Source organism: Dryobates pubescens, chromosome 26 (genome assembly GCF_014839835.1).
Source record: "Dryobates pubescens isolate bDryPub1 chromosome 26, bDryPub1.pri, whole genome shotgun sequence".
In the NCBI taxonomy this organism is placed as follows: domain Eukaryota; kingdom Metazoa; phylum Chordata; class Aves; order Piciformes; family Picidae; genus Dryobates; species Dryobates pubescens.
This window is the reverse complement of record NC_071637.1, coordinates 16,638,368-16,705,037: the sequence shown is the minus strand read 5'-3', so window position 1 is coordinate 16,705,037 and position 66,670 is coordinate 16,638,368. Positions and strand designations below refer to the sequence as shown.

Sequence of the window (66,670 nt, the reverse complement as noted above, 5' to 3'; positions counted from 1 at the left end):
CGAAAGTGATGCTGCCGGGGAGAAAGGAAAGCGGCGCCTGGCCACCACCCCCCGGAAACCCTTTTAAAGCGGAGTCCGGCTGGCAGCGGAGCGAGGAACCCTGACCGGGCCGGGCACCGCGGGCACTTGGTACCGGCGTTAGCACAGCTCGGAGCCGGTACCGCCGCTGAACCGGGACTGAGTGCGGGGACAGCCCCCGACCCTCCGCGGGTGAGCAGCGGGAACATCCCCGCCGTGACGAGGGGGACCGCGGGATGTCTCGTCTGGGGATGCAGGGGACGGGGGACTGGAGTGGGAAACTGGTACCCCCGGGGCTGGGGTGGGTACCCGGTGCGGGTCGGTGCGGGCAGCTCCGGCCTCCCCGGTCCCAGCTCCTTCCCCGCTGCCTCTCGGTGCCGGTACCGGCTCCCCCCCCACCCCTGGTGCTTGCGGGAGGGGCGAGGCGGGGCTGCCGTGATGCAATTTCCGCGAAGTCCAGCCCCGGTTTGAATGCGGGGAGGCCCCAGAAACGAAACCATCGGCGGCGGCGGGTTCCTGGGTCCCCCCCCGATCTCCCGGGGCCCCGCCGGTCCCCTACGGTTGCAGCGGTGAGAGCGGCGCGGGGGGCTCCGGGGAGGGGGCAGGGGGTGCTCCCCGTTGCCCTGCAGCATATTTTTGGGGACCGCCCGCTGTGGGGGGGCTCCAGGGCGCTCCCTCCTCCTCTGCCCCCCAGCCCAGCCTGCAGCATCCCTGCCCGTGCTGGGACAGCTCCTGGACGGGGCGGCAGGGGCAGGGGGCAGGGTTTGGGGTGCAAAGCGCCGGGCTGGAGGGCAGGGAGCAGCCCGGCTAGCAGGGGCACACGGTGCCATCTCCGGTGCCATGTCGCTGCCCTTCCCGCTGAGCTCCGGGGATGTGATCTGGGAGCTGCCAGCGAACTTTTCCTCGTTGGATGAAGCAAACGCCGGAGCTGGGGGTGCGGGTGCCTTGGGGGTGCGGGTGCCTTGGGGGTGCGGGTGCCTTGGAGGGCTGTGCACAGCCCGGGACGGGGGTTCCGTGCGTTGCCCACCGATTCGGGCAGCAGTGTCACGGGTGGCACCTAGCGGGAATGTGCCAGCTCTCGGGGTGGAACTTGGAGTCAGCTGTTGTGTTGGGAAAGGCTGGGAAGGGAGGAGCCCCAGAACTTCTGAGGGTGGTTTTGCCCAGGAATGGAGGGGCTGCGGTGTGTGTGCAGCCAGCAGGGGGATGGCATCCATGGGGTGGCTCCTCTTTCACCCGTGCCAAGCCCTGCCAGCCAGCCTGGCTGCACCTCTCCCTGGCGGGGTGCTGGGGCACGTTGTGCTGGTCCTGCTCCGCTGCTCCCAGCAATTGCAGCTCGGAGCGGAACCTCCCTGGGTGGTCCAGTGCTGGGCCGGGACCGGTAAGTGGGGCTCGGGGCTGCGGTCCCCTGGGTGTGCCGCTGGCCTGTCCCTGTCCCTGCAGAGGGCTGTCCCACATCTGCTCCGATCGAGGGGCACTTGGCTTACTCCAGCGTAGCACCGTTGCCTAATCCTCCTGTTAATGATTAACGGAGGCAAGACCTGCCCCAAGGCTGCCTTCCTCCTGCTGGGCTGCACTGGCAGAGGGGTGTGGAGCAGCAGGACTGGGCTGTGGGGGCAGGACGAGCATTGCTCTGCCCTGCTCATGCTTCCACTTGCTAGTTCCAGGGAAATGTGATTATCCCTGGCATCTGCACAGCCCTGCCAGGCGTCTGCCAGGGAGTGATGCTCAGAGGTGCTGTGGCCTGGGCCTGACCTGAAGCATCTTCCTGAGCCTGGAGGGGATGCCACTAGTGAGGTGGTGGCTTGGGTTGGTTCAGTTTGGGTTGGGTTAGTTTTGTTTCATGTGCTTCAGTTTGGTTCTCTTTGGTTTGGTTCAGGTTGGTTCAGTTCACTTTGGTTTGGTTTGGTTCAGTTTGGTTCAGTTTGGGTCAGTTCAGTTTGGTTTGGTTTGAGTTGCTTTGGTACAGTTTGGGTCAGTTCAGTTTGGTTTGGTTTAAATTGCTTTGGTTCAGGTTGGGGTCAGTTCAGTTTGGTTTGGTTTAAATTGCTTTGGTTCAGGTTGGGTCAGTTCAGTTTGGTTTGCTTTGGCTCAGTGTGGTTTGGTTTGGCTGGCAGCAAGGCTGGTGCTGGGCAGCAGGTGTCCATGTTGGTGCCTGGGCAGGGGATGTGCAGAAGCCCACCCTGCTGGACCATCAGCTCCTCACTGCTGCAGACCACATCTCCTGTGGGCTCTGTGGCCATGCCAGGGACTCACACTTGGCTCTCCAGCTCCAGAGAACAGATTCCATCTTCTCTCCTGTGTGGGACTGAGGTGTCTTGAAAGTCACAGCCTGTGCCTTGCTGGTAGCTATTGCTCTCCATCAGCTTCCAGCTCCTTGGAGCACTTGGATTTCACTCTTGACACAGAATCAGAGATTTGTTTTGGTTGGAAAAGGCCTTTAAGGTCACCCAGTCCAACCAGCAGCCCAACCCCATCATGGCCACCAAACCCTGGCCCCAGGTGCCATGGCCCCAGGGTTCTTGAACCCCTCCAGGGATGGGGACTCCACCACCTCCCTGGGCAGCCTGGGCCAGTTTGCAGCAAAGAATTTTTTCATCTCCAACCTAAACCTCCCCTGGTGGAACTCGAAGCCATCTCCTCTTGTTCTGTCACTTGTTCCCTGGGAGCAGAGCCCAACCCCCAGCTGGCTCCAGCCTCCTCTCAGGGAGCTGCAGAGAGCCAGGTGGTCTCCCCTCAGCCTCCTCTTCCCCAGGCTGAACCCCAGCTCCCTCAGCTGCTCCTCCCCAGCCCTGCTCTCCAGACCCTTCCCCAGCTTGGTTGCCCTTCTCTGGACCTGCTCCCAGCAGAGTTTCATCAGCGGTAGGACACAGTGCAGCTTCCCCCTGCCTTGTGTCCCTCCTCTTCCCGGGCTCGGGTTGCAAAAGCTCTCCTGTGGCTTTCCCCTGCTTTGGGTTTGTTTTGTTGTTTTGCTTCGCTTTGCTTTGTTTTGTTTTCCCCTTTTCTTTTCTGCTCGAAGGTGGTTGTGGAGAGCAAAGCAAAACAAAAGCAGCTTGAATTTGGCTCCAGTGCTGCACGGAGACTTTAAGAGGAGTTTGCATTTCCCTTTCCTCTTCCCTCCCACTTCCAGCCGCGGAGCTGCTCTGGCAGCTCGCTCAAAATCAGAGGCTTTGTGGGAAAACAAACCCAAGCAAAACAAACCCACAACCCAGCAGGGGACCTGACCCTCTAAAGGTGGAATATTCCCTCTTAGCTGCTTCCCTCTGGGGTGTGCTGCCTGGGCACCAATACCAGTAGCAGCCCAGCTGGCCGCTGGGGGCTGCTCTGGAAACCTTTAGGTTGTGGCGGTGCTGCTGCAGGGCTTCTCCTCTGGGCTCTGTGGCCGTGCTGGGATGGGGAAGCTCAGCTCTCCAGCTCCGGAGATCTGAGCTTGTCCTCACCCACGGGTGAGACTCTGAGGGGTTTGGGAGTGACGGTGTGGTGCAGATGTTGTGCAGATGTGCCTTCCCCAGGAGGGTTCATCTTAAGGAGGAGGCTTCCAGAGGAAGGAAGGTGGAAGTGCTGCCAGAGGGGAAGCTGAGCTGTGCCCAAAGCTGCAGAGTTTAGCCCCAACATAGCCTCACTGGACCCTGTGTGGAGTTACTGGGACAAGCTGAGCTGGCAGCAGCAGCAGGGTGGCTATGCCTCTGACCTGGGGTTTGGGGTGGCTCCAGCTGATTCCTGACCTCCTGGGGAAAGCTGGAAGGGAAGGGTCCCTCCTAGCATCACACTGTGGGGTAGGGCTCAAGCTCCAGCTGATTCCTGATCTCCTGGGGAAAGCTGGGGTGGATGCTCCCTCTTAGCATCACGCTTTGGACCAAGGGCAGTGTCCCTAGGCTGGCACAGGAGGGGTATTTGTCCCCTGCTCCATCCTGCAGCCTGGGATGGAGTCCTGCAGAGCTGTGTGTGGGGCAGAACTTGTCCCCCCAAACCTCTGCTCCAGTTCCAAGCAGTTGGGGTTTTTTTCAGTCTCCATGGCCCTGGGGGGTGTTGTCAGGAGCAGCCCCCAGTGAAGGGCCTGCAGCACCACACCAGCATTGTGTTGTCTCATTGGGGATCAGTGGAGCATCCCTTGGGCAGAGGCACAGCATCCTGCTCTCCCTCCTGCCTTTCCATGGCTTGCAGATGCTCTCCTGGGCTTTCCCTGTTGCCCAGGTTATTTCATTTCCATGGAAGGCTTTTTACCTGCACCAGTCAGGGATCAGGCAGCACCAAAGTTTGTGCTGTGGCCCAAACATTTCCTTTTGTGGTAGAACCAAAGCAAAGAAAGAGTTTTTCTCTGCTTCTGTCCAAGGAGGAAAGGCCCTGGGGCTGTTGAGCCTGGGGAAGAGCAGCCCCAGAGGGGAGCTGAGCAATGCTCAGCAAGAGCTAAAGGAGCTGTGGGGGCAAGAGGCTGGGGCCAGGCTCTGCTCAGTGGTGCCCAGGGACAGACAAGGAGCAATGGGCACAGAGTGGCAGCCAGGAGGTTCCATGAGGAGAAAGTTGTTTGGTGTGAGGGAGCAGAGCCCTGGAGCAGGCTGCCCAGAGAGGTTGTGGAGTCTCCTGGTGTGCAGAGCTTCCAACCCCCCCTGGGCACTGTGCTCCTGGGCAGGCTGCTGTGGGAGCCCTGCTGGAGCAGGGGTTGGCCTGGGTGATCCCCAGAGGTCCTTTCCAACCCCACACCATCCATCAAGGGCTCCCAGCCTGTGTGTGAGGGCTGTGAGTAGAGGTTTGGAAATGAAGGCTCAGAGATGACTTGGGGTGATTCAGCTCTTGGTGTGGAGAGCCAGCGGTGGCACAGTGACCTGAAGTGTATTAGAGGAAGAGCCAAGCAGGGCTGTGAGACTCCACCACAGAGTCTCATAGCTCACTGAAACTGAAACCAGCAGATCTGCCCAGCAGCAGGCTGGCTGCCAGACCTTGAGAGATAAGCAGGGCTGGTGTTGATCCATCGAGCGCGTGTCCAACCTGCTGCGTGGCACAGAAGTAGGATTAGAACCCTGGAATCACAGAGTTGTTTAGGCTGGAAGAGACCTTTAAGGTCATGGAGCCCAAGCCTTACCCCAGCACTGCCAGGGCACCACCAAACCATGGCCCTCAGCACCACAGCCCCAAGGCTTGGAAACCCCTCCAGGGATGGGGACTGCACCACTGCCCTGGGCAGCCTGGGCCAGGCCTGGACAGCCCTCAAGGGGCAGAAATTGTTCCTCATGGCCAAACTAAACCTCCCCTGGTGCAACTTGAGGCTGTTTCCTCTTGTCATCTCTCTTGTTCCTTGGGAGAAGAGCCCAAGCCCCACCTGGCTCCAGCTTCCTCTCAGGGAGCTGTAGAGAGCCAGAAGGTCTCTCCTCAGCCTCCTGAGGGGATCAGGAAAAATTTGTCTCCTGCAGGAGTGGTCAGGGACTGGCAGAGGCTGCCCAGGGAGGTGGTGGAGTCCCCATGCCTGGAGGTGTTCAGAACCCATGTGGCCATGGCACTTGGGGCCAGGGTTTGATGGCCATGGTGGTGTGGGGTTGAGGGTTGGGTTGGACCTGAGAGAGCTTTTCCAACCCAAACAATTCTGTGATTGTATAACTCCATCCTCTGCAGCTGTAAGAACCACTCAGCCCTGTGCCACTGGAGAGCTGTGGCCCTGGGTGCCTGTGGGTCAGAGCCCACGGTGGGTGCTCAGCTGGTGGCTTTGCTTGGCAGCACACCCTGCCCACAGACCCACCCTGGCACGCTCCCTGCGCCCTGGGCTGCGTGGCCCAGCCACCAAACCCTGCAGCAGCCTTCCCAGGGACGCTCCTGGTCTCTGGTTACCCAGGAAACTGCTGGCAAAGGCTGGAGCTGGTGACCAGGGAGAGCAGGGAGCCCTGAGTCACCTTCAGAGCCAGAGCTCTCCCAGCTGGATGCTTCCCAAGCTGGTGGCAGAAGGAGATGCCAGCAGGTCCCTGTTGCAGCATCTCCCAGTCTTGGGTGCTGCATCCAAGGGGCAAAGAGGGCAGGGTTCACCGATTCCCCTTCGTCTTTAGTGCCATGGGCAGCTTGGAGCTGGGTTTCCCCTGCTCTCTGGGGGGCAGTGGTGGGGTGGCCCAGCCAGACCCAGCGGAGAGAGCAGGATAAAGAAAGAGAAAGTTGGCAGAGCAGAGCAGAGCAGAGCAGGGGAGGTGCTGCGTCGGGAAGAGGAAGTCAGCTCCTCTGGCTGGGCTTCGGCAGGAGGGTGGTGGCCAGCGAGGGGACTGTGCTGGGCCCTCCGGAGCAGCCTTGGGCAGCTGGGTGGCGAATGCTGATGGTCTGCAGGCTGTGGCATCCCGGAGCCCTCCTCTGCTCCTCACCACACTCACTGCAGGACACAGTCCCACGAGGGACTTGGGCTGGTGAGAGAACAGAGCTGGGTGAGCGGGTGGGAGCAGACCCCAAGCACTTGGGTGCTGCTGCCGAGGCTGCTTGGTGGGGCTGGAGGAGGTTCCTGGTTGCTTCCTGGAGAGCAGGGCCAGGTGGTGCCCGGGCAGGGAGCAGCTGATGCTTCCTGCTAAGTCACTTGCTCCTCCTTTCTTTGCCAGGCTCTGTCAGCTCGCTCCAACGGTCAGCATGGACATAGGGAGCTAGGGCACAGCAGCTCCATGGCACCTCCTTCCCCTGGCACCCCCTCGTAGGCGCTCCCTGCTCTGCCGAAGCCGCCACCAAAGATGCCAACGGCGAGCGGCCCGGTGGTGCCCCTGGGCAAGCTCCAGGAGTACCTGGAGCTGCTCTTGGTCTGCTCCAAGTGCAGCGTGAGAGAGAACGAGACCACCTACCAGCTGCAGGAGGTGGAACACAAGTGCATGTACGAGATCCTGCTGGCCCGCCGCCGCGGCCGGCGCGGCGCAGCCTGGAGGAAGGTCTCCAGGAGGCCGGGCTTCCCCAACCCTGCACGCTACACCGTCTGCAGGTCCTATGCGGTGGGGCTGGGCTGCAGCAAGCACAGGAACCAGTGCACCTTTGCCTGGAGCCCCGAGGAGGCCATGGTCTGGAACTTCGAGAGGGAGCAGCAGGTGGAGCGGCGCTGGCTGAAGGCGGCCGTGCTGGAGGCGCAGCTGGGAGGGGACCCTGCGGCCGGGCAGCGGCGCCTGGCCAGCGCGGCCGAGGAGATCGCCAGCGAGTTCGGGGGGCAGTTCCAGGAGGTCTGCAAGCCCTGCTTCTTCGGCTGCCCCCAGCGCATCTCCGGGGACGGCTCGGGGCGGCTGTGCGAGTGCCACCGGCGCTGGGAGCCGCTGCTGGTGCACGCCACCTCCAACGGCCGCGGCAAGAGGCAGTACACCGCCGTCCGGCCCTGCCCCGAGTTCAAGTCCACCTTCAGCTACTGCAGGCATGTCTCCACGGGCCGGCCCTGCAAGCTCGGCCCCCAGCGGTGCCAGGATGCCCACAGCGACGTGGAGATGGCCGTCTGGGAGGCCGAGAGGGAGCGAGGTCTGCTGCGCTCCCACCTGCTGCCGGCCGCCGAGAGCTGCAGCGGCGACGGCCAGGCGGCGGCGCCCCCTCAGGCGCTCTTCTACTGCCGGCTCTGCGTGGTCACCTTCAGCTCGCAGGAGAGCTTCGAGAACCACTGCTCCTCTGTGGAGCACAAGCAGCTGCTGGCTGCTGACACCTCTGTCCAGTGGGTCCATCGTGCACCGCCGCTGGGGCTGACCACCTTCTCCATGTGCAGCAGGTGAGGGGGCAGGGCAGGGGGCAGGGGCAGCTGGCAGCTGCCTGTGGCATGGGTGGCACCTGGGACGTCTCTCTCTCCCGGCAGGATGGAGGTGTGTGAAATGGGGAAGAGATGCACCAAGGCTCATTCCGCTGAGGAGCTGCAGGAGTGGATCCAGAGGGTGAAGGTGAAGGCCAAGAACAAGCAGCAAGCGCTGAAGGAAGGGCTCCTGTCCTACCAGGACAGGCTCCTCAACGAGTATCGGACCTGCTCCAACGAGGTCTTGATTGTGAGTAGTGGGTGGCAGGGTCCAGAGCAGCATGAGAAGCCTCTTGGCTAAGAGCTTCTGCGCAGAGCCCACCGCCCAGCTTGCTAAGGGGGGGGTTGCATCCCTCCCTTCCTTCACCTCTTTGGAGATGGCAACCAAAGAGCCTGCTGGGGCTACCTGGCCACGCTGCTCTGCCATGGGGTTGTGTGGGGATGCTGAGTGGGTGAGGAGTGGGTGTGAGAAGCTGCTGATGGTCCCCTCAGAGTGGGATGCAGAGTGAAAGACAAAGGATGAAGGTAGCCCTGTGGAGGGCTCTGCTGTGCATCCCTGGGGTGGTGCCTTCAGTCCCACTCCTCCCCTGCCTCCCCCACAGATGGCTGAGCACATCGAGGGGGTGAGGGTTGTGTGTGAGCAGGCCCTGAACGTGCAGCTGGAGGACAGGAAGAAAAGTTTCCAGTGGAGGTTCAAGGTTTACTCCAAGGTAAGCCCAGCTCTGCTCAGGGGGAGGCTGTGAGCCACTGCCAGCACCCAGTGCTGGGCACAGTCCTCATCCACAGGGGGGTTGGGTGGGGGTTTCTTAGTGGTCATTTCTGTAAGGGGCAGAGGGACAGGGATTTGGGCATGTCCAGGAGGATAGTGGCTGAGGGAGCTGGGGGTGTTCAGCCTGCAGGAAAGGAGGCTGAGGGGAGAGCTTCTGGCTCTCTGCAGCTCCCTGAAAAGGGCTTGAAGCCAGGTGGGGCTTGGGCTCTTCTTCCAATGAGCAAGGGACAGGACAAGAGGAAATGGCCTCAAGTTGCCCCAGGGGAGGTTTAGGTTGGACCTGAGGAACAATTTCTTCCCCTTGGGGGTTATCAAGGCCTGGAGGGCCTTGGAGGGGTTTCAAAGCTGTGTAGATGTGGTGCTGGGGGCCATGGTTTGGTGGTGCCCTGGCAGTGCTGGGGTAGGGGTTGGACTCCGTGGTCTCAAAGGTCTCTTCCAACCCAAACCATTCTGTGATTCTGCCAGGGAGGACATGGGTTGGGTGTGCAGCAGCAGCTCAGGCTCAGGTGGTGCCTTAGCTGGAGTGTGCATGAGGGGTGCAGCCACCCTGTCTCTTGTCTCCTCTAGTGTGGTGGGGCTGGGGTGGCCCCTGGCTGCTCTCAGCACCTCCCAGGCTGCTCAGGCACTGGGATGCACTGCCCAGGGGGGTGGTGGAGTCGCCATCACTGGAGGTCTTTGGGAGGAGCTTGGATGTGGCACTTGGTGGCAGCGTTCAGCTGGTGTGGTGGTGTCAGCTCCGGGGCTGGACCCCACGACCTCGGAGGTCTCACCGCCCGTCCCTCTCTCCTCCTCCCCTGGCAGATGCCCCTGCAGCACGTGGCCCTCCTCAGGCGGGAGCCTGGAGCCAATTTCTGCCTGGTGGGGCAGGGCCTCTCCCAGGGGCTCTCCTACCTGCGCGGGGAGCGCGTGGCCACCCTGCCCTGCTGCCCGCCGGCCGCGCTGCTGGAGGTGCGCGTGGAGTGCTGCGCCCTGGGCCTCTTCGAGCAGTGGCTGGCCCTGGACTTCGGCAGCCGCCCCGTGCTGGTCCAGAAGCTGAGGGTGAAGGTGGGCAGGCGAGAGGCCCCCCAGCACCTGCCGGGCAGCAGGGAGGACGCCCGGCCCGTCGACGTCGTGCGGTGGCACCGCGGCAACCGCATCATCGTGCCCAGCGTGCCCAGGACCAGCGAGGACGTGGAGCTGCTGGCCAAGTACAAGCCTCCTGCTCTTGCCCTGGACTACAGGCGCGAGGCTGGGCTGGTCCTGCCCATCACTCGCCTCAACTACCGCCAGAGGATGCACAGCTTCCTCTTCCGCGAGGAAGAGGCCGAGCAGGCTCTGGTTGCCAAGTGAGTGCCCGGCACGGCTCCGGGGGGTCCCTCCTGCCTGTGGACCGTGGGTCTGTTGCTAGCCCTCGGGGCTGTGCTGCTGCTGAGGTCTCTGTCCCTCCTGTGCTGGGCCCTTTGGTGCCTTCCCAGATGGATGGAGACGTGCCAAGAGAGGTGGCCTGGAGGGTGGTGATAGGAGGGGCAGGGCTGGGGCTTGTCCTGTGGCCAGGGATCAGCCAGAAGCACTGCTGCTGTCTCTGGGTGCTGCTGTCTCTGGGCGCTCAGGGGGCCAGCAAGCCCTCTATGGGTGACAATCCCCACTCTGCAGCAGGGGGGGTGGTTGCTGAGGAAGCAGGTGGACCAGTTCTCTGGCTCATCCAGGTTCTCTGTGGACATTCAGACTCTCTGTAGACATTCAGGTTCTCTCTCTGTGGTTGGTTCAGGTTCTTTCTCTGTGGTTGGTTTAGGCTCTCTGTGGTTCGTTCAGGTTCTCTGTGGACTTGATGCAGACTTGATGTGAGCAGCCTGCTCTGGCTGAGTGCAGGGGGCTTGGACAGGATGCCCTTGGAGGGTCCCTTCCAGCGAGATGCAGTCTGTGACTCTGTTTCCTCCTCCTTGCAGACTCAACCTGCGGGTCCGCATCTCGCTGACCCCCATGCTGCAGAACCTCTCCACGGGGATGAAGATTGCCCTGCCTGGGGAGCTCTTCGCTGAAGTGCCTACCCCCTACAACCTCTCGCCGGACACGGACGAGGGCTACCTGCTCACCAGGTCTGTGCCCACTGCCTTCCTGGCGCTTGACCCCCCCGTGGACGAGCGGGTGTACGAGGTTCACGTGGAGCACAAGGCCGCCACGGAGAAGACCATCTGGCTGCAGATCCCAGAGAGGTGCTGCTCGGATCTGAACTTGGAGGCAAACACTTCCCGCAAGGTGGAGATCCAGTTCCAGATCGACCAGCTGCTCTTCCGCCACTGGCACCAAGCCGTGGACCATCTGCTGGACGAGAAGCTGGTCCTGCCCGACGTTGCCAGCTGCACCATCCCCTGCCCCCTCGGCACCCCTGAGGCTGGGAACACCAAGCAGAAGCAAGCCATCTCCTTCATCACGGGCCGGCCGGCCAGCAGCAGGCAGGTCCCCCCTCTCCTCATCTATGGACCCTTCGGCACGGGGAAGACCTTCACCTTGGCCATGGCCACCTTGGAGATCCTCAGGCAGCGCAACACACGGGTGCTGATCTGCACTCACACCAACAGGTGAGCGGCAGGGGGGGAAGAGGCAACCAGAGCGCTGGGGCTTGAGTCCAAGCAAGCTGGGCCCCCCAGGGGCGGTGCTGGGCCAGCTCACTTCAGCTCCGCTGGCACCTGGGAAGGTTGGCCTGGGTGCTGGTTGTGGTCCCTTCCCACCTGGCATTCTGGCGCTCTGGTGTGGTGCTGGCCTGGTGGGACAAGCAGGAGCCAAGGTGTGCGAGGTGGAGCTGAGCTGCCCTGGTCTTGAGCATCTCACTGCACTTCAGTCACTTCCCTAAAGAAATTCTTTTTTGCTTCAAATGTCTTCAACTGCTGCAGCACTTCCTGCAAGGAAGGCGCCTGGCATGGGTGGGGGTCTTGGTGGAAGAGGCAGCATCCTCCTGCCCTGTGATAAGATGGAGATGGGGGTGGAGGACACAAGTAGCTCTTGCTAGCCTCCAGAAGCAGCAGAAAGCCATTGCCTGACCTTGCTGGGGCACTGCTGTGCTCTGCTGGCCCTTGGAGACTTTGGGGCTCCATGCCATGTGCCAACTCTTTGACTCTTCCAAGGAGAGCTTGAGGAAGAGGAAATGCAGATCTGCTCTGACTGCTGCTGGATCTGCCTCCAGAGAAAGCAGGTCAAGATGGTTAAAATTAGAGCAGTTACACTGCAAGGTGTCCACACAGCACCCTGCTGGCTGCCACTGCCCTGGGTCTGATGCATAATAGATGGATGGCTGCTAATCTTAGCCTGTGTCAGGCTGGCTGCTTCACTGAGCCTTCTGCATGTCTTGGATCACCCACCTGGGCTGGGGGTGATCAGAGGAGAGGTCTGTGTGAGCTGGCCCTTGAAGGCAGTGGGGACACAGAGTGGGATGGGAACATTTCTTGGAGTGGATCCAGAGGAGGCCACAGCAGTGCTGGGAGCCCTCTGCTGTGAGCCAGGCTGAGAGAGTTGGGGTTGTTCAGCCTAGAGAAGGCTCCAGGGAGACCTCCTGGTGGCCTTGCAGTGCTCAAAGAGGCTGAGCAGGAAGCTGGGGACAGACTTCTGAGCAGGACCTGTTGGGACAGGCCAAGGGGAGATGGTTTGAACTAGAGAGGGAGATTGAGGCTGGAGAGAAGGGAGAAATGTTTCGCACTGAGGATGGTGAGAGCCTGGCCCAGGCTGCCCAGAGAGCTGGGAGCTGCCCCATGCCTGGCACCACTGCAGCTCAGGTTGGTTGGGGCTGGGAGCAACCTGCTCTGGTTGGGGATGTCCCTGGGGGCTGCAGAGGGTTGGTCTGGATGAGCTTGAACTGTCCCTTCCCACCCAAACCACTCTGCGAACCTGTGGTGGTCACAACATTTGGGGACATCTCTTACAATTCCTTCCCTTTGTTCTGCTCCCCCTCCAGCGCCGCAGACATCTACATCCGGGAGTACTTCCACAGCTATGTGACCAAAGGGCATCCCTGGGCAGTGCCCCTGAGGATCATCTCCACCGACCGCCCTGTCAGCCTGACCGACTCCACCACGCAGCTCTACTGCTGCCTCTCCCCGGACCAGCGCACCTTCCGCCACCCCACCCGGGCCGAGATCGACAGGCACCACATCATCATCACCACCTCCACCTTGTCCAAGAACCTGAAGGTCCCCCCCGGCTACTTCAGCCACATCATGATCGACGAGGCGGCGCAGATGCTGGAGTGCGAGGCGCTGATTCCCCTCTCCTACGCCACCCTCCAGACCCGCGTGGTGCTGGCCGGGGACCACATGCAGATAACCCCCAAGCTGTTCTGCGTGGAGGATGGGCAGTCTGCTGACCACACCCTGCTGAACAGACTCTTCCAGTTCTACCAGAAGGAGAAGCACGAGGTGGCCACCAAGAGCAGGATCATCTTCAACGAGAATTACCGCTCCACCGCCGGCATCATCGAGTTCGTCTCCAAGCACTTCTACGTCGGCAAAGGCGACGCCATCCACGCCAGCGGGAGCATCCCGCCCCACCCCGAGATCTACCCACTCGTGTTCTGCCACGTGGCTGGGGTGGCAGAGAAGGACATCTCCATGATCTCCTGGCACAACGCCTCCGAGATCGTGCAAGTGGTTGAGAAAGTGAAGGAGATCTGCGAGCGCTGGCCGGACGAGTGGGGCGCCCGAGACCTGAAGAAGATCTGTGTGGTCTCCCATGGGAACCAGGTATGCAGGAGAGCCACGGGTGGCACACCGTGGGGAGCTCCTGCCCACACTCAGCACTCCCAGATAAGTGCTGGGCTCTGCTGGGGACTTGTCTGCTCCACAGGCAGGAGCAGGGAGGGGATTGTCCCCTGGGACTCAGCTCTGGGGAGGCCACACCTTGAGTGCTGGGTCCAGTTTTGGGCGGCTCAGGGCAAGAGAGATGTGGAGGTGCTGGAGCCAGGGCAGAGCAGGGCAAGGGAGCTGGGAAGGGCCTGGGGAATCAATCTGATGAGGAGCAACTGAAGGAGCTGGGGATGGTTAGAGTGAAACAGAGGAGGCTGAAGGGAGACCTCCTGGCTGTCTACAGCTACCTGAGAGGAGGCTGTGGAGAGGCTGCTGCTGGTCTCTGCTCACAGGTCATTAGTGACAGGACAAGAGGGAATGGCCTCAAGCTGTGACTGGGGAGGTTTAGACTGGACAGTAGGAAGCATTTTTTCAGGGCAGGAGTGGTCAGGCACTGGAACTGCTGCCCAGGGAGGTGGTGGAGTCACCAGCCCTGGAGGTGTTTTAAAGGTGGCTTGGATGTGGTGCTTGGGGCTATGGTTTAGGGCTGAACGCTGCAGAGCAGGGCTCTGGGTTGGACTTGGTGCTCCTGAGGGCTTTTCCAACCTGAATGTTGCTGTGATTCTGTAGGGCAGCTGGGTCCTTGCATGCCACCAGTGCTTTTTAGAGATGCTCTCTCTCCAGTTGGACAGCAGGTCATGTGCTGGTGGGAGCAGAGATGCCTCAGGGTGGGATGGATTAGCATCTTCTAGGCAGGTTAACTCTGGGGCAGACTGGGAGCGCTGGCTGAGGTCAGCCCAGGACATGTGGCTGCTGTTGAGTACCTTGGGGAAGCTGCAGCTGAGAAGGGTGGAGGGATCTTGGTGTTGGGTTGGGAGGTCGTTTCTGAGCTGAAACTCTGCTCTGTGGGGCCTGTTTCTTTCTTCCCAGGTTTCTGCAATGAGACAAGAGCTGAGGAAGAAGCACTTCCAAGATGTGGTGGTAGAAAACTACGAGAACCTGCCAGGTTTGTGTCTCGTGCAGCAGTTAAGCTGCGGCTGGCTGCTTTCCGAGGTCCCCTGTGCGAGGGAGGACTCCTCCGCTCCACGCTGGAGGACAGGAGGCTCCGCTGCAGCTACAAGCCCTGGGCAGTGAGCAGGGAGAGGAGCTGCTGGGCTGGTAGCAGAGGTCTGTCTTGGTGTCTTCAGGTTGTCCTTCTTGCTTAAGTGCAAAACAGCCTCTCGCCTCGTGGCAAAACACCTCAGTGGCTTCCCTGCCCTTCCCCGTGGCAGTTGCATGCTGCAGCCACCCCAGCCCACGTGCCGGAGAAGGGAGTGCCTGGAAATCCTTTGGCTGGTTTCCATCTCCTCCTCCTCGGTGATTCTTTGGTTCCTTCTTTTCCTGGGTGACTCAGATTTCTCAGGAAATTGGGTCTGCACCCCGCTGTCAGCTCCTCCCAGCAACACCAGCGCTGCTTTGTGGGAGGGGGAAGGCTCTGTGAGTGCCACCTCAGGGACCTGAGCGTGTGGGAATCATGTGAAGCCCCAGGGAGCAGCAGGGAAGAGAAGGGAATTGAGACCAGGATGGCTTGAGGGTACCAGCCCCAGCCAGGAAAGCATCCAAGAGCTCGCTGAAGGAGGAGGCCAGCTTGCCTCAGGGCGCTGTTGAGGCTCCATCCCTGGGCACATTCAAGATCAGACTTGATCATGAAGGGCAGCCTGATCTAGTTGGGGATGTCCCTGCTGACTGCAGGGGGGTTGGGACACGGTGACCTCTGAGGGTCTCTTCCAAGCCAGTGTAATCTGTGAGGCTGCTGCTCTGGGTGGCAAGAGAGGGACAGGGCTGGTCTTGTCCTCAGGGATTTGGGTTGTGACTCATCCATGGGCTTATTAGTGTTATTATTTCTCCATGGTGCAGGTGAGCCTCCTCGTGGTGAGAGCAGCTGACCCTTGGGGGCTGTGTCTCATCTCCATACCCTTTCTTTGCAGCTTCTTAGAATCACAGAACCATTCAAGCTGGGAAAGCCCTCAAAGATCATCAAGTCCAACCATTAACCCAGCACCACCATGGCCATTAAACCATGTCCCAGAGTGCCATGGCCACAGGGATGGTGACTCCACCACCTCCCTGGACAGCCTGTTCCAATCCCTGGCCACTCTTGCAGGAAAGAAATTGTTCCTCACATCCAAACTAAACCTTCTCAGTGGTGCCCAGGGACAGGACAAGGAGCAATGGGCACAGAGTGGAAGCCAGGAGGTTCCATGAGGAGAAAGTTGTTTGGTGTGAGGGAGCAGAGCCCTGGAGCAGGCTGCCCAGAGAGGTTGTGGAGTCTCCTGGTGTGGAGAGCTTCCAACCCCCCCCTGGGCATTGTGCTCCTGGGCAAGCTGCTGTGGCTGCCCTGCTTGAGCAGGGGGGTCAGAGGTCCCCCATCCCCCTCCAGAGGTCCCTTCCAACCCCCACCAGGCCAGGATTCAGGGATTCCCTGGTCTTCAAGAGCTGCTTTATTCCCATCACATGACTCCCATGAGTCAGAAACATGAGGCCACCCCGGCCCTCGGCCACCTAACACACAGGAGCTGGGCTGGCTGCTGGGCTGGCTGCTGGGCAGCTGCCACACAGGCTCCTGCCCGCTGGCTTCCCACGAGTGACCTCTGCCTTGTCCCATCCTGCGCAGGGCGAGAGTTCCGAGTCATCATCCTCAGCACGGTGCACACCCGCAGGAGCCTGCGCCTCTCAGCCTCCCACCACCTGGAGTTCTTCAACGAAGCCAGGGTGCTCAACACCATCATGACCCGGGCCCAGTCGCTGGTGGTGGCGGTGGGGGACGCCGTGGCCCTGTGCTCCCACGGGCAGTGCAGCAAGGTGTGGAAGCGTTACATCCAGCAGTGCATCGAGCAGGGCAGCGTCTCCCCGCAGAGCCTCACCATGGCCCAGATCAAACAGGCTGCCTGCGACACGGAGAGCTGGAGCAGGAGCAGCCCGGAGCGGCGTGAGCGGGACAGCGACAGCGACTCCTCCGGCTCTGAGGCCGAGAGCACCAACCCCGAGGATCCCATCCTGCAGGAGCTCCTAGATGAGAGCAAGAACATGCTGGTGACGGTGTCCGAAGAAGGGCTGCTGAACGTCAAGCCTGAGGCTTCCAACCTGTGGCAGGGCAGGAAGGAGTACGTCAGCTTCCCCCTGCAGACGATGCAGCAGTACCTGCACATGCACCCCAGAATGTACAAGAGGTGCGAGCTGATCAAGGAAGCGTTCGACAGAGCTTCCGCCTTCACCCTCGACTCCCCCGCCATGACCATCCAGATCAAGGGCAGAGTGAACTGCGGCACGGCCTTCACGGGGGACGAGGTGCTGGTGGAGCTCCTGCAGGGCGGCTCGGCCGACGGCGGCCACCACCCTCAGGGCAAGGTGGTTGGCGTCTTCAGGCGCGCCGAGATCGAGCAGACCTTCGTCTGCAGGATGGACGAGTTCGACCCCCGGGTGATGATCCCCATCGACCCCACCGTCACCAAGATCTTCGTCCCGGGGCTGAAGGGGAAGCCCAACGTCATCCCCGTCCGCAGGCTGGTCAACGGCCAGTACAGTGTGGTCAGCTGCGAGAAGGTCAGGCAGGACAGGAGGAGGAGCCAGCTCTTCTGCGTCCAGGTCATCTCCTGGCGGGAAGGCTTCTACTTCCCTTTGGGGGTGGTAACGGAGGTCCTGCAGGTGGCCTTGACTTTGGAGAGAGGCTTGAGGAACCTCAACCTGCGCTACAATTTGGAGAGGGAATACCCAGCCGCTGTCCTCGAGGAGGCGAGCAGCTACACCTCCAGCGGTAAAATCAACCTGGCCGAGGAGCACCTGAAGGACTGCCGCAGCTACTGGACCTTCACCGTTGACCCTGAAGGCGCCAGAGACTTGGATGACGCCATCAGCGTCCGGGACCTTGGGCGCCGCTACGAGATCGGGATCCACATCGCCAACGTCGCCGGCGTCGTCCCCAAAGGCAGCGCCTTGGACCAGGAAGCCAGGAGGCGTGGGGCCACCTACTATGCTCCCAACCAGGAGCCCGTCTGCATGTTCCCCCCGCACATCAGCCAGGACGCCTGCAGCCTCCTGCCCGCCAAGGACCGCCGCGTGGTCTCCCTGTTCGTCACCGTGGAGAAGGGCACCGACGAGATGTTAAAGGAGGTCTTCAACATCTCCGTGATCCGCTCGGACCGGCAGCTGTCCTACGAGGAGGCAGAGCTCTGCATTAGGGACCGCTACAGGGGGGCCGCAGGGCCCCTCTGCTTCGACACCCTGGAGGACTGCGTGGCTGTGGCCTACCACTTCTCCAGGGTGCACCGGAAGTGCCGGCTGCAGGACGACTGCTTCTACGAGCGGCTGGACGAGGAGAGCTGCCCGGGAGACAGGGGAGCCCACCAGATGATCGAGGAGTTAATGATCATGTTCAACAGCTTCGTGGCCGAGTTCCTCACCAACAAGGAGGACACCAGAAGCGTCACTCCTCTGCGGTGCCAGTGCGAGCCCAGCCCTCAGCAGATCTCTCACATGAGGAACAAGTGCAGCCACGTCCTCCCTTGGTCCATCCACCTCTCGCACCACCTGGGGCAGGCGCCTCCCAGCCCAGCCTCCTCTCAGAACATGGAGTTCTCTCTGCTGCCCTCCGTCTGGGAGCACTTGCAGGCGGCCGCTAAAGACCGCGACTTCAACAAGATGCTAGACCTGGTGGTCACCGATGACATCCACCCCAAGCTGGCCCCCGTGGCCCTGGAGTTCAGGAGGCTGCTGAGCCACTCCTATTTCAGCCGCTCCAACTCCAGCGTCCAGTCCAAAGCCGGCCACTACTCCCTGCACGTCGACTCCTACACGTGGGCTTCCTCCCCCATCCGCCGCTACCTGGACGTGGTGGTGCAGCGGCACCTGCACGCCATGCTGCGCAGGCAGCCCGTCGGCTACTCGCCGGACGACGTCGAGCTCCTCTGCTACGACTTCAACAGGAAGAACTCCCTGGCCACCCAGTTCGAGAAGATGGCTCGCTACCTGCAGATGGCCACCCAGCTGAAGAGGCAAGTGCTGCAGAAGGTGGCCTTCGTGGTGGACGTCAAAGGCGTCAAGAACTACTTCAAGGCTTTGTTTCCGCTGAACAAAGAGACCCTTCCCGACCCCCAGAAGATTAACTACAGGTCCCTTCAGCTGATAGAGCAGCCCCTGTTCATCGAGGAGCAGAACAGCATCAGGCTGATGTGGAGGAGGAGGATGTACTCTGCGGAGACCCTGAAGGACCACATGCTGCAGGACAGACCCCTCCTCGACCGCAGCCTCACCCTCGTCACTGCCCAGACCTGGCAGGAGGTGCTGGCGGCCATCAGGAAGGAGGACTTTGAGACCGCTGCCAGCCTCCTGGAGGAGGAGCAGGAGGTGTACCCGCGGCACACGGGCAGGGTGAGGAAGAGCGAATGCCAGCACTACGTGGAGCTGAGCCTGGAGCTGAGCGCTGGGGACACGCTGCAGCTCCAGCTCACCGCCGACGTTCACCGCGGCTTCCTGGAGCCCTCGGTGCAGCTCTGGTGCCTGGTGCCCGGCTTCGACATCTGCCTGCAGCACACGGACAAGCCCATCGAGTGCTTCTCGGCCTATGCCACCCTGCCCTCCAAGGACAGGTACAAGGACACCCTGGATTACTCCAAGGTGTGGATGCCCATGAGCTCCATGGAGTCTGCGCTGTGCGCCGTGGCCGAAAACGAGTCCATAATCCTCCACGACGTCCAGATCATCTGGGCGCAGCAGAGGACGAGCAAAGGGCAGCTGCAGGGGAAATTCAGCCTCAGCAAGCTGTGCTTGGAGGAGTGCTCCATTGAGGTGGACTTCAACAACTGCTACTTGTGCATTCGCTTGGGTGGGCTGAAGCTTGGGAGCCTTCAAAGCGAGGAGGAAAGCCTCAGCCAGGGTCTGCGGAACCTGACTTTGCTTAACAAGGGCAGGTCGGAGAGAAAGCTGGTGGTTGATCCAGACACCTACACCTGGGTGGCTCATGGGGTCACTGAAGAGTTTGGTGACAATGACAAGTCAGCCCAGGACAGAGACAGGATCACTCAGAAGACGGTGAACTTTTACATCCACCACATGTCCATGGAGAGCATCCCCATGGAAATCTTGAAGAGCTCTGCCAGCTTCACAGTGGAGCTCATCCCAAAGACGCTGCCAGATGTGTAAGTGTGCTCTGGCCCCTGCAGAACACCAGCGTTCTGCCGCTCCCCGAAGGGCTTTGCTTGCTGGCTCCTCTGAGCTGGCTCTGGCTGGTGGGCTGCTGATGTTTGGTGGGGGGTGGAAGCCTTTCTCAGCCCTGTTCTCCTGACAGCCTCTTGCTCTTCTGCTTGATCCTGAGAGCGGGGAGAGAGGGGAAGGTGCTGTGCTGGGCTGGGCTTTCCCGAGCATCTGTCTCTGATGCTGCTGGATCGCTGCCATATGTCTCCTAACAGGCAGCCTGAAGCTCTGGCCCAGGGCTTGCTCAGCAGCCCTTCTCCCTCATTTCCCAATCACTCCCCTTTGGTGCTGCTCTGAAGCAAGATCTGCTCCTGCCAAAGCGGAGCTGCTGTCTGGTGTGCCCCTCGTTGTGCACAGCATGGGCTGCCCACCGCTGCTGGAGCTTTTTCAGGGTGGAATTGTGCTTCCTTTTGTGCTGTGGATTTTAGGAAGGAATTGGAAGGTAATCCTAGAGAATGGGGTGGGCTGCAATCACACAGCATGGGGCCAGAGCTTGTGCTCCTTGCTTTCACCATCCATGCAGGCTCAGCTCTTCAGACAGCTGAGAAATAGCCCCAGATGCCAGGGAGCAGAATAAGTCCTTTTGGTTGAGGTTCTTACAGAGTCATGGAATTGTTAGGAGTTGGATCATCAACCTAAGACCTCCATGGCCGTAAGCCTTGTCCCCAGGTGCCGTGGCCACAGGTTTCTTTCTTCATGGGAAGGTTTAATCCAACATCAAAGCAGGGAGCAGGAATGCAGAGGGCAGCTGGGCAGAGCTCTGCCAGCATTTCTGCTGTTCTCTGCCACATTCCTTTCGTTCCTCTTTCCCCTTCTCTGTCAGGCGCAAGGAAAAGGCAATCAGGAAGCTGGAGTTTGCTTCTGAGCTTGCTAAGAGCATTGCCCTTGGCCATGAACCTCCTATGAAAGGTAGGTGCAGATGTTCACCTTTCTTCCCTTGTGCCTCCTTGCTTCTGGCCAGCAAGGTGCCCTGAGAGCTTCCTTGCCGTAGCAGTTATGCTGCCAACCAAGGAGGTTCCCCTGCCAAGGGGAAGAGAGGAGCTGCTGGCCTGGCACAGGGAAGGTGGGAACCATAAAATGGTTTGGTTTGGAAGGGACCTTAATGATCTCCCAGTTCCAACCCCTCTGCCATGGGCAGGGACACCTCCCACCAGCCCAAGCTGCTCATCCAGCCTGGCCTTGAACACCTCCAGGGAGGAGGCAGCCACAACCTCCCTGGGCGACCTGTGCTGCTGTCCCCCCACCCTCACTGTCAAGAATTTCTTCCTAATGCCCAGCCTGAATCTGCCCTCACAATATGGGATGCCCCCCTGGAAAGTGGCCTGGCTCATGTCTCGATCCCCAGGACTCACAGGCGAGGCTCCAGGGTAGAACATCCCAGGACAAAGATCACTTTGAGGTGGCCTTTTAAATGGGCCATGGCTGCTTGGTACCTGCTGCATGCTCCCATTGAATCTCTTGCCTGCTGCCTTCAGGAGCCTCCTGTGAGCTTTGTTGTCTTGCCTCCTTGCCATAACAGTGACCACGTCCAGCATCCTGCTGCAGAGCTCCTTTGACATCTCTGGCAGAACCACTCTCAACAGGAGTCAGACCGAGGCTGTTCGGCTTGCTCTGAGAAGACCTTTCACACTCATCCAAGGCCCACCAGGTGAGGCTGGGGAGGTGCCACGGGTCCATGCCCTCCATCAGCTTGCAGCTCATCTGTTGCTTTCCATGGAAGCCTTGGTGAGACAGGAGAGGGCAGCATGGGTTGGCATCAGCTGCACTGCTCAAGGCAGAGCCCTCGGCTCTTGGTTTTCCTTCCATGCTGATCCTCTGGGCGCTGATCTGGAGCACAGGGCTGGGGGTGGTTAAAGTGTTCTCAGCAATGTCCTTGGTTGTTTTTTTTCTAGGCACAGGGAAAACTGTGGTTGGAACTCACATTGTCTACTGGTTCCATGAGCTGAATGCGGATGGTGTTGGGGAGCAAAAGCCACCAACCTCTGAAGGCAGAAAGGTCATGGGGGGAAAGTACATCCTGTACTGTGGCCCCTCCAACAAGTCCGTGGATGTCGTCGCCGGTAACTATCAGGGTTAAGCCCCCAGCAGTGGCTGTGCTGCTGGGAAGGAGAAGGTGTGGCTGTGAGCAGAAGGGGCAGAGAGTGGGGCTGGGCCTTACAGAAGACCTCTCAGTGGTGGGTGAGGAGCAGAGAAGGTGGGGATGGTGTTGAGGGGTGGGCAGCAGAGGCGAGTGCGTGGCAGGCACCGAGCGGTGCCCAGCCCAGAGGCTTTCTCACCTCCTGTGGGGCCTGCTGCTGTCTGAGCAGAGCTGTCCTCCTTCCCCAGAGATGCTGCTGAAGATAAAGGGACTGAAACCACTGAGGGTCTACGGGGAGGCCATTGAGGCCATGGAGTTCCCATACCCAGGCAGCAACCGGCACCTCTACCGCAAAACCCTGCGCGATGCCAAACCCAAGAAGGAGCTCAGGTAGGACCTGGTGGCCCCTCAGGCTCTGCGGGGGCTGGGCAGCGATGCCTTCTGCACCCATGAAGCTAACCAAGGCAGAGCAAGTGTGGTTTCTACCTCAACATGAGGAGGAACTTCTTCACTGTGAGGGTCACAGAGCACTGGAGCAGACTCCCCAGAGAGGTTGTGGAGTCTCCTTCTCTGGGGACTTTCAAGCCCCGTCTGGTTGTGTTCCTGTGTGACCTGTGCTGGACTCTCTGGTCCTGCTCTGGCAGGGGGGTTGGACTCAATGGTCTCCAGAGGTCCCTTCCAACCCCTGACATCCTGTGAGCTGTGATCTGGATACATGATCACAGGAGGCTGGGGGTTGGAAGGGACCTCTGGAGCTCATCGACTCCAATCTATCAATTCTGGCTGTGCCTTCTTCAGCTGGAGGGTGAGGGGGTTTCTCCACACAGGCAGGCGTGGTCTGCCTCCGTGGGAGAAGGGATCCCTTGGGCTTATGCTGGGGGCAGGTGGTTAGGCACTGACTCTTTCTTCAGTCAAATCATCCTGCACCATCGCATCCGGCGGCCGCCCAACCCCTACTGGCACCAGATCTGCTACTTTGACGACCGGGTGAGGAGCGGGGAGGAGATAGGAGAGGAAGAGACAAAGCAGTGAGTAGAAAGAGACCCTGGTGAGACACTTTGGGCCACCTCTGAAGTGCTGCCTGCGTGAGGACAGTGCAGCAGCAATCCTCCCCCCGGGAGCAGAGCTTTGGGCTCCACGTGGTAGGACTCAGCTGCCACAAGCCCACAGCTGAGGGAAGGGCAGAGAGGTTGTCCTGGCTCATGCCAGCCACGGGACCGGGGGAGAACACGGAGAGGGAGTGAGCTGTGTGCTTGGAAGGCTGGTGAAGGGTGGTGAGCGAGGCCCTGCCTGGCTTCTGCTCTGCTGCTGTCGTCCATCTGCACCCAAAGTCCCCTGGGACACCTGCACCCTCCACCCCGAGCCCCTCTCCTGAGCTCAGGCCAAAGTGCAGCTCCCACTGTGTCCCTTTGCTGGGGACACTCATCCTGGGGAGGGAGGTGGAGCCAGGATCACCTCTGCCTGGCTGTGGCGTGAGGAGCCTGGAGGTGCTTCCCTCCTCCATCACCTGCCTTCTCCTGCATCCACCACCAGGTACAAAACCATGCTGACAGAAGCTCGTGCCTACGAGCTGGCTCACCACAATGTCATCCTCTGCACCTGCTCTGCTGCTTCTGCCCCCTCCCTGGAGAAGCTCAACGTCAAGCAGGTCATCATTGATGAGTGTGCCATGGCCACAGAGCCTGAGACCCTCATCCCCTTGGTCAGCCACAGCTATGCTGAGAAGGTGAGGCCCTTCTGAAGGTGGCTCTCTGCAATGGCTTCTCTCTCTGCATGTCCCCCACCCCTCAGGCATGCTGATTGCCAGGGTCTGCCAGCTTTCAAGGGTTGTTCTTTGGAGTGTCTGTGGTGGTCAGTCAATGGTTCTGCCTTCAGGGAGTCCTTTCCTCTAAGGTTTGACTCGAATTGGAAGCTGGAGGTGCAGAGAGGTGCATGCAGGACATGAGGGTTCTCACCAGATGCAGGACCTGGGCATGATCTGCCCATGTCACCTCAGCAGAGTTGTAGGACCTGCTGTGGGCCTGAGAGCCGTGGTGCAGAGCTGCTGTATCTGCTCACTTCTGCTCAGCTCTCTGGCTTCAGGCAGCTGCACCCAGATGGTCTTCTCTAAAGCTGCTCTTGGCTTTCTGCAAGAGAAGGGTGGTTGTGGGGCTGGGGCTCTGGTGCTTCTTGCCAGGGTGGGAGTCCCTGCCACCAAAACATGAAGTGCTGAAGTGAGAGGAAGCATAGAGCAGACCTCAGCAGACTTACTCCCTGCTGTCTTTCTCCTCTCAGCTGGGAACAAGGCCCCACGTTGTCTGGGCCAAGATGCACAGAATGGGTTGGGTTGGAAGGGACTGTGGAGATCCTCCAGTTCCAACCCCCCTGCTATGGGCAGGGACACCTTCCTCTAGACCAGGTTGCTCAAGGCCTCATCCAGCCTGGCCTTGAACACCTCCATAGGTCTTTACATAAAGCCCAACGCTGGCCTTGGCTGAGGTCGTTGTAACCATGATGTAAATGAGGAGCAACAAATGCCTGTGGGTAGGTAGCCTTGGAAAGAGCTGATGGCCACCAGTGCCACCACCCTCAGAGCCAAGGTGCAACTATTTGTTGCAGGTTGTTTTGCTTGGGGATCACAAACAGCTGCAGCCTGTGGTCAACAATGAGTTCTGCAAGAGCCTTGGCATGGAGACCTCTCTCTTTGAGCGCTACCACAGCCAGGCCTGGATGCTGGACACGCAGTACCGCATGGTGAGACCTTCCTCAGCTGGGCTGGCCTCTGTCCTCTCCTTCTGGGGGACAGGGCTGCTCCCAGGGCTTGCCTCAAGCCCCCAGGAAACACATTACCCCCCCGTGGTGCTTTCCCTTCCCAGAGCAAAGAGCAAGGGACTGGCCCAGTGCCACCTCCAGCCCAGTGGCAGAAAGGTGCTGCAGGGTGGGAAGTGCAGAGGTTCATGGACTGGGTTGGGTTGGAAAGGACCTTCAAAGCTCATTGAATTCCAACCCCCTGCCATGGGCAGGGACACCTCCCACCAGCACAGGTTGCTCAAGGTCTCATCCAGCCTGGCCTTGAGCACCTCCAGGGAGGGGACAGCCACAGCCTCCCTGGGCAACCTGTGCCAGAGTCACCCCAGCCTCACTGGAAAGAATTCTTCCTCCTCTCCAGTCTCAGCCTTCCCCCTTCCAGCTCAAAGCCATTGTCCCTTGTCCTGTCACTCCCAGCCCTTGTCCAAAGTCCCTCCCCAGCTCTCCTGGAGCCCTGCAGGTACTGGAAGCTGCTCTCCCTGGAGCCTTCTCTTCTCCAGGCTGAACAGCCCCAACTCTCCCAGCCTGTCCTCGTGGGGGAGGTTCTCCAGCCCTCTGAGCATCCAATCTTCCAGTTCCTGGCTGGTTGTTGACCTCAGTTTCTCTCCTTTCCTCTGCCAGCACAAGAACATTTGTGAGTTCCCATCCCAGCAGTTTTATGAAGGGAAGCTGAAAACCTGGTCCCAGCTGCATCGCAGACCCAGCATCTTCTGCCACAGAACTAACCACTGCTGCCCTGTCATCTTCGGGCACGTGGAGGGCAGGGAGCAGAGCCTCATCATTTCTACTGAAGAAGGGAATGAGAACTCCAAAGCTAACCTGGAAGAAGTGCAGGAGGCGGTGAGGAGGCTCCCTGGGAGCTGCTGGAGCTGCAGGAGGGGAGGGGATGGTGTGCAGGGTGCTTGGGATCATGGAGGGATGATGAGCAGTGAGGTGGCACAAACCCAGCAGGTCCCACCTGGGCATGGGGAGAAACTTTGCTGTGGGCATGCAGAGCCCTGGAGCAGGCTGCCCAGAGAGGCTGTGGAGTCTCCTTCTCTGCAGAGCTTCCAACCCCCGCTGGGCACTGTGCTCCTGGGCAAGCTGCTGTGGGTGCCCTGCTGGAGCAGGGGAGTTGGGCAGGATGATCCCCAGAGGTCCCTTCCAACCCCAGCCTGCTGGGATTCAGGGATACAGGCTAAAGATCAGTGGGGTGCAGTATCTGCCCGGTGTCCTCTCGGGCCTGGAGCACACCGGGGAGCCGCTGGCCGGAGGCAGCTGTAGGAACAGCACGGCCCAGAGCAGGGGGAAGCAGCACAGCCAGGCTCCCTCTCTGCCCCGAGGACTGGGTGCTGGACGGGTGGCTCCCTCGCTGCCGTGTGAGCAGCGCCGCGGTCTCCGCAGGTGCGGCTGGCGAAGCAGCTGACGCTAGATGGCGGCATCGAGCCGGAGAAGGTCGCCATCCTCAGCCCCTACAACGCCCAGGTGGCAGAGATCAACAAGCGCCTGCAGAGGGAGGGCATCTCTGGAGTCACCGTCTGCACCATCATGAAGAGTCAAGGTGAGGCCGCCAGGGCAGCCTGCGTTCTGCTCTCCCCAGCGCTGGGGCGGCTTGTGATGGGGACAGCCCTGGAGGAAGTCCTTCAGCAGGGGCATTTTGGCCACGGAGGAGGCATCCCTGGGGGGCTGGGCATTGTGATAAAGCCTTTGGTCAACCTCTGGAGTGCCCAGGCAGGGTGAGACCGCTCGAGACAGGCAGGTCAGGGGTGTCTGGAGGGGGTGGTAAGGGCTTGCCGACCTCTGGAGTGCCCAGGCAGGGTGAGACCGCTCGAGACAGGCAGGTCAGGGGTGTCTGGAGGGGGTGGTAAGGGCTTGCTGACCTCTGGAGTGCCCAGGCAGGGTGAGACCGCTCGAGACAGGCAGGTCAGGGGTGTCTGGAGGGGGTGGTAAGGGCTTGCCGACCTCTGGAGTGCCCAGGCAGAGTGAGGCTGCTCAAGACAGGCAGGTCAGGGGTGTCTGGAGGGGGTGGTAAGGGCTTGCCGACCTCTGGAGTGCCCAGGCAGAGTGAGGCTGCTCAAGACAGGCAGGTCAGGGGTGTCTGGAGGGGGTGGTAAGGGCTTGCTGACCTCTGGAGTGCCCAGGCAGAGTGAGGCTGCTCAAGACAGGCAGGTCAGGGGTGTCTGGAGGGGGTGGTAAGGGCTTGCCGACCTCTGGAGTGCCCAGGCAGAGTGAGGCTGCTCAAGACAGGCAGGTCAGGGGTGTCTGGAGGGGGTGGTAAGGGCTTGCTGACCTCTGGAGTGCCCAGGCAGAGTGAGGCTGCTCAAGACAGGCAGGTCAGGGGTGTCTGGGGGGTGTCTGGGGGGTGTCTCCAAAGCTGGAGAAGCCCGAAGGGTGGCTGCGTGGCTGAGGGTCTTGCTGCAGAGCACTGGATGCCCTGTGAGGGTGGAGGGGTGGCCAGGAGCTTCCCCCTGCAGAGCAGTGCCGGCTCTGCCTTGCAGGCAGCGAGTGGCGGTACGTGATCCTGTCCACCGTGCGCTCCTGCCCCTGCGACGAGATCGACAGCACGCCCACCAAGAGCTGGCAGAAGACCTACCTGGGCTTTGTCACCAACCCAAACCAGGTCAATGTGGCCATCACACGAGCTCAGGAAGGACTCTGCATCATAGGTGAGCCGCCTAGGGGTGTGCCCAGGCCCGGAGGGGAGCAGGCTCAAGGGGCGCAGATCCAAAGTGGTGCAGCCCGTGGGCTGGCTGCATCCTCCTGTCCTCTGCTGCTGCAGCCTGTGCAAAGCAGAGGTCCTGCATGGCTCATCTGGCGTGGCAGGGGAAGGCTCTAGAGCCACAGCTCTTCTGAGCAACAGCTGAGGGAAGTGTGGGGTAGTTTAGTCTGGAGAAGAGAAGGCTGAGGGGAGACCTCATTGCTCTCTGCAGCTCCCCGAAAGGAGGCTGCAGTGAGGTCTCGCCCTAGGATGAGGTGATAGAGTGAGAGGAAAGGGCCTGAAGTTGTGCCATTCAGGTTGGAGATCAGGAAACATTTCTTTGCTGCAAGAATGGTCAGGGACTGGCACAGGCTGCCCAGGGAGGTGGTGGAGTCCCCCTCCTGGAGGGGTTCTACAAACCTGTGGCCATGGCACCTTAGGACGTGCTTCAATGGCCACGGTGTTCTTAGACTGATGGTTGGTCTGGGTGCTCTTAGAGGTCCTTCCAACCCAAGCAACTCTGAGTTCTTCTCAGCCTCTGGTTCAGACCACATTGTTTCTGTCACTTTGCTGGAGCTGTCTCCTAACAGCCCCTGGCTGCTCCCTGGCCTGCTGATGCCACCAGCGTGGGCTGTGAGGGGTAGGGAAGCTGCTGCAGCTGTGACAGCGCTGAAGGGGGAGCTGGCATTTCACAGAGCTCTGACAGACAAGGCCCCTAGGAGCTGCCCAACACCTTTGGGCTTAGAAATGTGAGGCAAAAGTGTCTGTGGAGGCATCTTCCAAACCTCTTCTGACCACTGCCCCCCACCCCTGTGCCCACAGGGAACAGATACCTGCTGCAGTGCAACGGCCTGTGGAAGAGACTCCTGCAGCACTACCAGCAGCACAACTGCTGCACAGCAGCCCAGAGGATTCTTGTCAGGACTCCAGCCTTGGCTGCACCTCCATGAGCTCATCCCTCTCTGCCTGAACCTGTGCCTTGGGAAGGAGGCAATCCTCCCACGAGTGAATGACCTGTGGAGCCACATGCAAGGGGGGAGCTGGGATCCTCCCCTGCGTGGGGGGAGCTGCGAGCCTGCTGTGGCATCCTGGGGGGCAGGCTGGTTGAGCAGAGCAACCTTGGCCAGGAGCTGTCAGCTCTAGCAAACCAAAACAGCATTGGGCATGGATGGGGGTGGGGGGGTGGGGGGGTGATGCTGGGTGTTTAATGGTGAGATGCTCAGCAGAGCCCCAGCCTGCCTGCAGAGCAGCTGCTCCTTGGGGGACCAAAGCTCAGCCACCAAGGCTGGGGAGCCACCCAGAAGGGAGCCAGGCAGCAAGATGCCATTCACCATGGAGGACCAAAGCTGCTGGGTACCAGCCCTCCTCTGAATGCCAAGGCCAGGGGCTGCTGGGTGCCACCCCAAGGCCAGGGGCTGCTGGGTGCCACCCCAAGGCCAGGGGCTGCTGGGTGCCAGCCCTCCTCTGAATGCCAAGGCCAGGGGCTGCTGGGTGCCACCCCAAGGCCAGGGGCTGCTGGGTGCCAGCCCTCCTCTGAATGCCAAGGCCAGGGGATTTTTACTGTGGGGGTTTTTTAAAGGCTTCTCGTTTCTCCCAGCAGAAGAACAAGGCTTGGGGTCGGTTTGGGTGGCTGTTCTTTATGTGAAAGCACAAGAGACCCCCAGGTGCCTCTCTTTTGTCTGGCCACAGCTCTGCTCTCTGAGCCAAGGCCATGCTGGGGCTGTGAACAGATCTATTGCTTCTCTCTCCAGAGGAGGTTGTCCTTCCCAGTGTGAAGTTCACGGCAGGCCAGGCCAGCTGCTGCCAGGAGAAGCTGGCATTTGTAGGCAGGTTTGAACCCTGGTTGGTTCTGGTTGAATTCTCCTCTCCCAGACCCCCACCCCCACCCCTCCCCCTTGGTTTTTGGTTTTAGTCTTTTAAAGCTGCTTTTAATTTATTGACTTCTAACTCTGGAGCATTTGTGTCCCAGCCTCAGGGGCTGAGGGTGGCAGAGAGGTGGTGAAGAGAAGCTGCAGAATCTCCTGCAACCTTCTCTGCAGGCTTTTGAAACTCCCCTGGGCACTGTGCCCCTGGGCAAGCTGCTGTGGGTGCTCCTGCTCTGGCAGGGGGCTTGGCTTGGACTGGGTGGTCTCCAGAGGTCCCTTCCAAGCCCCCCCGTGCTGGGGGGCTGGGATATGTCTGTGTCATGGAGTTGGAACCTGCAGCAGCCGTGCTGTGGGAGCTGTGCCGGTGCAGAGGGCTGCTTTGGCCCAGGCACATCTGGCTCACACAGCTGTGGGGTGGTGCTCTGCTGAGTCATGGAGCTGCCTTTTGATGCTCTCCACCAGGGGCTGGAGACTTCTCCCTCTGTTCTGAATGTATGAAGTGCCTGCTGCAGCTCTCCCCCCGGCCACAGGCCTGGCTGTCCCTCGGTGTTCCTGTGGGATGGAGCCAAGGTGCTCTCAAGGTGGTTTTGCACCCCTGCAGGGACTCAACCCTTCCCTGCCAGAAGTGAGAGGTCCCCATGACTTGACAGGGCCATGGCAGCGATGGGTTTGGTCCTGTGGCTGCCACTGAAAGTGCAGCAGGGCTCTTGCCAGTGGGGAGGATGTGCAATAAGAAAGCCTTGGGTCTGGGGAAGTCCTTCCCCAACGCTGTGTCTCTTCTGGTGACTCTGGGTTAGACTTGACTCAAGCCTCTGGAGGAGTTGGGTTGTTCTCTGCTTTCTTTGGAGCTACCTTCCTGCTCTCCTGCATTGGGTGGGTCGAATCTGTAGGCTAGAGACCACCCAGGCTGGCTCTTGTCTTAGGCTGGTGATTCCCTGGGGGACACGAGCCCCTAGGCAGTGCCTCCTGCCGGTTCTGAAGGTGATGCTGGAAGCTGGTGGGATGCCAAGCTCCTTGTTCCCATCTGAAGTCATCCCATGTGGGATCCTAAAGGGTCCTGCACCAGCCTGATTTCACACACTGGAGGTTTTGAAGGCCAGGCTGGATGTGGCTCTGAGCAGCCTGGTCTAGTGTGAGGTGTCCCTGGCAGGGGGGGTTGGAACTGGAGGTCCCTTCCAACCCTGACAGTTCTGTGATCCTACTGCCAAAACAGCTTGGCTGGGGACCCTTTTGAGGGCTGCTGAGATGCAGTCACCCATCTCCAAGATGATGTGGAGAGGGCAAAAGGTGCTGCAGTGCTCCAGCATGGCACTCAGTGCCATGACTTGGTTGGTCAGGTGGTGCTGGGGGAGAGGTTGGACTCCAGGAGCTCAAAGGCCTTTTCCAGCCTGGTTAGTTCTGTGTCCTGTGCCAGCATCGTTCTGCCACAGCCACCTTGGTCCCCTCAGAGCCAGTGGGTCTCAGTTCTGTGCTCTCCTGTAAGTGAAGAGCCTTCTCCCTCTTGGCTGGGATGGGCAGCTTTGGCTTTCTGGGGGTTTCATGACCTGGGGCACAAATGAGCAGCCTCAGCCCAAGTGCAGTGGCTCAGCCCAGTGCTCCTGGGCAGGCTTTGGCCATGTGCTTGCACAGACCAAGAGAAAGACCTCACAAAGCATCTCAGTAGGGGGGGGGGGGGGAACCAACTTGACAGCCCCTGCTTGGGGGGGGGCTGAAGCCCAGTCTGAAAGGCTTTGCTTGGTCTCCTCTGTGCTGCAGGACAAGAGATGCTGGGGTGGGGTTGGGGTTTTCCTTTTACCCCTCTTAAGATGCATTTTGTAACTGGTGGTTGGAAAATGCTGCCCCAGAGCCCCCCTGGGCTCTGAGCAGGTACCTGCAGAGCTGGATGTGGAGGGACAGCAGGCAGGGACAGCAGGCAGGGCAATCAGTTCAATGTGTTCTGGGCTGCTAGCAAGAGCTGAGTGTTGCCTCCTTGTCTGTGTGCTCGTGGATAGAGAGGGCCCTGGGATGGGAGCAGCCCAAGGCAGCCTGGTTTCATTTGCAGAGAGAGCTGTGAAAGGCCTTTGGGGAGCAGTTTGACCTTCAAGCACAGGTCCTTCAAGTGCTGCTTTTGAAAAGCCCCAGGCCCGTGGTGGCTGCAGGGGGAGCCCCTGGCAGCGTGCTGCAAGGACCTCTGTCCCACCACAGGCTGACAGGCAGCAGGATCAGCGCTGCAGGGCACACACGGGCTCCATCCCAGAGGACAGCCTCAGCTTCCCCAGAGCCTGAGCCCAGGCTGGGCAGCAGGGGCCTGGGCAGGCAGCAGCCTGGGCTGAGCCCGGCGGCGGCTGAGCCCCGCGGCTGCGGAGCCCGGCGGCTGCGGAGCCCGGCGGCGGCGGAGCCCGGCGGCGGCGGAGCCCCGCGGCTGCGGAGCCCGGCGGCTGCGGAGCCCGGCGGCGGCGGAGCCCCGCGGCTGCGGAGCCCGGCGGCTGCGGAGCCCGGCGGCGGCGGAGCCCCGCGGCTGCGGAGCCCGGCGGCTGCGGAGCCCGGCGGCGGCGGAGCCCCGCGGCTGCGGAGCCCGGCGGCGGCGGAGCCCGGCGGCGGCGGAGCCCCGCGGCGGCGGAGCCCGGCGGCGGCGGAGCCCCGCGGCTGCGGAGCCCGGCGGCTGCGGAGCCCCGTGGCTGCGGAGCCCGGCGGCGGCGCCGGAACTCCAGCGGAGCCAGGAGGAGCGGAGCCCTGCGCCTGGCTTCCAAGGAGCAGCTCCTGGGCTGGTTTGGAGGCTTTGGGCAGGCCGGTGGAGGACAATCAGCTCGCTGCAATAAATTGCTTGGTCTTTGTCCACTGCTGGGGAGAGGCCAGCAGGGGTGAGGGAGGGGCCTGGAGCCCCAGCAGCTTTTTACCTTTTCTATCTCTGTTGACTTGCAGCAAAAAAAACAAACCCCAAGCCCAAGCCCCAAACCTCAGCTGAAGTTTTGGATACAAATCTTTCTACCTGCTTCTACCCTTTCTTAGGAATGAACCTCAACAGTCCTTTTATTTTTCTCTTCTCAAGCTCTGTTTAAGCCATAATGGTTAAAAGATAAACGCAGAGAGAGCTGGAGAGAGCTACAAATGCAAAGAGAAGCTCGGTTTATTTAAAGAATAAACTTTATTACCAAAAGCTCTGCTCCTGTGGTGCCTGAATTAGCCTCTGGGCTGGGGGGCAGCTGTGTCCCCACCCAGGACACACCCTGACACACCCAGCCCCCCCCTCCCTCCTTCCTTCCCCCCCCCCCCTTTTCCCCTGGCAAATGGTTAAATGAGCACTGAGTGCAGAATGCGGCACAGGAAGGTTCTGCATTCATCTCTCCTCCCTGGAGGTGCTCAGGGCCAGGCTGGATGAGGCCTTGAGCAGCCTGGGCTGGTGAGAGCTGTCCCTGCCCATGGCAGGGGGGTGGAACTGGCGGAGCTTGAAGGTCTCTTCCAGCCCAGCCCCCTCTGTGAGGTTGGGGGGATGACCTTTCCCTCTCTGCTGCTGGGGTGAGGAAGGTGGGTGAGAGATCTGAGGAGTTCAGGATTCAGTTCAGGGGTGTTGGAGACAGAGGGGGAAAGAAGTTGGGGTAAAAAGAGCTAAAACTGTCATTGCAAGAAGCTGGCACTGAGCATCTCAGGTCAGCCCTGCCCTGGCTGATCCCCAGCAGCAGGGGCAGGGAGGGGATTCTGCTCCTGCCCTGCTCTGCTGAGACCTCCCTGCAGTGCTGGGGCAGCTCTGGAGTCCTCAGCACAGACAGGGACCTGCTGGAGCAGGGCCAGTGCTGGGAGCCCTCTGCTGTGAGCCAGGCTGAGAGAGTTGGGGTTGGGCAGCCTGGAGAAGGCTCCAGGGAGACCTCCTGGTGGCCTTGCAGTGCTCAAAGAGGCTGAGCAGGAAAGCTGGGGACAGACTTCTGAGCAGGACCTGTTGGGACAGGCCAAGGGGAGATGGTTTGAACTAGAGAGGGAGATTGAGACTGGAGAGAAGGGAGAAATGTTTGCCACTGAGGGTGGGGAGAGCCTGGCCCAGGCTGCCCAGAGAGCTGGGAGCTGCCCCCTGCCTGGCACCACTGCAGCTCAGGTTGTGAGCAGCCTGCTGAGCTTGGGGATGTCCCTGGGGGCTGCAGGGGCTTGGAGTGGATGGCTTTGAAAGGTTTCTTCCCACCTAGACCAGCCTGGGGTTGTTTGCCTGGTGGGAGATGCTTCTTTCTGCCAGGCTTGGGATCTGAGGTGTCCTTCCAGCCCACCTCCCCCCTGTGAGTTCTGGCCGTGAGTGCTGGGTCCTGCATGCTGCTGGGGGTGTCCAGGAGACCTTTGGAGCAGTGACTGCTGCCCTGGGGGGGGGTTTGCCCTTGGCCCTGCAGAGGTTTTACCTCAGATGCTTAGGAAGAAGCTTTCTCTTTCATGGTTTTATTTTGGTTTGCTTGGGTTTCCATCCAGCCTCATCCACAAACGGCCAACAGGAGCTGCCTGCTGGCTGCCTGCTCCTCCTCCCCGGGCACCACTGCTGCTCCCCACCTCTGCCAGGGCGCTAGGTGCCCGTCCTGAGCGTGATGGTGTCGTGCCAGCTCTGGAAGACGAGGCTCTGGGTGGCCGGCCGCAGGACGGTGAACTCGTAGAGCCGGCCGGGCTCCAGCCCCTGCACCACGCAGCTGTCGCTGCTGACCAGCTGCATCCTGCTGAAGCCTCTCTCCAGGCCCTCGGTCAGCAGCTTCACGTAGACTTCGTACTGCTGGGGGTAGGCCTCGGGGTCCTGGCTGGACCACTTCAGCCTGACCCACCTGAGGTCTGCCACCGAGGCCTCCCTGTCGAAGAGCAGCGGCGGCTTGGCGGCGAGGGAGAGCCTGATGTCGGGCAGGGCGGCGCCGCGGCGCTGCGCCTCCAGGGGGGACACCAGGCAGTGCCTGACGTGGACCCTCTGGGGGGTCTGCAGGGCCACCAGCTGCTCCACGGCCCGGGCCAGGGCGGACATCCTCTGCAGCAGCAGGTCCCAGCGCGCCAGGAAGGGGCTGGCGTCGCGGCTCTCGGCGTAAGCCCTCAGCTCCCTCCGGCCGCGCTCCAGCTGCTCCAGCAGCCTGCTCAGCAGCGCCAGCTGGATCCTGATCTGGTTCTTCCCCACCTCCTTCATCCTCTGGAACTGCCAGGGGTCGATCAGCTCGAAGATGTCGACGAAGTGCGTGTCCTCCTGCCGCTCCCTCACCGCCATGTACTTGGGCTCCACCTCCAAGTAGAAGTAGCACTTCTGCAGGAGCTCGACCTTCCTCTGGTGGCTCTGGAGGTGGTGGAGGTTGAGGGTGGAGTGCAGGAACTGCAGGACAAGGCTTCTCCTCTCCAAGTGCTGCTCACAGCCGGCATCGTCTTGCTCCCCCTGGCCGTGCTCGGCGCTCCTCGAGCTGCCTCCCGGCTCCTGTGCCGCAGGCATGACCCCGGCGCTCAGCTGCTGTGCAGGAGAGCAGCAAGAACATCATCAGGAACCCAAGGAGAAGCAGCTGTGAGGGAGCAGGACCATGGCTGTGAGGGAGCAGGACCATGGCTGTGAGGGAGCAGGACCGTGGCTGTGAGGGAGCAGGACCATGGCTGTGAGAGAGCAGGACCATGGCTGTGAGGGAGCAGGACCATGGCTGTGAGGGAGCAGGACCATGGCAGTGAGGGAGCAGGACCGTGGCTGTGAGTCTTCCCCCCCTGTCTCAGTGAAAGCTCAGCTGATGGAGGTGTAGCTGAGGAGGAACTGTTGGGCTGGATTGGACTTCCAGAGGAGGCTGCCCACGGCCAGGCTGTGGCTGTCCCCTCCCAGGAGGTGTTCCAGGCTGGGCTGGATGAGGCCTTGAGCAGCCTGGGCTGGTGGGAGGGGTCCCTGCCCATGGCAGGGGGTTGGAGCTGGCTGATCTGGAAGGTCCCTTCCAGCCCAAACCCATTCTGGGGGTCTCTGATTTCTGCTGCTTTGTGCAGTCTGCCTCTGAGCTCTCCAAGCAGCTGGCCCCCTGCAGCCCCTCCTCCCGAAGTTCTACCCCTGCTTAATGGATTCAGTGTCAGGAGTTGCTCCCTGCTGCAGCCTCCCTGGCTTGTTATCCTCTGTGTCATCCTAATTAGCTGCCTTTGTACTCCTGGAAGCAATTTCTTCCCATTCTTCTGCATCTCTGGAGATGTCTCTCTCTTCCCTCTCTGCAATCTGCCAGGCTGCTGAGGTCTGAGACCCAGCTCCCACCCCACCCCCTGCAGCCACAGAATCACCTTGCTGCTTGCAGCTCACCCTCTGCCCCCCACTTTGCAGCAGGAGGGACTGAAGGGAGGGCAGGGGACGGTGGCCACCTGCCCACCTTGGCTTCAGCAAGGCTTTGGACACTGCCTCCCTCACAGGTGAGCCCAGGAGTGTGGCTTAGGAGAGTGGACAGGGAGGAGAGCTGAGGAGTGGTCGGGAGCCTGGCTGCAGTGCAGGTGCAGCAATGCAGGCAGCCTGGGCAAGAAGCAAGAGGAGCTGGGGGTCCTGGCCCACCAGGGCGACTATGATACAGCTCCCTCCAGCCAGGGCTTGGATGAGGTGGAAGGTGGGGAGGTGGCACCCATGGGATCCAGTGGCACCCATGGGAACTGGAAGCACCCATGGGAGCTGGTGGCACCCACACATCTCAAGCCCAGGCTCTCAGCCCTGGACTGCAGCTCTGGACCCTCCAGCCAGTGCCAAGCCCACGAAGGGCCAAACCTGCCTCACCTCCCCCTGCCTCACCTCCCCTGCCTCGCCTCCCCCTGCCTCCCCTCCCCCTGCCTCCCCTCCCCTGCCTCCCCTCCCCCTGCCTCCCCTCCCCCTGCCTCCCCTCCCCTGCCTCGCCTCCCCCTGCCTCGCCTCCCCCTGCCTCACCTCCCCCTGCCTCACCTCCCCCTGCCTCCCCTCCCCCTGCCTCCCCTCCCCCTGCCTCACCTCCCCTGCCTCCCCTCCCCCTGCCTCCCCTCCCCCTGCCTCCCCTCCCCCTGCCTCCCCTCCCCCTGCCTCACCTCCTCAGGTCCAGGAGCTCAGCCCAGTGGCCCCAGCCCTGGCCCAGGCCAGCCCAGCTCTGCCTGGGTGCGGCCACAGCCCTGCTGGTTCCCATGGCAATGTATTGTGCTGTGGAGGTCTGGAACTGGGACCTGTGCAGGGAGCCTGGAGAGGAGGAGGCTGAGGAGAGACCTTCTGGCTCTCTGCAGCTCCCTGAGAGGAGGCTGGAGCCAGGTGGGGCTTGGGCTCTGCTCCTAAGGAACAGGAGGCAGGGCAAGAGGAGATGGCCTCAGGCTGCCCCAGGGGAGGTTTAGGCTGGGACATGAGGAACAATTTCTGCCCCATGAGGGTTGCCAAGGGCTGGCCCAGGCTGCCCAGGGCAGTGCCCATCCCTGCAGAGGTCGCAGAGCCTTAGGGCCGTGGTGCTGAGGGCCATGGGCTGGTGGTGCCCTGGCAGTGCTGGGGCCAGGCTTGGGCTGCAGGATCAGAAGGGTCTCTCCCAACCAAAAGGATTTCCCTGCTTCCATGCTCCCCTGGAAGGGATGGGGACTGCACCACCTGAAGCAGGACCTAAGCTGCTCCATTGCCTGCAGCAAGCTTCCTTTTGGCTGGGAAGGGGTTTCCTGCCCTGCTTGACTGCAGGACCCAACTGTCCACTCAGCTCTTTCACTGGGGAGGAGCCGCTGCCTGCTCTGGGTCCCAGTGCCGAGCCCAGCACCACCACTGTGCCCATCAGCAGAGCAGGCAGGAGCCCTGCCTCAGCTGCTGCCTCCACCCTCCCTGAGGTTAAACCCTCGGCTCAGGGCTCAGCCTCTGTGCTGTCTCCTGTGCTTAGCTGGAGCCTCTCTGCTGAGCTCTTGGAGCTGACTGATGGGCAGCAGCCCTGAGCCTGGGCTGTGCCCAGCCAGGGAGGAGGCAATCTGTCATCTGCAGAAATCAATGCAGCCTCTGAAGGCAGCCACAGCTCACAGCTTCATTCTGCACTGCCAGGAGATCAACTGTGCAATTGTCAGGTGTGAGGCTCTGGCAGACAAGGGAGATGACAAATGGGAGGGAGGGAAGGTTGAAGGCCTTGCCTGGGGGAGGGCTGCTGGGGAGCAGAGCCAGGTTAATGCAGGAGATCACAGAGGCCCAGACTGGTCTGGCTGGGAAGTGACCTTTCAAACCCACCCAGTCCAAGCCCCTGCAGCCCCCAGGGACAGCCCCAGCCAGAGCAGGTTGCTCCCAGCCCCAAACAACCTGAGCTGCAGTGGTGCCAGGCAGGGGGCAGCTCCCAGCTCTCTGGGCAGCCTGGGCCAGGCTCTCCCCAGCCTCAGCACCAAACATTTCTCTCTTCTCTCTGGTCTCAATCTCCCTCTTGGGGTTCAAACCATCTCCCCTTGGCCTGTCCCAACAGGCCCTGCTCAAAGTCTGTCCCCAGCTTTCCTCTGGTGTCCCCAGCAGTCCCTTGTCCCCACCACCCCTTGTCTCCTCCAAGGGGCTCCTTGCAGCCAGGGAGGCTCCACACAGTCACAGACTCCTCTGGGCTGGACAAGCTCTCTAAGGCCACCCAGGCCAACATCAACCCAACCCCACCATGGCCACCAAGCCATGGCCCCAGGTGCCACAGCCACAGGTTTCTGGAGCACCTCCAGGGAAGGGGACTCCATGGGCAGGGACACCTCCCACTAGATCATCTCCTTGGCAGTCTCCATGTCCTGGTCCATGAGGAGAAGGTCTCCCCTGAGCCTTCTCTTCTCAGGGCTGAACAGCCCCAGCTCTCTCAGCCTTCCCCCTACAGGGCAGAGAGCTTCCAGACCTCTGCTCATTCTCCTGGCCCTTCTCTGGACACTTCCAGCCTCTCCACAACCCAAACTGAAGGCAATGCTCCAGCTGTGGCCTGAGCAGCCCTGAGGCTGGAGCATTCTAGCCCCATGCAGCCCTCTCCCCTCCTCCCTCATCAGCTGAGCTGCCTCTGAAGCAGAGCTGACAGCAGCTGCCTGCCAGGTTTGTCATCCTGCCCCAGCCCCTCCTGCCCACAGCATCCAAACAAAGGACTTGTTAGTGCTGTCCTGGAGCTGCAGTGAGCAGCAGACAATTGATTTTTCCTCCTTCCTCTCATTAGTGAGCTCTGACACTTAATAAAACACACATTTCCACTCTGGGGGTGAGCAAACCACCCAGAGAGCTCCTGTCAGAGGCAGCTGGGAGCAGGGCTTCATCTTTATGGCAAATCAATAGCTGCTGGAGCAGGGACATTGGCAGGAGCCAAATGAAAAGTCACTGCCAGTTCCTGCCTTCATCCTTCACAGCTGCTGCCTGGCTCAGGCAGCTGGGAGGAAACCCCCCAGGGGTAAGGATGGACCTGGTGCCTCCTGGCTCTGCCTGCTGCCTGCATGCAGGGTGTGCAGGTGGGTGCCAGGCAGGTGGAGGTTTCACAGCATGGCTTGGGTTGGAAGGGACCTTGAAGCTCATCCAGTCCCAGCCCCCTGCCATGGACACCTCCCACCAGCACAGGCTGCTTGGGGCCTCATCCAGCCTGGCCTTGAGCACCTCCAGGCAGGAGGCAGCCACAGCCTCCCTGGGCAGCCTGTGCCAGGGCCTCAGCACCCTCCTGCTGAAGGACTTCCTCCTCAGCTCCAGTCCAGCCCTGCTCTGTCTCCAGACACCCTCAGGAAAATCTCTCTTCAGCCTCCCTGCAGGATCCCTTCAGGCACTGGAAGGCAGCTCTGAGGCCCCCCTGGGCTCTTCTCTTCTCGGAGGACGGAGTTTGTGCCTCCTGGATGCAGCTTCTGCTGCCTCCAGAGGGGCTCCTGAGGGGGAGTCAGGCAGGCAGAGGTTTGCAGCAGCTCTTTGGGCATTGCCTTGCCCGAGGTGATTCCTGTCCTGGGGGTGACACAGCCCTCTGCCAGAGGCTGCCATCCAAGTCTCCCAACGTCACCACCTCCCCCAGGCTTCCTGGCTGTGTCCCTGCACCCCCAGATGCTGCCCAAACTCCTCATGCCTGCCTGCCCCCCGGGAGCAGGGCTGGCACAGCAGGGCTGGCACAGCAGGGCTTGAGGAGCAGGGCTGGCAGTGCAGGGCTGGCACAGCAGGGCTTGAGGAGCAGGGCTGGCAGTGCAGGGCTGGCACAGCAGGGCTGGCACAGCAGGGCTGGCAGTGCAGGGCTGGCAGAGCAGGGCTGGCAGTGCAGGGCTGGCACAGCAGGGCTGGCAGAGCAGGGCTGGCACAGCAGGGCTGGCAGTGCAGGGCTGGCACAGCAGGGCTGGCAGAGCAGGGCTGGCACAGCAGGGCTGGCACAGCAGGGCTGCTCAGCAGCACAGGGCTGGGGCTGACTCCCTGCTGCCTCACACACCTGAAGCAGATCTCCCTCCGGGTGCACCCCACAGCCCAGGCAGCCCCACGCAGCACTCAGCTCCTCAGCCTGCCCTTCAGGAGGCTCAGCTTGCACAGGAAGAGAGGGCACAAGCTTTCCAAGGGGCCTGGAAGGGTGAGGAGCTGCAAAGCCCCAGCTGGACCAGGCCAGGAGGAGTTAATTGTGTCCCAGGGGCAGCAATTATCTGCAGCTCATTACAGCCCCTGATGCCCCCCCGGGGGCAGCCCCACAGCCTAGGCCTGCAGGGTCTGGGGCAGCTGTTTGCCTTCAGCAGGACAACTTTGGGGCAAAAGCCTTCCCTGGTGTGTGCCCAGCCCCAGGGCCCCCTAGGAGCAGGGCTGAGTGCTTGGGAAGGGAGCCTGGTGTGAGGTCTGCTCCCTGCCCTGCTGAGTGTGTGCTGCCCCCGGGCTGAGCAGCTCCTCCTGCCCCGGGGGTGGCATTGACTCAACCACCTCCCTCCTGGGCAGCTGCTGAGAGCTGAGCCCAGCTGCAGCCCACAGCTGAGGTTGGTTTAGCCATGATCCAGCTCAGGAAGCTGGAGTGGGGTCAGGGAAGCTTCCTTTATCCTGCTGGAAGCTCACCAAGAGCCTGCTGAGCTGTCCTTGAGCTGCACTCTGCCAGGCAGAGGTCCTTGAGCAGGTCAAGGCAGGCTGTGGTGACCCAGATCCCACCCCACAGCCCCTGCTGGCTCATCCCTCCCCCAGGAAAGCATCCCAAGGGGCTCAGCCTGCCTGGGATGTGGGACAGAAGGGGAAGGGGGAAACTTGCTGAGCCTGCAGCCTGGGCCCCTGCTTGTCCCCTGCTCAGGAGCTGCTCAGGGCTGCAGCCCAGGGAGGTGGAAGCAGAATCAACCAGGTTGGAAAAGACCTCAAGTCCAACCTACAAAGCAGAGGATCAGAGGTTCCCCTCCCTCCCTCCCTGCCCTGCTGTCCCTGCTGTCCCTGCTGCTGGGGACCAGCCCAGCACATGGTGCCAGCTCATGCCCAGCTCTTCACCCCCCAGCACCCCCAAGGGCTCTGCTCTCCAGCCCCTCCTCCCCTGTGCTGACACCAGGGCTTGCCCTGACCCATGTGCAGGAGCTTGCCCTTGGCCTTGCCCAGCAGTCCCCTATCAAACCCCTTTCATCCCACCCCCAGCACACCCCCAGGGTCCTTGAGTGTCCTGCATCTGCAGAGGACTGAGGGTGAGGAGGATGCCCCTCCTGCCTCTCAGCAGGGTGGGGGTGAGCAGAGCCCCCCTGGGCCTCGTGTTTCACTCTCACCTCCCCCTGCAGCCAGCCCCTGGGCTGAGTCATCTCCTGCCTCGGGAGTGTGTGGGCTCAGCACAGCCTTAGCTCCTCATCCTCTGCTCTGCTGGAGCCTGGCACAGGGTAAGCCACAGCTATTCATCAGGCTGGAGATGAGGAGGATGAGTGGCCTGGACCAGCACCCCAAGCCTTGCTCCTCTGTCTGCTGGTGGTCTGGTGAGGGCTGCTTGAGTGGCTGCTGCTGAGGAGCTCAAGAGCTGCTCAGCACTCAGGGCTGCTGCTCTGTGCTGAATGACTTTGGTGGCCTTGCTGCAGAGCAGTGCCAGAGCTGCTGTGCAGAGCAGCCCCTTGAGCATGGGCCTGCCACGTGGCAGAGCAGGCAGAGGCAGGGAGGGAGGGGAGCTGGTGGCAGCAGTGTCACAGAACGGGTTTGGGCTGGAAGGGACCTTCCAGATCAGCCAGCTCCAGCCCCCTGCCATGGGCAGGGACACCTCCCACCAGCACAGGCTGGTCAGGGCCTCATCCAGCCTGGCCTGGAGCAGGGGACAGCCCCAGCCTCCCTGGGCAGCCTGGGCCAGGGTCTCACCACCCCCCCCTGCCCTGCAGGGCTTCAGCTGTCAGTGCAGGCACTGCAGCCTGGGCTCAGTGCACTGCTTGCCTGCCAGCTCTGTGAAGGGCACAGTGCCAGGCAGCACCCATCCAGCTGCCCCAGCACCCAGGCTGAGCATCACCCAGCACCCCCCTAAAGAGGTGAAGGACTTCTTCCTCCTGCCTGCTCCAACCCTCCCCTGCTGCAGCCAGCATCTGCCCTGTGCTGGGGCTCAGCCCCTCAGGGCTGGGGTTGGTGCTTGCCCAGCTGCCCCAGGTGACCACAGCTGGCCTGGTGCTTGGGGGTGTCCTCCCCTGTGCCACCTCACCCTGCTGCCTGCCTGGCCCTGCCCCTTGCCAGGGCCCTGCCCCTTGCCAGGGCCCTGCCAGGGCTCTGCCCCAGCACGTGTCCCTGCGGGTCCCCAGGGGCTGCCTGCTGCTGGGGAACCTTTGTCAGCTCTCAGGGAGCTGAAGCATCTTGGGGGAGCTTCAGAGCCCTCTCTGCACAGAGGCAGCAGGTCCCCAGGGAGCAGTGTTCCTCCTGGTGACTGACACCAACCCCTCTGCCGCTGGCATTCAAAGCCTGTGGGCTGCCAGCTCTGCCCCCAGCAGCTCCTCACGTGCAGGGTGAGCCAGGGGCCCTGCTGCACTGCAGCTCTGCAGGGGCTGGGCTGAGGGCTGCAGCTGGGGCAGCTCATGGAGCAGCCAGGGGGCTGGCAGAACGGTGCCTGCTGGTGTGGCTCGGAGCTGGGAGGGCAGGCAGAGCTTGCCTGGAGGGCAGCAGCAGCTGCTTGGGTGGCAAGAGCCCTGCTGAGCTCACCCAGTCCAACCAGCAGCCCCACACCACCATGGCCCCAAGGCCACAGCCTTCCTGACCCCCTCCAGGGATGGGGACCCCAGCACCTGCCTGGGCCAGGCCCTGACCACAGGGATGTTTCCTCATCTCCAACCTAAGCCTCCCCTGGCACAATTTCAGGCCAGTTCCTCTCATTTTATCACTTGTTACCTGGGAGAAGCCCAGCCCAGCCCAGCCCAGCCCAGCTCAGCCCAGCCCAGCCCAGCCCAGCCCAGCCCAGCCCAGCCCAGCCCAGCCCAGCCCAGCTCAGCTCAACCCAGCTCAACCCAGCCCAGCCCAGCCCAGCCCAGCTCAGCTCAGCCCAGTTCAGCCCAGCCCAGCCCAGCCCAGCCCAGCCCAGCCCAGCCCAGCCCAGCTCAGCCCAGCCCAGCCCAGCTCAGCTCAGCCCAGCTCAGCCCAGCCCAGCTCAGCTCAACCCAGCCCAGCTCAGCCCAGCTCAGCCCAGCCCAGCCCAGCCCAGCCCAGCCCAGCCCAGCTCAGCCCAGCCCAGCCCAGCTCAGCTCAGCCCAGCCCAGCCCAGCCCAGCTCAGCTCAACCCAGCTCAACCCAGCCCAGCTCAGCCCAGCTCAGCCCAGCCCAGCCCAGCCCAGCCCAGCTCAGCTCAGTCCAGCTCAGCCCAGCTCAGCCCAGCCCAGCCCAGCCCAGCCCAGCTCAGCTCAGCCCAGCTCAGCCCAGCCCAGCCCAGCCCCGCCCCGCCCCGCCCCGCCCCGCCCCGCCCCGCCCCGCCCCGCCCCCACCTGGCTCCTTCCCGGGAGCTGCAGACATCGATGAGGTCACTGTGGCCCGGACGCCCCCTGCCCACCCCCCCCCGGCCTTTGCTGCTGCGTGGGGCAGCTCTGCCCAGCCCCACTGCGGCCCCTGGGCCGAAAGCATCCCCGGGAGGTGCTGTCAGCAGCGATCAGGGAGCGCAGAGCCGACGGGCAGGCTGCTGGGGGGGAGCAGCGGCTGCCTGGCACAGGCCCTGGCACTGCCCGGGGTCACAGGAGGCTCCGGGGCTGTTATGCAAGGGCTGGCAGCGCCAGGGCACGGCCCTGAGTCTCAGGACAGTTCTGTGTCACACACTGCTCGGGGGTGGCCTCAAGGTGCTCCACCCCAGGGAACCTGCTGGCTGCAGTTGCCTGCCCAGAGCCCAGCCTGGAGGGGCTGGAAGGGACCCCTGGAGCTCCCCCAGCCCAGCCCCCTGCTCCAGCAGGGCTCCCACAGCAGCCTGCCCAGGGGCACAGTGCCCAGGGGGGGCTGGAAGCTCTGCAGAGAAGGAGACTCCACAACCTCTCTGGGCAGCCTGCCCCAGGGCTCTGCTCCCTCACAGCAGAGGATTTTCTCCTCCTGTCCAGGCAGAACCTCCTGGGTTCCACTTTGTGCCCTCTGCCCCTTGCCCTGTCCCTGGGCACCACCCAGAGGCCCTGGGATGGGGCAGGACAGGGAGATGCTTCCCCAGAGCTGAGCTTGCCTGTCCTGATCAGCTCCTGGGTGTCTGCAGCAGGAAGAGAGCTAATCCTGACCCGGGGTGAGGGGCAGGGACCCTGGGGGTGAGGGGCAGGGACCCTGGGGGTGTGAGGGGCAGGGACCCTGGGGATGAGCCCTGGGGGTGAGGGGCAGGGACCCTGGGGGTGAGAGGGGCAGGGACCCTGGGGGTGAGGGGCAGGGACCCTGGGGGTGTGAGGGGCAGAGCCCCTGGGGGTGAGGGGCAGGGACCCTGGGGGTGAGGGGCAGAGGCCCTGGGGGTGAGGGGCAGGGACCCTGGGGGTGAGGGGCAGAGCCCCTGGGGGTGTGAGGGGCAGGGACCCTGGGGGTGAGGGGCAGGGACCCTGGGGGTGAGCCCTGGGGGTGAGGGGCAGAGCCCCTGGGGGTGAGGGGCAGGGACCCTGGGGGGGTGAGGGGCAGGGACCCTGGGGGGGTGAGGGGCAGGGACCCTGGGGGTGAGGGGCAGGGACCCTGGGGGGGTGAGGGGCAGGGACCCTGGCTGTGAGCCCTGGGTGCTGCCGCTCCGGTCGGCAGCAGCCGCTGTGCCTCGAGCCCTTGTGGCGAGGGCGTGAGGGGCACTTTGGGGGGCAGCAGGGCAGGCCAGGCAGGGAGAAGGGCCAGGCAGGGAGAAGGGCCAGGCAGGGACAAAGGCCAGGCAGGGAGAGGGGCCAGGCAGGGACAAAGGCCAGGCAGGGAGAACAGCAGCAGGCTCCTGCTCCAAGTGGGGTTGTGGCTTTGCAGCCCCATCCAGCAGCTTTATTGACACAGACTCCCCCCGGTCACAGCGCCGCTGCCCCTCGCACGCCTCGGGGGCTCCACAGTGCTCAGGGAACTTAAATAGAAGGTCTCAGACCAAGCCCAGTGAAACCAAGTACAAAAAATAGTCATCTGGGGTTGCTCACACACCAGGTCCTAGGTCACCAGCTTCTGTGCAAAAATAAACCCCCAAAACCCCAAACCCAACCCCAAGGAACCAAACCCAACCCAGAAGCGGAAGGGAAAGACAGAACAGCGCAGAGCCCGGCCCCGAGGGCGTCCTCTGGAGGGGGCAGGCTGGGTTCAAGCCTTCTGCTCTGGCTGCAGCTCAGCACAGGGGCTGCAGGGTGCCCCTGGCCCCGGGCTGGAGCTCTGGCACCTCCCTGGAGGGGCAGGGCAGTGGCACTGCCCTCCCTGCCCGGCCGCTGCGGGCCCCGGGGTGAGCCAGCGGAGGGCCCAGGGCTGGGGACGGGCACCGGGCTGGGGACACCCAGGCACCCCCCTGCAGCCCCTGCAGCCCCCTGGAAGCTCTCAAACAGCCCTGGGGCAGACCACAGATACAAGTTTGTCAGGTGCCAGCTGGCAGAGAGCAGCTCCCCCTGGCTGCACCCAGCACCCCACAGCGGGAAGGGACCTGAAGGGCTGCATGCAGGCAAGGGCTGCCTGGGGAGCAGCTGAGGAGCTGGCAGCACAGCTGCCCCCAGCACCAGCCCCTGGGCAGTACCCTGCTGAGGGAGCCAGCAGCAGCTTTGGCCTCCTCCTGCTGCCAGAGGAGCCTGCAGCAGCAGCTTTGGCCACACCTGGGCGTCAGGAGGAGCTGGAGCTCCACTTCCCAGGTGCTTCCCCTCTGCTGCCCAGCTGATGGGGCAGGAGGCTGCCAGAAGCCAGGGTGAGGCACCCAGCCTGCTGCAGCAGCACAGCCAAGCTGGCAGGGGGCTGGGCACCACCCCCAGCCTGCAGCAACCTCCCCAGCAGGGCAGAAGCCCTCTGGGCCCAGGAGAGCTGTAGGGTGAGGCTGGGGCAGCACAAGCCTGGGGGCAGGAAGGGGAGCAGCAAAGTTTCCCTGCTCAAGGCTGAGGGAAAGGTGCCCCAGGAGGTGGCCTGCAGCAGCCACCCCCAGCAAGGCTTAAAGCCAGCCCCAGCAGCGTGCAGGGAGGGGCAGGACACACAGGAGGATGCTGGTGGGGGAGGGCTGAAGTCCTTATTGCTCCAGGCAGGCTCTGGGAGCCTCTGATATGTGAGGGAGCTGGGTGCTGAGGAGCCAAAGGAAGACCACAGGGTAACTCTTTACCTGGCACTGGCACAGCAGCCAGGGCACAAGGTGGGAAGCTGACCTCATCCCTCCAGGCTAGAGCCACCTCTGCTCTCTCCTCTCCCCCTGGCCCCAGGCTGGCCAGGGGAGGCCTGTGCAGGCTGCAGGCTGGGGCAGACAGCACAGCTCCCACCCCTTGGCTTGTCCCCCCCACCCCCACCCCCCTCTTGTAAACAGCAGAGTCAGAAGTAAACAGTTTCATACAATCCCTCTCCCTGCCCAGGAGCCTGGAGGGCAGCAGGGCTTTGTGAGAGGGCTCTGGGCTCCCCCCCAGCACTGAGCCTCAGTGGGGCCAGCAAGGGTGAGGACAGCCTGGCCCTGGGCTGGAGGCTCACTGCTGCTCCCTGGAGTTTGCCCAGCCCAGCCTCACCCCAGCAGCATCCAGAGCGGAGGGAGGCTGAGCCAGGAGCTGGGCAGGAGCTGATGCCCAACACCTGAGGAAGAGAAACCTCAGCATCCTGCCTCCCCCAGCACCTGATCCCCATCCCACCCTGCTCCAGAGGCAGCTCTGCCCTGGGCCACACTAGCTGGGGGCAGAGGTGCTGGGGGCTGTAAACACCAGGCAGGTTCCTGGGGAGCTGGGGGGAGCTGAACACAAAGAGCAGCAAAATCATCGAGGAGAAATGCTCCTAGAAGGACAAACTGAGGAGGGAAGCATCCAGGCTGGCCCAGGGCTGGCAGCCCCAGGGCTGGGAGCCCCAGGGCTGGGCCTGGGAGGTGGTTGCTAAATCCTAAGTAAGGCACTAAGGTCCTAAGCTCACTAACACCAAACTGCCTGGGAGAAACAAAACCACAGCTGCAGAGCCAAAGCTGAGCTGGAGAGGGGTGGTGTGGCCTGGACACAGTGGGGCATGCAGGGGGCTGGGAGCCTCCCAGGCCTTGCTGCCCACACCTGGGACCTGCCTGCCAGGGAGCTCCCTGCAGCTGGGCTGTGAGGAGCCCTGAGCAGGGCTGGCAGGGCAAAGCCTTCTGACTGCACCCTTCAGGCCAGCACTGGGGGAGGGCAGGCAGGAGCAGAGGCTCTCTCAGGTGGGGGCAGGGTGGTGCAAGTGCCCAGGGCACCAACCCTGTCCTGGGCAGCTCCAGGGTTCAGCTCTGCTCTCACCACAACCCCTCCTGGGGCAGAGGCCCAGCCCCTTGGCACAGCCCCTGTGGGGATCTGCTGCCAGCTGCAGAGCAGCCAAAGGGCTCTGCACAGCCCCAGGGCCAAGCACAGCACTGCTGCCCCAGCCTGAGCTGCCCAGCCCCAGGCAAAGCCCCCAGGCAAAGCCCCCAGGCAGGAGCTGCCCCAGCCTGAGCTGCCCCAGCTGTGCTCTGCCTGGGGCTAGCCACAAGCCCACAGCAGCAGTGTGGCAGTCAGGGCTTGGCCTCCAGCCTGAGCTCTCCAAACCTTCACCAAGTCCCAGGCAGGTCTGGAGCCTGCTGGCACTCTCCTCCCAGGAGGGACCTTGGCCTTAGCTCTGTGCCCTGCAGAGGTGGAAGGGCAGAGGGAAGCTCTCCCTGCCCCACTCCCTCTCAGCCCATGAGGTGGCACTGGGCAGGCCCAGGGTGGTGCCAGCTGGGGTCCTGCCACTGGTGGCAGAGGGAAGCTGCAGCCTGGCAGGCAGGGAGCAGCTCCCACAGGCAGGGCTAGGGGGGCAGGGAGGGCTCCTCCTCCACCTGAGCCCCTGGGCAGCTCAGGGGGGGAGCAGCCCACTCCCCACAAGGCTGAGGAGCTGCAGGGGCAGCAGAGGTGCTGCTGTACCTTGCATTTACTGTGAGCAAGGCCTGAAGACCACCCAGGCAGGGCAGCCCCCCAGGATTAGTGTTGCTCAGGCAGGGAGGGGGAGAGCCAACTGCTCAGCCTGAGCCCCCAACCTCCCCAGCTGAGCTGCACCCAAAGCCCAACAGCAGCAGGAGGCCTGGGGGAGGGCAGAGCCCAGCCCCTGACTCCTTTAGGCCAAGCCTGCTCCTCTCCCAGGGACTGCTCCTGGCAGCTGAGCTCTGGCACTGAGGGCTCTGGGCCAGGGGCTGCTCCCTGCCTCACCTGCACAGAGAACATCTACCTGAAAGTGTGGCTGGGGGCTGCTGGGGCCCTCTGAGGAGGAAGGCTGCACCAGGGGGGTGCAGAGCAGCTGGGGAGCAGCAAGAGCTGCCTTGCTGAGGGCTCTTCCACCCTGCCCTCCTCTCACTGCTCCCCACCCAGCCAGCAGCTGCCTGGCTCTGCACTCCTGGAGCTGCTGCCACTCACGGCCCAGGAGACTTCCCCACAGCAAGCCTGGCCCCCACTCGGCCCCCACTCCCCTGAGAGCCAGCAAACAGCTCTGGAACCCACAGCTGAGCCCAGGCAGACTCAGGGCTGGGGCCTGGCAGCAAAGCTGGCTGGGTCCTACCTGCAGAAACATCCTCTGGCTCCATGGCAGCAGAGGAGACGCAGGGGGGGCTGGGCAGGGGCAGCTCTGCCCTCTGGATCTCCTTTCCCAGCCCTGTGAGCAGGCCTGCAGTCAGCTTCTGCTGCCCTGCAGGGCCCCTCCTGCACCCAACAGGACCAAAGCAGCTCCCCAGGAGCTCACACTGCAGGAGGCCCTGCAGCCCAGGGCTCTGCTCTCCCAGCCTCCCTCCTCTGGGGCTTCCCTCCTTGCATGGAAATGATGAAGGTTATGGTCCCTGGGAAAAACCTGCAAGAGAAAGAGAGAGAGGAGGAAGAGGTCAGCTGGGGCAGCTGTGAGCCCAGTGCTGCCACCCTGCTGCCACCCTGCCAGTCCCCCTGCTGCCACCCTGCCAGCCCTCCACCCTGCCAGCCCCCTGCTGCCACCCTGCCAGCCCCCTGCTGCCACCCTGCCAGCCCTCCACCCTGCCAGCCCCCTGCTGCCACCCTGCCAGCCCTCCACCCTGCCAGCCCCCTGCTGCCACCCTGCCAGCCCCCTGCTGCCACCCTGCCAGCCCTCCTGCTGCCCCCCTGCTGCCCCCCTGCCAGCCCCCCTGCTGCCACCCTGCCAGCCCTCCACCCTGCCAGCCCCCTGCTGCCACCCTGCCAGCCCCCCTGCTGCCCCCCTGCTGCCCCCCTGCCAGCCCCCCTGCTGCCACCCTGCCAGCCCTCCTGCCAGCCCCCCTGCTGCCACCCTGCCAGCCCTCCTGCTGCCCCCCTGCTGCCACCCTGCCAGCCCCCCTGCTGCCACCCTGCCAGCCCTCCACCCTGCCAGCCCCCCTGCTGCCACCCTGCCAGCCCCCTGCTGCCACCCTGCCAGCCCTCCACCCTGCCAGCCCCCCTGCTGCCACCCTGCCAGCCCCCCTGCTGCCACCCTGCTGCCACCCTGCCAGCCCCCCTGCTGCCACCCTGTCAGCCCCCCTGCTGCCACCCTGCCAGCCCTCCTGCTGCCACCCTGCCAGCCCTCAGGCAGGGGCAGGGGCAGCTCCAGGTGAGCAGCTGAGCCCCACCTGCCCCAGGGAGGCTCCCAGAGGCCTCCCCTCTGCCCCCAGCTCTGCCTGCTGGCACCCTGAGGGGCTTCCTGCAGTGGCACAGGGCTGGGGGGCACTGAGGCATGCCCAGACCTCCAGCCCAAGCAGGCTCCACTCCCTCAGCCCTCCTGTACCACAGGTGGGAACCTTCCAGCAGCTGAATCCTTCCCCAGGCTCTGAGCTCAGTCCCAGGGAAAGCCCTGGGGGGGGTGGATGGATTGAGCTCCCTCCCCACCTCCAGCAGGGGCAGATCCACACTGGGGGGGGGCTGGGGGGTCCAGCCAGGCCCTCTCCCACCAGGGATGAGCCAAGGGGCCCTGCAGACACTGGCAGTGACCTGCTGAGGAAGCTGCCACTGCCCAGCTAATTCCTCAGCCCCAGGGAATGCCACTGGAGAAACCCAGGCCTGAGGAGCTCCCTCCCCAGGGCTCTGCCCTCAGCTGAGGCCAGGGCCACACTGCCTGGCAGGCAGCAGCTCTGCAGGCTGCAGCCAGGGCAGGGCAAAGCCTCTGTCTGAGCAGGCAGCACCCAGAGACCAGCAGCAGCCATGCCAGGAAGGTTCTGGAAGCTGTGTCCTGTGGGGCAGCTTCTGGCCCTGCCAGCTCTGGGGCAGGAGAGCTGACTCCAGTGCCACACAGCCAGCCAGGGCCTGCTCAAGAGCTCTGATCCCCTGCAGAGGCCACTCAGGAGTGGGAATCAGCTCCAGGGGCCTCCCCCAGCACCTAGGGAGGATGGCTCTGATGGGTGGGAGAGGGCAGAGCTGGGAGGTGGCTCTGGGGGGCTTAGGTTGGTGCTGGAGCCTGGAGGTGGTCTCAGGGCTGCTGGGAGGGGGAACCCAGCACCTCCTGCAGATGATCCTCTGAGAGCTGATCCAGGCTGAGAGCTGCTTCCTCCTGCCCTGCACTCCCTGGGAGCTTCCTCAGGCCCAGGACAGCAGCTGCCTGCAGGAGGCTGAGGGCACAGTGAGCAAAGCAGCACATCTGGCCAGAGGTGAGGAGGCCCAGCCCAGCCCCAAGGCTCTGCTCCTCCCCAGGCAGAATCAGTGCTGCCCAGGAGGTGACCCTGGGAGGCTGCACTGGCAGCTGTGGCCAGGAGGAGGATCTGAGCTTGCTGCTGCCCCAGGGCTTCTCTCCATGCCAGGACTGCCAAACCACAGCCTGAGGGCAGCCCCAGCACTGCTTCAGACCTCCACTCCCTCCTCCTTTCCCCCCTGTGCTGCCCTCCTCCTGGCCAGCAGGCTCAGGGAGCCCTGGCAAAGGTGAAGCTCGGAGCCAAGGGGCACCAAGAGGCAAGGCCTGAGCCCAGCACAGGCTGCAGCTCCCTGCCCCCAGGGCTGGCAGCCCACAGCTGAGTGGTGGTGCTGAGGAGCAGCTGGGCACAGCAGAGAGCTCCTGCTGGGGACAGAGGGAGAGCAGAGGAGCTCTCCCTCCCTGCTGCACTTTGCATCTCCCAGAGCAGAGAATGCAAAGGGCCCCTCTGAGGGGCAGCAGTGGTGCTGGAGTGACCCCAGCTGGGCTGAAGGCCCCCAGGAGCTGCTGCATCCTGCTCCACACCCCCAGATTCCTGACCCTGAGCAAATCAGAGCTGCTGCTTGATCCATGGTGCAAACACCCCAGGACATGCTCTGCCAGAGCCAGCTGCCTCCTGCCCTGCCCACAGCCACTGCAGGCTGAGGCCCTGCATGAACCACAACTACAGGATCTCCTGAATGTCTGACTGCTGCCTCTCAGCCTCTCCTCTCCCTGGTCAAGGCAGCTTCTGTCCCTCTACAGCTCCCTGAAAGGCTGCAGTGAGGTCAGGGTCAGTCTCTTCCCCAAGGAACAAGCAGCAGGACAAGAGGGGATGGCCTCAGGCTGCCCCAGGGGAGGTTCAGGTTGGCCATGAGGAACAATTGCTTCCCCCAAAGGGCTGTCCAGGCCTGGCCAGGCTGCCCAGGGCAGTGGGGGAGTCCCCATCCCTGCAGGGCTTTCAGAGCAGCAGAGCTGTGGTGCTGAGGGCCATGGCTTGGGGGTGCCCTGGCAGGGCTGGGAAGTCCTTGGCCTCATTCTGTGACTCCAGCAGGCAGCAGCCAGCCACAGGCTCCTGCTGTGCCTCCCTCAGCCCACACTGCTCAAGCCCAGAGGCTCCCACTGAGGGCCTCTCACCTGCCCCTGGCAGGCTGTGTGGGGCAGCTGCCCAAGGAAAGGATGCTCAGAGTGCAGGGAGAGAGGAGAGAGGCCCCAGGCCTCCAGCACAACCCAGCCCCCCCCAGCTGTCCTGGGAAGGCTTTGGTCCTCCTTGCCCCAGAGCCATGCCTGGGGCACAGCCACCCCAGGCTGCAGCCCAGCAGCAGGGAGGCAAAGCACAGTGCTGAGATCAGAGACCTGGGAGGTGCTGCTCACCCCTGCTGGATCTGCCACCCTGGGGCCACCAGCAGCACTGGGGAGGGAAAGAGGAACCTAAGAAGGTGGTGAGGGAGCCACCATCCCTGGGGGTGCTCCAGGGACCTGTGGCCATGGTGGTGCTGGGCTGCTGGTTGGGCTGGGTGAGCTGAGAGAGCTTTTCCAACCCAAGCAATTCCATTCCTTGGGGTGCAGCAGAAAGCAAGCCACAAAGACCTTGGCTGAGAGCAGCCAGCTAGCACCTGAGCCTTGGGAGGGTAAGAGGGCATGGAGCCTGCTCCTGCACCTGTGGGGGCCAGGGACACGAAGGGCAGCCAGAAGAGGTCAGTGGCACAGCAAGGAACAAGCCAAAAAACCCCAAACCACCCCAGACAACCTGATTGCCAGGGTCAGGGAGGTGACAGCTTCCCAGGTGGTGACACACAGCAAGGCTGAGCAGGGTCTGGAGCTGCCCTGGGGCAGAGCCCCCCCCTGCAGGAGCCAGCAGCAGCCCCTGCAGCGCTGCAGGCAGGTCAGCCGAGGTGACCTGAGCTCCCTGCTCAACTTCCAGCACCTGGGAGCAGAATCCAGGCCCTGCTCTAAATCCCACTGTAAGCTGCTCAAGAAGGCTTCTAATTTAAGGTTTGCACTTAAGAAGAGGCAAAGGCAAGGCAGAGGCAGAGGCAGAGGCAGAGGCAGAGGCAGAAGCAGCCTGCTGCAGACACGGCGACGACCCAGGGGTGCGACGGGCACCCACGGCGCCCCCGGGGACCCTCCCCCCAGCCCCCTGCTGCCCCAGCAGGAAGGGTCCTCACCACAACCTGAACATATGGGCAGTGCTGGGGCTCTTCTGCGTGCCAGGCTGCCCGTGCCAGGCTGCCCGTGCCAGGCTGTGTTACATAAGGGCATGCGGCCCTGCCGCAGCTGCGTCACGGTGGGGCTGGTGCCGAGGAGCCGGCGGTGGCTGCGGGGCCGGGGGCGCAGGGCGGGTGGGGAGGGGTGCAGGAGGCAGCTGGGGTTCTGCAAACAGCCCCGGGGTAGGACTGTCCCCTCGGTGCCCCTGAGCCCTGCCTGTACTCTTCTGCCGCGCTGCACAGGATGAATGCTGCCCGCGGGGCAGGGCCGGTTGCATAACGGAGCCTCCGCAGATGGCAGCGGCAAATCCCCGGCTGACCCCTGGCAGCGCGGCCCCGCGCCCGGCCCCGGGGGCTGAGCCCAGCTCCTGGGAGCCCCGGGACTCCATCACACCCATCCTGAGGCTTCACACTTGGGTGGCTTCGCTCCCTCCCCCACCCTGCCGTCCCACGCTCGCCCCGGGAGCGGCCCCGGCAGCGGCGCCGGCAGCGGCGCCGGGCGGCAGCGGCCAGCGCCGGAGCTCCGCAGCTCCGCGGGGGGTTCGCTGCTCTGTGTGGGGGTGCTGAGGGATGAGGCTGTGCTGTGGTCTGGACACGGCAGCCCTGACAGAACCAGACCCATGCCTGGGGACCTCCCAGTCCTGCATTCCTACTCCTCTGCAGAGAGCACAGAGCTTAGCTGGGGCACACGATGAGGTCCCGGCCCCGAGGCCACCTCAGCAGCACCTCAGGAAGCCTCCAGGTGGGCAGCACTGCTGGTCCCCAGCCTGGGCAGTCCCCACCTCCGAGGAGCAGGCCAGGCAGGCAGCCATGCCCTGTGAGGCTGAAGGCTGGGTGGTTGCTGGCCAGGGCAGCTGTGCCATCATCATCCCTTTGCCCCCCGCTCCGATCCAGCCGCGTCTGGGGGTCCCAGGGCCAGGGAAGGGCCGGGAGCTGCAGCTGCAGTACCAGCACCTGACACAGGCAGGCTGCCAGAGGTCTCCTGGGACCAGCAGTGGCCAGAGGAAGCTCTGCAGGAGCTTGGGAAGATGTCAGCCTCACTCCTCTGCAGCGTCTCAGCCTCATGGAAGCGTCTGGCCAGGCCCAGCCCTGGGAGCAGCTCCTCTTTACACACAGCTCTGCCACGCAGGCTACACCTCCCAGCCCCTCAGTGGCACTGGGCAGTGGCACCAGCAGCTCCCCCTCTGCCCCTGGGGGATCCTTCCAGCCCACCTGTGACCACCCAAGTCTCAGGAGCAGGACCTCTGAGCCTGGGACTGTTGAGGAGCAGAGGGGAGCAGGGAGGGACTCTGAAGGGAGCTCAGTGTGAGCTGTTCTGGAAGCTTCCTTCCTGGGCAGACACAAACCCTGGTGCTGGAGACCCAAGCATCCCAGCTGTGGGCAAGCAGAGCTCACAGCAGAGGGAAGTCCTGCCTCTGAGCAGGGAAATGAAACCAGACAGCCCCCCAGAGCCCCCTCTGCCTGCCAGGTGAAGGCAGAGGGAAAGCCTTGTGCTGAGACAGCCCTGGGGTGCCCTGCCTGAGGGGACAGGGACAGTGCCAGACACCCAGCTGCTCCCAGCACTGCCACAGCTTCATGGAAGGGGCTGGGTCGGAAGGGACCTTCGAGGTCACCTAGCTCCAACCCCCCTGCCATAGGCAGGGACACCTCCTGCTGGGCCAGGATGCTCGCAGGCATTGTGCCACACAGCAGAGGAGGCAGAACTGGCAGCAGATTCCCTGCTCCTGGGGCAGAGACGTCCCCAGGGCTGCATGATCTCATCTCAACCACGGTCCAGGACCTCTGAGGAGCGAGGCTCCTGCCCAGCCCTGCCTGCTCCCCTGGGCCCGTGGGCAGCAGCAGGGCTTGCAGCTGCTCAATCACTTCCCCACCTCTGCTGCTTGTTCTGTTGCAGCAGCACAGGTGGGGGAAAAGGCCACTCAGAAGCAAGGCTCTGAGCTGAGTCACTCCAGAGAGCGCTCCGGGAGCACAAAGGAGCCCTTTGTGCCGCTCCCCTCGGCCCGCGGGGCAGCCCAGCCCGGGGGGCTGCGGCCACTTACCGGCGGCGGGGCCCTGCCCCGGCCTCAGGCGGCACACGTCACCCGGCCCATCCTGCTCTCCAGCTCGAAGGCGTCGGGCCGGTCCTGGGGGTTGGCGGCCAGCATGTCCTTCAGGAGCCGCTGGATGCCCTCGGACATGGAGGTCCTGCGCTTCTGGGGGATGTGCAGCTCCATCTTGGGGTTCTCCAGCAGCGCCTCCCCCACCGGCACGATCTCGGCGCCCTGCCGCACGTAGGTGCCCAGCAGCTCCCGCTTGGTCTCGGCGTCGATGAAGGTGATCCGCTCGATCATGGCCCAGATGATGATGCCCAGGGCGAAGATGTCTGCCTTGGCGGTGTAGTGCCCCTCCCAGACCTCGGGGGCCATGTAGAAGTCGGAGCCGCAGGCGGAGGAGAGCCAGCACTTGTTGAGGCTGGGGGCCGCGCCGCCGGGGGCGCCCTGCGGGCCGCGGGCGGCCGCCCCGGCGCACACCTTGCTGAGGCCGAAGTCGGCCACCTTCAGCACCGGGCTGCCCGAGCGCTCGGTGATCAGGATGTTGTCGGGCTTGAGGTCGCGGTGCACGATGCGGTTCCTGTGCAGGAAGGCGACGGCGCTGGTCAGCTGCAGCATGAAGCTGCGGGTGGTGGCGGGGTCGGGCCGGCGGGACAGCACGTAGCGGTTCAGGTCCCCCCCCTCGCAGAACTCCATCACGAACCACAGGTAGCAGGGCTCCTCGGCGCAGCCCAGCACCCGCTCCCCTGCAAGAGCCACGGCAGCCGGGTCAGGCGCTGCAGAGCCTCCCCGCCGAGGGACCGCGTCCTGCCCCGGCCGCCCTGCAGCCCCGGGCCCTCGGGCCGGGAGGGACAGCGAGACCGGAACCTGTCCAGAGAAGGGCACGGAGGCTGGGGAGGGGTCTGGGGCACAGCCCCGGGAGGACAGGCTGAGGGAGCTGGGGTTGCTTAGCCTGCAGAAGAGGAGGCTCAGGGGAGACCTCATTGCTCCCTGAAGGGAGGCTGTAGCCAGGTGGGGGTTGGGCTCTGCTCCCAGGCAAGCAGCACCAGAACAAGAGGACACAGTCTCAAGCTGTGCCAGGGGAGGTTTAGGCTGGAGGTGAGGAGAAAGTTCTTCCCAGCAAGAGAGATTGGCCACTGGGATGTGCTGCCCAGGGAGGTGGTGGAGTCCCCATCCCTGGAGGGGCTCAAGAGGGGACTGGATGTGGCACTGGGTGCCATGGTTCAGTCATGAGGTCTGTGGTGCCAGGTTGGACTCCATGAGCTTTGAGGTCTCTTCCAACCCTGGTGACACTGAGCTGGGGCTGTTCAGTCTGGAGAGGAGAGGGCTCTGAGGAGACCTAATTGTGGCCTCCCAGTGCCTGAAGAAGGCTACAGGAAAGCTGGGGAGGGAGCTGCAGGAAGAGGCACCAGAGCTCCTCAGGTGCTGCAGAGGGGACAGAGAGCATCAGGCACAGGGCAGCTTCCTGCCAGCAAAGCTTGCACCAGGTGAGCCTTGAGGCCCCTTGCAACCTCAGGCACTGTGCTCCTGGGCAGGCTGCTGGGGGGGCCCTGCTTTAGCAGGGGGGGTGAAGCAGATGATCTCCAGAGGTGACATCCAACCCCCACCATGCTGCCCTCCTCCAGCAGACACCAACCCCATGAAGAGAAAGCTCCCAGGAGACCTCATTGTGGCCTTCCAGGATCTGCAGGGGGCTACAGGAAAGCTGGGGAGGGACTTTGGAGGGTGTCAGGGAGGGATAGGCCTGGGGGGGATGGAGCAGAACTGGAAGTGGGGAGATTGAGATTGGCTGTGAGGAAGAAGTTGTTCCCCAGGAGGGTGGTGAGGGCCTGGCACAGGCTGCCCAGGGAGGTGGTGGCAGCCTCATGCCTGGAGGTGTTTGCAGCCAGGCTGGAGGTGGCTGTGAGCAACCCTCTGTGGTGTGAGGTGTCCCTGCATGCCAGCATGCCCTGGTGCCCACCAGCAGCAGCCCCAGCCCCCACTGAGGGCCCAAGAGACAGACAGAGGCTGCCAACACAACCAGCTCATCACCTTCACTCTAGAACTGAGTTGCTTTGCAGCCACCCAGCAGCAGAAGGGACAAGCTGGAGGCCACCACTCCCCCTGCCCCAGGGAGCAAGTCCCAGAGCCAGCTCTGGGCCTCTGGGAAGCAGGCTCAGCACTCCCCCCACCTGACAGTGGGTGTGGGGGTTGTTTATGGCAGCAAAGCCCCCAGAGAACAGCTGGGAAAGGAAGCTTCCAGCAGCAGGTAAAAACCCAGGGAGCAGCAGGGGGCCAGGGGAGGCCTGGCCGAGTCCAGCAGCAATGGTCAGGGCTCGGTGTGGGTGGGAAGAGTGGTTCTGTGCACAAACAGTCTGTAGCCATGGCTACTGCTATGGCAATGGGAGCCTGCACAGCACAAGGCTTTGGCTGCACCTCCCTGCCCTCAGCAGAAGATAGGAGGTTTGGTGTGGGGGATGGGAAGGGCAGGGAACAAGTTGGGTGAACTTTGAGGAGTCAAAGGAGACCCTCAGACACAAGGCCAAGGGACCTCCAGGTCAGCTTGGCTCTGGAGGCCAGGAGGCTGGAGCAGCTCCTCTGGCTTGGGGCAGGCTTGGGTGAGGAAGCACAGCATGGCAGGGCTTGGAAGGGACCTCTGGAGATCAAGGCCAAGCCTCCTGATGAGGCAGGGTCAGCCAGAGGTGGTCACACAGGAGCACAGCCAGGGGAGTGTTCAGCCTGCAGAGATGGAGACCCCAGCCCCTCTCTGGGCAGCCTGCTCCAGGCCTCCAGCAGCTCCTCCTCATGCCCAGATGGAGCTTCTGATGTTCAAGAGTGTGACCAAACCTCCTTGTGGGGGAGCTCAGGCCTGCCCTGGGAGCAGAGCCCCCTGCACACCCAGCTCACCCCACTGCCACCTGCTCAGCTTTGCTGAAGCCCAGGGGCAGGTCACCAGGGCTGCCCTCAGCATCCCAGCCTGGGGAGCAGCAGGGTTTGGCTCCTCTCAGCCAGCAAGCAGAGCAGAGCCCTGTGCCCAGCACACACAGGCAGGGCAGGGAGGGGAGAGCATCCCTCCAGCATGCCCCCAGGAAGCAGCTCACCAGCAGCCTGGTGGGTCTGACGTGCCAGGGCTCGCTCTGAGCAGGAGCAGGGCTCTGAGGGGCTGGCCCCAGAGCCTCCCCCCGGCAGAGGGGAGCACAGAGCTGACCCTGCAGTAGCTGCAGGCTCCTTGCCCTTCACTCTGGGTGGAGCTCTGCTAAAGCAGCTACAGCCAAGAGCAATGTTTCCTCCTTGTCTATACTCAGAGAAGTGTTTGAGCTGTTAAATCATCTTCCTGCCTCCCAAACAAACAGCTCCCACCACCAGGAGCTGGCAGGCTGCTGCCTACAGGCGAGATGTTAGCAAACTCAAGTCAGGCACAGCCAAGAGAGGAAGGGATGCAGGAGACAGCCCAGATCTGGTCCCCAGCAGCAAGCCAGCAGCCTCAGCACGCTCCCTGCCCAGGCAGGCTGCCACACTCCCAGAGCCACACAACTGCTTGGCTTGGAAGAGCTCTCTCTGTGATCTTAGAGTCCAGCCCAGCAGCAGCCAGCACCACCATGGCCACCAAACCCTGGCCCCATGGCCACAGGGTTCTTGAACCCCTCCAGGCTGACTCCAGCACCTCCCTGGGCAGCCTGGGCCAGCCCCTGACCACTCTGGCACCAAAGAGATTGTTCCTGATCTCCAACCTCGGCCTCCCCTGGCACAGCCCCAGGCCATTTCCTCTCATTCCATCAGCTGAGACTCTGCACCTCTGCTGCAGCCTTCCCCCCACCTGTCCTGGGAGCTCATCAGCAGCTTGTTAATTTGCTTAGAACCACGGGGTGGGGGGGAAATAAAACAATGAAGCCAATGCCAGCAGAGGCTGCAGCCCAGTGCCCACTGGAAACCCCTGACTCCCCCTGAGCAAGGGGATGAGAGGCTGGCACCAAGCCTGGGTGCTTGCACTGATGGGTACCTGTGTGACTGATGCCAGGGCAGCCCACAGGTGAGGCTGAGCACTGGCAGCAGGTTGGTGCCCCCCCGGGTGACATGGCAGGGAGCAGCACTCTGCATCTGGTCGACCTGGGCAGCTCTGGCCCTGTGTTGGGTCAGGCAGGTGCCCAAGTGCCAGGGCACAGTGCTGAGGTGCCTGCCTCTGCTCCAGGGCAGTGCTGGGCTGCCAGCTTCTCCTGGGCACTCTGCCCTTCAGCTCAGGATGCTGTACACAGAAATCATTTGGGTTGGAAGTGACCTTGAAGATCAGGGAGCCCAAGCACTACCCCAGCACTGCCAGGGCACCACCAAACCACATCCCCACAGGGCCCTGGGCAGCCTGAGCCAGCCCCTGACAGCCCTCAAGGGGAAGAAATTGCTCCTCCTGTCCAGCCTAAACCTCCCTGGTGTCACTTGAGGCCATTTCCTCTTGTCTTGTTCCTTGGGGGAAGGGACAACCCCCACCTGGCTCCAGCCTCCTCTCAGGGAGCTGCAGAGAGCACTGAGGTCTCCCTCAGCCTCCTCTTCCCCAGGCTGCACACCCCCAGCTCCCTCAGCTGCTCCTCCCCAGACCCTTCCCCAGCTTGGCTGCCCTCCTCTGGCGCTGCTCCAGCTCCTCAGCGTCCTTCTTACCACCTGGACACCTCGGCAGAAGGATGCAGGTGCAGGCTCCCCGCTGCAGCTGAGACCCAGCACCACCCAGCAGTCGTGCTCCTGACTCAGGAAGTCTGCAGCTAATCCCCTGGCCGAGCCCTGAGCCCAGGCTGGTTGGCACAGCAGCTGTGTGCCCCTGGGCAGCCTGGCTGCGGGCGTGCAGCAGGCCACGGCAGCAGCTACGTGCCGGCAGCCCGGCGGCTCCCCAGGCTGCAGGCAGCCCAGCAGCTCCCCAGGCTGCAGGCAGGGAGGGAGGCTGAGCCCAGCTCCAGCTGCTTTGGCTTTGAGTGCCCTTACCCATGGCATGTGGGAGCCACCAGGCCAGGGCTGCACGGCACAGCCCGCGGGGCAGGCAGGAGCGGGGGGAGGGGGAGGCAGGGCAGGAGGGGAGCAGGGGCAGGGCAGGAGGGGAGCAGGGGCAGGGCAGGAGGGGAGCAGGGGCAGGGCAGGAGGGGAGCAGGGGGACAGGGCAGGAGGGGAGCAGGGGGACAGGGCAGGAGGGGAGCAGGGGGACAGGGCAGGAGGGGAGCAGGGGGACAGGGCAGGAGGGGAGCAGGGGGACAGGGCAGGAGGGGAGCAGGGGGACAGGGCAGGAGGGGAGCAGGGGGACAGGGCAGGAGGGGAGCAGGGGCAGGGCAGGAGGGGAGCAGGGGCAGGGGGACAGGGCAGGAGGGAGGCAGATGGAGAGGAGAGAGAGGAGGACATTGCTCCAGGCTGGGCAGCAAAAGGTTGCTCTCCAGCTCTGGGATGAGCTCCCTGCTCTGCTCCCCCTCTCCAGGGCTGCAGCAGGACCAGGACAGGCAGGCAGTTCAGGGGGGGGTCTCTCCTCGCCTGGAGATGGAGGGCACCAAGAGCTTTCCCCCAGCTGTGTCACCCCCCTGTGACAAAGAGGGGGCAGGAAGCCCCTGACCTGCCAGGCAGAGCCTGCCTGGCTGCAGCTGGACACACACCCAGGGGCAGGAGCTGGCTGCAAGCCCAGGCAGTGGTGCCCACAGAGAGGAGGGCACTGCCCTTCTTGGGGAGCCTCCCTGGGGGTGGTGTGAAGGGAGAGCAGAGCAGAGGGAGGCAGGTCTGGACACGTGTCCCCAGCAGCAGGGAGGGCTCAGGCAGGGTCTGACAGCCAGAGGCTCACCCAGAAGGTCTCAGCAGCCTGGCATCCATCTGTGCCCAGCACAGGGTCTGCAGGCTGCCTGCTCAGGGGGGGACTGGGATGGGAGGGCAGGGGGAGACTGAGCCCCCCAGGCAGTGTGGGTGAGTGTGGGACACAGGGGTGGGGTGGGGTGAGCTGGCTGTGGGTGCAGCAGGCTGGGGGCCATGGGGGCAGGCAGGGCTGTGGTGTTTTCCCACAGCTGCCCTCCCTGCACCTGGGCAGAGCTGAGCCTGGGCAGCAGCCAGGGGAGCAGAGGGGGGCAGCACGCTGGGGGTGTCACCATCACAGCCACCCACCCTGACAGGAGCTGACCCCTGGCAGCCCCACGATGCTCTGAGGGACCCCAGGGCAAGGGGGGGGGGGGGTGGGGTCAGCCCAGGCTACAGGCAGTGGTGCCCAGGGAGCCAGCAGTGGGGGGGAACAGTGGCAGGAGGGCACAGAGCAGTGCCAAAGCTGCCGAGGGGAGCGGGCAGGGCACTGGGGGGCTTCAACAGCACTGTGCATGGAGGGGGGACATGTCCCCTTGGGGGCACAGGGACAGAGCCCAGTGAAGGGATGTGGGGGGGAGTGGAGCAGGTCAGGGGAGTGCAGGGAACCCCAGGACTGGGGATGCATGGAGCAGGAGGAAAGCACTGGCAGGAGGCGCAGGGGAAGGTTGAGAGCAGCGCACAGGGACGGTCCCCAGGGCCCAGCCTGAGCCGTGAGGGGACAGTGGGGTCCCTCAGGACATGCATGGGGCTGGGGGGCTGCAGAGGTGCAGGGCACAGGGTGGTGGCCTAGGGATGGGTGTCCCTGGGAGCAGCACACAGAAGGGGAGCTGGGAGGAACATGCAGGCAGAGCATGGTGGGGCAAGGGGCCCAGTGGGTGCCCAGGGTGGGTGGCAGCAAGGAGGGATGCAGAGGGACCCTGTGAGGAGCCCTGAAGGGACAGCATCAACGTGGGTGATGCAAGAAGAGTGGTGGGTGCTTGGGGCAGGTGCCAGTGCAAAATAGAGGGGGCCCAGGGCTGGCAAAGGTGACAGAAGAGCCTGGGGCAGCATGGGGTGCAGTCAGGGGTGCCTGGGGGCAAAGTGAGGCGTTCAGGTGGAGCAAAGGGTGGTGCAAGAGGTGTGGGGGAGCGTTGGGTGTCCCTCTGAAGAGCAGATGGTGCCAGAGAGGGGTTTGAGCAATGGGGAGCTGCCCAGGGTGGGGATGTCTGGAGAGGGAACCCAAGAGATGGAGGTCAGGGTACCCCAAGGGACCTGGGGGTGATGCCAGGGTGTCCTGCTGTGGGGGCACTGATAACAGCAGGCACTCAGGGGTGGGTAACCTGGGAGTGGGTTGACACTGGGGTGGACAAGAGGCCCTGGGGGTGGAGGAAAAGCCAAGGAGGATGACGCTGGGATGCTCAGGAGGTGGAAAGGAACCCAGGAAGGGTGACGCTGGGTGCCTAGGAGGGCGCTGGGGGCGGGCAGGCACCTAGGGAGAACGATGCTGGGGTACCTGGGAGGGTAGGGGGCACCCAGAAGGGTGCTGGGGGGGAGGGGTCCCGAGCACAGCGGCAGCGCAGGGGCGCCCGGGGCGGGGGGAGGCCGGGCCGGGTACCTTTGAGGGAGGTCTCGACGAGGCGCAGGTAGAGCTGGCTGCGCTTGTTGCCGTGGCTCATGCGCTGCCCCAGGCCGTGCCGCTGCAGCACGCACTCCTCGAAGCGCACCACGTTGGGGTGCTGCCGCCGCAGGCTGGTCAGGGCCCAGAACTCGGCCAGCGCCAGCTCCACGTTCTCGGGGGCGTCGCAGCGGATTCTCTTCACCGCCAAGCGGGCGCCGCTGCGGCCCGACACCGCTTCGTACACCACGCCGTAGGCCCCGCGGCCTATCTCGGCCAGCAGGCTGTACCGGGGAGTCCCTTTGCCGCCGTCGCCGCCGCCGGGGCCGGGCCCCGTCGCTGCCGCTACCGCCATAGGGCCTCTCCGCGCTGCCCGCCGCCGCCTCGTCGTCCTTTGTGTCCCTCGGCGAGCGCCGTCTGCCGCCGCCGTCTCCATGGCGCCGCTGCGGGGGGGCTCGGGGCCGGGTCCCGGTCGGGGGGTCGGGTCCCGGAGCCGCCGCCGCCGCCCCCCCCCCCGCCGGGTTGCGCCGGGCGGGCGAGGGGGCACGCGCCGCCGCGTCGGAGGGCGGAAAAGCGCGCCCTGCCCGCCCCTCGCGCCGCTCAGCCAATCACAGCGCGCCGGGATGAACCACTGCGCCGCCACGGGGGGGAACGGAGCCGAGCGAGCCGGGACCCCTCCTCCCCTCCGCGACGGGAAAGGGCCCGGGAACGGCCGCCCGATCCTAGCGCTTCGCTTTCGGTAAAGGGAGAGTTGTGCTGCCAGCGCGGTTCAGGACGGAGGGGGACGAGCGCGACGGTAGTCCCGCCAGCGCCCCCGCCGCCGTAGTACGCGCCGAGCCGGTGTAAACAGGCCGGGCAGCTTGACCTGGCCTGGCTCCCTGCTCCGCTCCGCTCCCTGCTGGGCTCCGCGCAAGGCTCGGTCCACGGGGCTCACCTGGGGCGCGGTGGCCCTGTCCGGCCCGGCCGCTGCACGGTGGCGACGGCGGCGGCAGCAGCAGCAGCTGTGAAGGGCAGGGCGGCGGCGGCGGTGGGATAAGAGCAGGGCTGCGCGTCCTGACGTAACCCCTTATGTAACGGCGGGGGTGACCCGCCCCTACCCCCTCCCCACCCCACCGCACCGGGACGGTCGATGTATTGGGGAGGGCGGTCGGTGCTCAGGAAGGGGTGGGATGCCCCGGGGGGGGGTGATGCATCGCGGCGGGGGGGGGGAGGTGTCGGTGCACCGGGGAATGGGGGATGCACCGGCAGCCGTGCGGCGGGAAACGTGGTGCACCGGCAGCAGCCGTGCCATGCCCAGGGGAAGAGATGCCCGGGACCCGGCGCACTGCCAGTAGCTGTGCGGCGCAGCAGAGTCGATGCACCGGCGAGAAGATGCTGCTCCGGGACCCGGCGCACTGCCGGTTGCTGCGCAGTGCAGAGAAGTCGGCACACCGGGAAGGAGTGGGGGATGCCCGGGGACCCGGTGCACTGCCGGTAGCCGTTCAGCCGCCCCGGAGAGCGCAGACACGGGGCTCGGGGATGGTTTGAGAGCCCCGGCTCGCATTCGGGACCGTTCCCAGGCACAGTCCGACTCCATGCCCGGGAAGGTTCCAGATGGAAGTTCCCCGGGAAAGTTTCTGAGATCCTGGGGGTCATTCCCCTGGGAGCCGGGACCGGGGTGTAATGGGGATTTGGGGGGTCCAGCAGGCTGGCATGGGGCAGCACAGCACCCACTGGGTGCCCGTGGGGTGGGACCCAGGGGGGCAGTGGGGACAAGGTAGGATCCCGCGGACTGCAGTGCGTGTGCGTGTCCCGGCGATGGCCACATCCCCAGGACTTGGGTCCTGGGTTCCCACGGGGACGGTTTGTTGTTCCTGCGTGTTGTGGGATGGCCACGTCCCCAGGCAGGGGTCCCTGCCCCACACACTATTGCCAAACTGCTCTTCCCTCCCCGCCGAGCTGGGGACATCACCAGGATGTGTCCACCCTGGGGCTCCAATCCTGACGCTGTGCTGCTGAGTTGGGCTGGGGGCTTCAGACGCCACCGTGTCACTCCTGCTGGGCTGGTGGAGGGCAATAAACGGTCAATAAATCCCCTTAAAGTGGTTCCCCCCCCCCCGTTTTCTTGCCCCTCACAGGGGTGGCACTGGCCACGGGACAGGTCAGGGCAAATATCTCCGGAACACTTCACGGAGGAGCTCCACCGATTCCTGAGGTTTTGACTCATTTCTGAGGCACGTGCCGCTGCCATCACGCAGCTCCCGGCGCTGCTGGGCTCTGTCACCCTGGGCCCCCTCCCCTGGGTGGGGGGAAGACAGGGACAAAGCTCCCCCCCCCCCGAGCCACCAGGGCTCGGTGCGTGGGATGGATCCGCCAGCGCGGCTCCGCAAGTGGTTTGAACTCCGTTCGCTTTGAAGCGGAGCCGCTTGCCCCCGGGGCTGGGCAGCGAGGGGCGGCCGTGCCGCACGCAGCCCCGCCGCTCCCGGTGCCGCTCGGCGGACCGGCGGCGGGGACGGTGGCAGCGGCGTGACTCGCCGCGTTTACGTGGGCTCCGCTTCTTCTGCCAGCCATCGAGTGGCCACTTGTGCCTCCTGCCTACGCAAGGGAGGTCAGCGTGTGCCCGCACGTGTGCCAGCCGGGGCTGCACGGTGACCTCCAGCGTGACGCAGGCAAGGGCTGAATCGGCTCCCGGGGCCGCGGGCAGAGCTGCAGCCCCCACAGCTCTCACCTCCCCCTGCTGCCCGCCTGGCACCTGCCTCCGGATCGCCCCGGTGCAGCTGCCAGAGCTTTGCTCTGCTCCTGTCGTAGTTGGATCAGAGACTGCGCAGCTCCCGTGGGCAGCTGGGAGCAGATCCTCAGCTCTCGGGGCCCCTCATGCCCCCCACAATCCAGCCAGCGCCTCCCTCGCCCCACAGCCTGGCGGCAGCCACACACGACCTTAGTTGCCCCATGCCCACATCTGCCTGGCATCACCGTAGGGCCGGGGGTGGTGGTGTGGCCAATGAGCGATGGAGCTGATCCCGCTGGGCAGGATAAAGCCAGCCGTGCTGGGGGAGGTTCAGGTTGGATGTCAGGGAAAATATCTTCCCAGAAAGGATTCCCAGGCACTGGAAGAGGCTGCCCAGGGAGGTGGGGGAGTCAGCTTCCCTGGGGGAGAGGGGGGCTCCGCGATGCGTGCGTGTGGTGCTGAGGGATGTGGATCAGCGGCAGGGGTGGGAGGGGGAGCTCCAGCTGAGTGATTGAACCCGATGAGCTCAAAGGTCCCTTCCAGCCTCAGCAGCTCTGTGTTCCTGTGACTCTATGAACCTTGCTGCAGCAACCACCTTCCCATGGGATGCTCCCATCAGGTCGTGGTCCCATTGCTTGGGATCATTTGCCCCCTCCTGGGAGGGGGAGCTGGGCTGGGCAGGGGGAGCCAGGGCAGGGCGGTGCAGGTGACGTTGGCTGCCATTAACTCCCACGTGCTCCGGGGGTGCTCAATCTCGGCCCCCTCCTCACCAAACCCACTTTTCACTCAGGTAGTTACGAAAACTTCTCCATTCCTGCTCATTTCTCTTACCCAGGCACTTAATTACCTTTGTCCCAGGGAAATGTCAGCGTGACTCACAGACACTTCCCCATTAGCAAGCGACAGATGAATGTTAATTCGGCTCAGAGGTGGGTGGGCTTGCTCCCAGCTCCGCTCCCCGGGGCTTGACCTGCTGGGAAGCAGCTCCATGGAGAAGGACCTGGAAGTCCTGGTGGACAGGAAGTTATCCATGAGCCAGCAAAGTGCCCTCATGGCCGAGAAGGCAAATGGTCTCCTGGGGTGCAGGGAGAAGAGTGTGGCCAGCAGGGCAAGGCAGATTCTCCTGCCCTCCACCCTGCCTTAGTGAGACCACATCTGGAGCCCTGGGTCCAGTTCTGGGCTCCCCACTTCAAGAGAGGCAGCTTGCTACTGGAGAGAGTCCAGTGAAGACTACAAAGCTGCTGAGGAGCAGAGGCTGAGAGCCCTGGGGCTGAGAGCCTGCAGAAGAGCAGCTCCAGAGGGGAGCAGAGCAATGCTCAGCAAGAGCTAAAGGAGCTGTGGGGGGCAAGAGGCTGGGGCCAGGCTCTGCTCAGTGGTGCCCAGGGACAGCACAAGGGGCAGGAGGCACTAAATGGAACCCAGGAGGTTCCATGAGGAGAAAGTTGTTTGGTGTGAGGGAGCAGAGCCCTGGAGCAGGCTGCCCAGAGAGGTTGTGGAGTCTCCTGTGGAGCATTGTGCTCCTGGGCAGGCTGCTGTGGGAGCCCTGCTGGAGCAGGGGCTGGGATGGGTGATCTCCAGAGGTCCCTTCCAACCCCAACCACGCTGGGATTCTATGACTTTATCACCTCCCCACACCTGGCCAGACCACAGCTGGCCCCAGGAAGGATCTTCTCACCCAGCTCAGCACATCTGGGTGCAGAGAGACAATAAGATTGCTCTGGTTACTGGAGTGGCTCAGCCTCCCCCAGTGGAGCAGTGGGAATCAGCCTGGAGGAAGGGATCTCGTTACAGAGGACTTCTCTCTCCGAGCCTGCATCTCTGGAAGTTCATCTCCCCCCGGTGCAATTACCCTGTGTGGGGAGCTGGCTGCACCCTGGGCTCTTGGGCTCTGGGGGGAGATAGTTGCAAGGCTGCTTTCAGGGTGGGGAGCTGGTGGCAGCTGTGGCCACACTGCTCCCCTCTGCATCCCCTGGTCCCTGGGCAGCTGGGCTGCCGCTGTTCCTCTGGTGCAGCTCCTGCGTGGAGCTGTTTGCCTGCCTTGAGAGGTTGAGCAGGGCTTGAGGGACAGACCTCATGGCTTTGGTGGGGCTGGTTGAGCGAAATCATGATTTGGGGGGAAGAAATGCTTCTCCCCGATGTGTCTGCGATGCCCTCAGGACCGCTAGCCCTGCCAGCAAGGGTTAAACGTGCCGGGGGTATGCCCCCAGCCCCTGGCTGAGGGTCCCCGTGCTGGTTCGCAGCGGCGTTTTGTTCTCGTGGCTTTGTTGTGAGCCCGCACAGCCCAGCAGGCTGCAGTGAGGGGAGGGCCCTGGCTGCCCTGCCTCCCCCCCCGCCCCCTCCCCCGAGCCTGAGCTTTGTCGTCCTTCATCACAGCACTGCTGCCCTGCTGCCTCCCGGGATGGGCCCTGCAGGGGACAGCTCCTTTAGCCCGAGGGAGATGCAGGCTGCTCTGCCCTTGCCTTGTCCCCATCCCTGTGCCCTGCCCCCT

At 63.3% G+C, this 66,670-nt stretch overlaps 3 protein-coding genes across 3 annotated transcripts; 1 reads left to right on the top strand and 2 right to left on the bottom strand.

Annotated features, from left to right (window-relative positions):
- The first annotated feature begins 6,698 nt into the window (after positions 1–6,698).
- Positions 6,699–27,962, top strand: HELZ2 (helicase with zinc finger 2). Its single transcript, XM_054173507.1, has 19 exons — positions 6,699–7,705; positions 7,790–7,973; positions 8,326–8,433; positions 9,294–9,817; positions 10,418–11,050; positions 12,418–13,201; positions 14,174–14,249; positions 15,897–19,416; positions 20,295–20,380; positions 20,991–21,119; positions 21,364–21,531; positions 21,797–21,938; positions 22,460–22,576; positions 23,082–23,274; positions 24,147–24,281; positions 24,957–25,175; positions 25,719–25,875; positions 26,813–26,980; positions 27,835–27,962. The coding sequence occupies exons 1-19, from the start codon at positions 6,705–6,707 to the stop codon at positions 27,960–27,962; spliced, it is 8,472 nt and encodes a 2,823-aa protein (XP_054029482.1). The 5' UTR covers positions 6,699–6,704.
- A 5,431-nt stretch (positions 27,963–33,393) lies between these two features.
- FNDC11 (fibronectin type III domain containing 11) lies at positions 33,394–34,284 on the bottom strand. Its single transcript, XM_054173506.1, has one exon. The coding sequence runs from the start codon at positions 34,282–34,284 to the stop codon at positions 33,394–33,396; it is 891 nt and encodes a 296-aa protein (XP_054029481.1).
- Positions 34,285–54,124: 19,840 nt separating this feature from the next.
- STK35 (serine/threonine kinase 35) lies at positions 54,125–62,375 on the bottom strand. Its single transcript, XM_054173566.1, has 2 exons — positions 61,476–62,375; positions 54,125–54,837 (listed from the first exon to the last, which is right to left on the bottom strand). The coding sequence occupies exons 1-2, from the start codon at positions 61,909–61,911 to the stop codon at positions 54,125–54,127; spliced, it is 1,149 nt and encodes a 382-aa protein (XP_054029541.1). The 5' UTR covers positions 61,912–62,375.
- Between the last annotated feature and the right edge of the window lie 4,295 nt (positions 62,376–66,670).

What these genes read in the sequence shown, in the direction of transcription:
- STK35 (XM_054173566.1), bottom strand. Translation starts at nt 61,911, where the DNA reads ATGGAGACGGCGGCGGCAGACGGCGCTCGCCGAGGGACACAAAGGACG. An exon ending in CGTCGAGACCTCCCTCAAAG is followed by an intron (nt 54,838 to 61,475) that starts GTACCCGGCCCG and finishes TGGCTCTTGCAG; the next exon opens with GGGAGCGGGTGCTGGGCTGC.
- HELZ2 (XM_054173507.1), top strand. Translation starts at nt 6,705, where the DNA reads ATGCCAACGGCGAGCGGCCCGGTGGTGCCCCTGGGCAAGCTCCAGGAG. An exon ending in AAACTACGAGAACCTGCCAG is followed by an intron (nt 14,250 to 15,896) that starts GTTTGTGTCTCG and finishes CATCCTGCGCAG; the next exon opens with GGCGAGAGTTCCGAGTCATC. An exon ending in GGAGAGGAAGAGACAAAGCA is followed by an intron (nt 22,577 to 23,081) that starts GTGAGTAGAAAG and finishes ATCCACCACCAG; the next exon opens with GTACAAAACCATGCTGACAG.
- FNDC11 (XM_054173506.1), bottom strand. Translation starts at nt 34,284, where the DNA reads ATGCCTGCGGCACAGGAGCCGGGAGGCAGCTCGAGGAGCGCCGAGCAC.